At 49.7% G+C, this 69,953-nt stretch overlaps 2 protein-coding genes across 4 annotated transcripts; one reads left to right on the forward strand and one right to left on the reverse strand.

Annotated features, from left to right (window-relative positions):
* Positions 1 to 447: 447 nt before the first annotated feature.
* PRODH (proline dehydrogenase 1) lies at positions 448 to 37,656 on the forward strand. Of its 2 annotated transcripts, none has more exons than XM_023559316.2 (14): positions 448 to 720; positions 5,443 to 5,651; positions 11,976 to 12,010; positions 12,531 to 12,680; positions 13,850 to 13,914; positions 14,115 to 14,231; positions 14,715 to 14,794; positions 15,716 to 15,797; positions 17,882 to 17,974; positions 18,149 to 18,295; positions 18,715 to 18,890; positions 20,456 to 20,554; positions 37,156 to 37,244; positions 37,341 to 37,656. In XM_023559316.2, exons 1-14 carry the CDS (start codon positions 448 to 450, stop codon positions 37,526 to 37,528), a joined length of 1,803 nt encoding a protein of 600 aa, XP_023415084.2. In that variant the 3' UTR covers positions 37,529 to 37,656. The 2 variants fall into 2 exon arrangements, with proteins under 2 accessions (XP_023415084.2, XP_023415083.1); XM_023559315.2 differs by lacking the exon at positions 448 to 720 and adding an exon at positions 730 to 4,961.
* Positions 37,657 to 38,821: 1,165 nt separating this feature from the next.
* Positions 38,822 to 45,503, reverse strand: LOC100673812 (DiGeorge syndrome critical region gene 6 like). 2 transcript variants are annotated; one of them, XM_003419183.4, is made up of 5 exons: positions 45,346 to 45,503; positions 45,098 to 45,258; positions 40,822 to 40,922; positions 39,770 to 39,910; positions 38,822 to 39,333 (listed from the first exon to the last, which is right to left on the reverse strand). In XM_003419183.4, exons 1-5 carry the CDS (start codon positions 45,453 to 45,455, stop codon positions 39,250 to 39,252), a joined length of 597 nt encoding a protein of 198 aa, XP_003419231.1. In that variant the 5' UTR covers positions 45,456 to 45,503; the 3' UTR covers positions 38,822 to 39,249. The 2 variants fall into 2 exon arrangements, with proteins under 2 accessions (XP_003419231.1, XP_023415085.1); XM_023559317.1 differs by having other exon boundaries at positions 38,822 to 39,354.
* Between the last annotated feature and the right edge of the window lie 24,450 nt (positions 45,504 to 69,953).

Raw genomic sequence — 69,953 nt, forward strand, 5'->3', positions numbered from 1 at the left:
CCAGGGGTGGATTTCGGGGCTGGCATCAGCTGTGAGCCCAGGCAGTTCAACGATGAGGGACGGACCCAGATGTTCGGTGGCACTGACGGGCGAGCTCTGAGCTCACCTGGCCAGCTTGGGGAGCCTAGAAAACCCAGAAGAAACTGCGTACCTGGCCGCAGGCCCCATCCCCGAGAGGCAGGGTCTCCTGCGGGGAAGGCGGGGCTCAGGGTGGGCAGCCAGGAGGACTAGGTCTCTAGAGGGGGGTGACCTTGCGCAGAGAAGCGGGATGCTTGCCACTCGGGGGCCTCCTGAAGGGAAGGGGCGGGTCCGAGGCTAGAGGCAGGCTTCCCGAGAAGGCGGGGCTCTGAGCAGGCTGGGGCGGGGCGTGGGCGTGGGCGTGGGCGCGGGCGGGGCAGGGGCTCGGCGCCTACTTAAGTGGCCCGGGCGTGCGCGGCCGCCCCCGCCATGGCTCTGAGGCGCGTCTTGTCGGCGGTTCGTGCCGGTGTCCCCCGCCACGCCCCGCTGTCCACTGTACCGGCGGCCCGCGAGCAGCCGACTGCGGGCCCGCGGGCCGTGCCAGAGCGCGGAGCGGCCGAGGCCTCGCGGCCGCCGGTGCCCGCAGTGGACTTCGGCAACGCGCAGGAGGCGTACCGCAGCCGGCGCAACTGGGAGCTGGTGCGCAACCTGCTGGTGCTGCGCCTGTGCGCCTCGCCCGCGCTGCTGGCGCGCCACGAGCAGGTACGGAGGCAGGCGGGCGCGGGGACCCGCGGCGGGCGGCGCGGGGTCCTCGGCCTTCTCCGGGCGCTTCGGAGTGTAAAGCGAGGGCCGCTTGGGCAGTGCCTGCAGAGAAGGAAGTCGGGGAGGCTGGTGTTGCCTCACTGCCTGGCAGACCTTGTGGAGTTTCTTACATATGGATTATGACCCTGGTGGCGCAGCGGTTAAGCGCTCGGCTGCCAACAGAAAGGGGGCAGTTGGAACTCGGCGCAGAGAGCTCTGCTGGAGAAAAGACCTGGCGATCTGTTCCCGTAAAGATTACAGCCTAGAAAACCCCACGAAGCAGCTCTGCTCTGTCGTGTAGGGTTGCTGAGTTGAAAATCGACTTGATGGCACCACCACTACCAACAAAAAGGAAAGAACAGTTTGCTTTTTAAGATAGTGTTGTTGTTGTTGTTAGGGGCCATGGAGTGCTCTGACTCACAGCGACCCTATGAATAACAGAACAAAACACTGCCCAGTCCTGCACCATGCTCACAAGCCTTGGTATGCTTGGGCCCATTGTTGCAGCCACTGTGTCTGTTTATCTTGTTGAGGATCTTCCTCTTTTTTGATAGTCCTTTACCAAGCATGATGTCCTTCTCAAGGGATTACCCCTTCCTGATAACATATCCAAAGTACGTGATGTGAAGTCTCCCCGTCCTCACTTCTGAGGAGCATTCTGGCTGTACTTCTTCCAAGATAAATTTGTTTGTTCTTATGGCAGTCCATGGTAAGGCATCAAGGCTTCTTTGGTCGTCCTTATTCGTTGTCCAGCTTTTGCATGCATATGAGGCAATTGAAAACACCATGGCTTGGGTCAGGACTAGGTACTTTAGTCCTCAAAGTGACATCTTTGCTTTTCAGTTCTTTAAAGAGGTCTTTTGGAACAAACTTGCCCAATGCAATACGTCATTTGATTTCTTGACTGCTGCTTCCATGGGCGTTGATTGAGGATCCAAGTAAAATCAAATCCTTGACAACTTAAGTATTTTCTCCATTTATCATGATGTTGCTTGTTGGCCCAGTTGTGAGGATGTCTGTTTTCTTTATGTTGAGGTGCAATCTATACTGAAGGCTGTAGTCGTTGATCTTCATCAGCAAGTGCTTCAAGTCCTTTTTGCTTTCAGCAAGCAAAGTTGTGTCATCTGCATATTGCAGGTTGTTAATGAGTCTGTCTCCAATCCTGGTGCTGAGTTCTTCTTCACATAGACCAGCTCCTCGGATTATTTGCTCGGCACACAGATTGAATAAGTACAACCCTGACACATACCTTTTCTGATTTTAAACCATGCAGTATCCCTTTGTTCTGTTCAAATGATTGCCTGTTGGTCTATGTACAGGTTCAGCATGAGCACAATTAAGAGTACTGGAATTAAGTGTTAAGTAAATTAAGTGTTCTTAAGACAAATATCACTTACCACATACAAAGTTACCACTTGGTATATAAAATGTTGCCTCAAGGGGAGTCTAGCAGTATTGAAGGGCCTGGCGCTCCTGAGTCCCCAGAGCTGTGACCCAGTGCTTCCCCAAATAGGGGTCACTTGGGACAGATGATCATGGTGAAAAATAGAAAGCCTGTCACACACCCAACTTTAAAAACTTTAAAGTTAGGTAACTTGGGAAAGTGATGGCTTAGAGGAAGTAAAAAGCAGAACAACCGTCTCAGCCACCTGCATTCCGGGCATACGGTTGTTGTTGTTAGGTGCTGTCGAGTTGGTTCTGACTCATAGCAACCGTGTGCACAACAGAACGAAACACTGCCTGGTCCTGCACCATCCTCACAGTCACTGTTATGCTTGAGCCCATTGTTGGCAGCCACTGTGTCAATCCGCCTCTTCAGCGCTTGCTTCTTTTTCACCGACTCACTACTTTCCCAAGCATGATGTCCTTCTCCAGGTGACAGTTATTTTAAGGTGATCTTGGAAACAGTTTGCAAGGGTCTAATTGTTGATGCCGAGGGGTTAGAAGGCTTTTTGCACAGGTGGTGTTGATTTCTGAGGTGAGACTGTGCTAAGGGCACTGTGTCTGCCCCCCAGAAGGGAGGTGAGGCCACACACAGGGCAGAGAAGGGTGGGCCCTGCAAGGAGCCCCAGCCACACCTCGGGCTTAGGTGAAGTTGTGGCCACGGGATGGGAGATGAGGGCAGAGAAGCCTCCGAGAAGTGGGAGGTGGCAGAAGTGTTTGGCCAACTCGATACACTGCCTCCCCTGGCACAACACACAGGTCGGCACAGTGCAGAGCTGGGTGTCCAGGCCATGTGTTCCGAATGGCACTGGTGGAGAATCTGGTTCCTGCAGTGCTTGTTGGCCCTCAGAGGAGTCCAGTTTAGCCAGTTATATGGTCATCATTGAGAGGAAGAGAAACCAGCCTGGCCCAATGGAACCTGGAGAGGCCCTTCACACCTGTCCTCCATTAAAACAAGGTTAAGCCGGAAACAATTGCCCTGAGATTATCTTTGAACTTTGAACCAAGGACTCCCGGAGTCTTCTTAAAACCAAGCAGTGGTTTAGCTTGACTCGTAAGGAATGTCTGCCTTGAGCATTGTGCTCTTTTAAGATCTGTCTGTATGGGATCAGGTTGATAACAGCAACTTGAGGGATTGGATGGGAAACTTGGGGCAGTGAGTTTATGTTGATGGGGGAGGAGCAGCTCAGAGAGGGAAGGTGAGAATGGGTGCACAGATAGGAGAACTGTGATCAGTGTCATTGAATCTCACAGGTAGGAATTGTTGGATTGGTGTGTGTTCTACTATGTATATTCTCAATAACAACAACAAATTAAAAAAAAAAGTGCTATGGGGGTGGTTTCAGGGTGAAGGTATTTGACTCACTAATGCTTTTCCTTGGAGCTCTGGTGGCATAGTAATTAAGAGCTCAGGCTGCTAACCAAAAGGTCAGCAGTTCGAATCTACCAGCTTCTCCTTGGAAACCCTATAGGGCAGTTTTCCTCTCTCTTATAGGGTCACTGTGAGTCGGAGTCAACTCAATGGCAATGGGTTGGGGTTTTAATGCTTTTCCTTAGAGTGGAGTTTCTCAGAGATTACTCCTCAAAACAACGGTCCCAAGAGATATTCCCCATAAAGAAAGGGTTCTGTTAATCCTGTCTCGGAGCTAAGTCAAGGGGAGGGAGCTGTGGACACCCCAGGGGTTCCCTGGCAGGGTGGTGGGTGAGGGCCTAGGCACCTTGGCCTCCCTGTGGTCATTCCTCCCAGCCCCAAGAGCCTCCATTTGTCCCAGAACGTGTCCCTCATTCCTCTTCTGCCCTGGCTGTCCACGCCGCGGAGAGCCTTCCACCGCTTCCATGTCATCCCCCTTCCTCATCTAAGTCAGCAAACACCACACATGCCTCCTCACCACAGGCCACTCCATTCTGTCACTCTGTGGCTTGACTTTGCTCCTTCCTTCTTTGAGGTTTCCCCACTAGGATGCAAGTTCTTTGTCTGTGGTTCAGATATTTCCTGTCCCGGGAATTTCACTCAGCATGTAGCAGCCACCTAGGAAGTTTGAAGGAATGCTTTTAGGAATTTGGAAGCTGGTGGAATTCTACTTGAAAATAGATAGCTGTTTTCCTCCAGGGCGGCTCCCTCAGAGCTGGCTCCAGCCCCTGGCTCCAGGCGGCTGCTTGCTCACCCAATGTAGCCGACCTCTTTCAAGTCCCCACTTGTCGAGGATGGGACTTCCTTCCCAAGACCTGTATAGGTGAGTTGCCAGCTTATTGTTGGGCTGCACTTCACTCCAGCCACTGCAGTTTGTCTGAGCTCATGGAGGTGTCGTTTTACATGTGTTTACTCTCCAGCGGGAATAAGCAGTAAGTAAAACACTGAAGAATCTGAGTGCTTGTATCCTAGAAAGTCACATCAAGCCCTCCCCTCCCCAGTGGAACCAGCTGAAGTGTGGATATAGAAACCAGTTGCCGTAGAGTTAGTCTGACTCGCCGCGGCCCCACTTGTGTCTGTCAAACTGTGCTCCATGGAGTTTTCAATGGCTGATTTTTTGGAAGTGGATCGCCAGGCCTTTTTTCTGAAGCCCTGCTGGGTGGACTCATCACACCAACATTTCAGTTAGCAGCCAAGGGCATTAACCATTCGCACTACCCAGGGACTCCTTGGATACAGAAGGTGTTTCAAAAATGCCGACTGCTTGTCCCTGAGAGAGACCAGATGAGCCATTCTCTCCTGTACTAGCAAGTGGTGATGCGGCACCCACTGCGTACCGGTGGTTCCTGTGAGTATGCCTCCTCCTGGGCAGCTCCTGGGTACAGGGAAAGTCAGAGCAGCCCAGGAGGTGGTGTTTCAGGCCTGCTCACTTGCTCGGAGTACACGGGGCAGGGGGCGGGGGGTGGGGTGATTTCCAGTTGTTCTGAGCAGAGAAGCAAGCTGGTCCTTCTTCACAAGAAGCTGAAGGCCATGAGCCAAGTATCGGTGCATGCTCTGGGGACCAGACCAGACCAGACCCACTGCCATCGAGTCAATTCCGACTCATAGCGACCCTATAGGACAGATTAGAACTGCCCCGTAGGGTTTCCAAGGAGCAGCTGGTGGAATCGAACTGCCAGCCCTTTGGTTAGTAGTTGTAGCATGCTGTAGCTCTTAACCACTGTGCCAACAGGGCTCTGTGCTCAGGAGAGACCGTGCCAAGGCTCTGTGGTGGGCATGAGGGTGGATGAAGGGGTGGCCCAGGACAGCCGGTGACTTCTGCCTTTCAGCTGCTTTGTGTGGCCAGGAGACTTCTGGGGCAAAGGCTGTTCGACAAGCTAATGAAGATGACTTTCTACGGGCAGTTTGTGGCCGGTGAGGACCAGCAGTCCATCCGGCCCCTGATCCAACACAACAGGGCCTTCGGGGTTGGCTCCATCCTGGACTACGGAGTGGAGGAGGACCTCAGCCCTGAGGAGGCGGAGCAGAAGGAGATGGAGTAAGGCCCCCCACCCGCCGACGTCTGTCCTCGGCCCTCCCTGTGCAGAAGCTGCACAGGCCATTCTCACAGTAACCCCGAAGCACTCATACTCCAGGACAGCCAGACTGGGGCCCTCAGGGATCAGGTGGGGCTACAGCCAGCTGCTGGGCCTTGGCCTGGCAAGGCCAAGGCCAAGGCCAGGAGAGCTTGGTGAGCCCCATTCTCAAAGAGCCTCCTGGGTATCTGCCTGACCTTGTATTTACTCACCGAGAGGGGATGCAAGCTCTGGTTTTTTCCTGGAAAGCCTGGTGCACACATGGCGGGAGGAGTAGCTAGAACAGGGTCGGCAAACTGCGGCTGTGGCCAGATCCAGCCCCCACCTGGGTTTGCAAACTCGGAATGGCTTTTGCATTTTTAAATGGTTGAAAAAAATGAAAACAAGAATAACATTTTGTGACACGTGAAAATGATATGAAATTCAGAGTGTTCATAAGTAAAGCTTTCTGGGCACACAGCCACGCCCATTCATCCCAGTGCTGGTGGCTGCTATGGCCCAACCCAGGCAGTCAGGGGGCTATGGCATAGACCTTATGGCCTGTGAAGCTGAAAATATCTGGCCATTTACAGAAAGTCTTTGCTGACCCTGGATTAGGAGGTGGCTCTGGCTCCCAGCTCAGCCGAAGCGCCTCCCTGGCTGCAGGGGTTCCTGACCATCCAGCATCTTTTGCCCACCTCGCCAGCCCACCTTTATTGGGAACTACAGTAGAGAGTGGTTTGGTGCCTGGAGTCTGCTCCCAACTTGCCCAAGTCCCATTCTCTGGGTGGTGAGTGTAGGGGATGGATGGGCTGCTCCTTGCCCCATTCTTGGGTGATGTTGTTGTTAGGTGCCATTAACTTGGACTCATAGCGACCCTCTAGGACAGAGTAGAACTGCCCCATAGGGTTTCCAAGGAATGGCTGGTGGACTTGAACTGCCGACCTTTTTGGTTAGCAGCCAAGCTCTTAACCACTGTCACCATAAAAAAACAAAAACAAAAACCATACCAAACCGCTTGCTGTCGAGTCAATTACAACTCATAGTGACCCCATAGGACAGAGTAGAACTGCCCCATAGAGTTTCCAAGGAGCACCTGGTGGATTCAAACTGCTGACCTTTTGGTTAGCAGCTGTAGCTCTTAACTGCTGTGCCACCAGAGTTTCCTGTGTCACCACAGGCCAGAACTATAGCTGTCTTGGCAGGACCAACCCTTCCTTTGCAAAATGAAAATAAACAGAACTTAGAAAAATGCCTGGAGCCCTGAGGGCCAAGCTTCTTCTCTAGCCCCTTCCAGAACTGTGTGGGAAGTGGGTATGTGTGTCTCTCTTCTCTGCCACTGCAGCCCTCTTAGCCAGGATATACACGGTTCGTCGGCAGGTGGGAACACAGGCCCCTTCCTGGCACTGTGGGGTCATTGTCCGTCTGTCCCTTCCTCCTGGAGTGGGGACTGTCTTCTTACCTGCAGAGCCTGAGCATGGAGGCTGGCTCAGAGGAGCCGGTCTCGAAGGGGTACCAGAGGCATTGACCTGTGGTAACCAAGGACAGGTGACCCTGGAAGAGGCTAGGATGTGCCCCTGCCTCTGGGAGCTGGCTGAGCCCTTGCTTTGATTCGGGAGCTGGCTGAGCCCTTGCTTTGATTCAGGGCTGCTGAGCTATGACAGCAGTGGGCCTGACTGATGCACATGAGGCTTTGGACAGGCCCATTGTGTAACCTGGCCCTTGGTTTGGTGGGGTGTGGTGTTTGCCTAGCCCGTCCCCAGGTGGCTGGTCCATAAGGGGAGGGAGAGGCAGTCACATGAGGCCTCCCTCCCTGGGAATGGGAACGGAATGTCCACACCTCAGCCTCAGGCTGGCTGCTGCCTAGGGATTGGCTTGAGGAGGCCAGACTTGTGATTGGCTGTTATGAAGGCGGGGTTCTTGTGCTCCAGCACCCCCTTTGTTCCTGACCTCCCCCCACTCCCCCCCGACCATGAGGCTCCCGCCAGCCTGGGGCCTTGGCTACAGCCTTTGCTGAGACTGCCTATTGAATAAATAACTAATGGGTTTTGGATCCCGGCCCAGTCGCATCATGCCGCCCCCACACACTGGGCCCCACGCTGTCTCCCGGCAGGCTTCAGCCACACCTGGCTTGGGCTGAGAGGGTAATGGGACCCTGCAGAAGTGCCCCCCCCGCCCCCGCCACCAGCCCCGTTCTGGGATGTGAGCCTCGGCTCCTCCCCATTCTGATGGGGTGATGCTGTCTGATGCCAGCAGCAGGGAGGGAGGGGTCTCTCCCTTGAGGGGTTTGGGCCACAGGGGCAGGGCTGGGCTTGCAGACTGGGTCCAACACCCACACTGTCAAGTGGCCTCCCTGGCTGGCCAGGTGTGACACTAACCACTCAGACCTTGTGTAAGGGACTGCTTCAGTGTCCCTGGTGGATGACCAGGGATCTTTCTTCCTAGTCAGTTCTTCCTATAACAGGGCCTGTAGATCCCACCCTGGGGAATGGTGAAGAGTCCATCACCCCAGGTGGGTGGCGGCAGGCTTGGCCCTGGTATAACCGTAAGAGGCACAGAAGAAGGCTAAGCAGAACTGCGCAGGTAGGACTGTGGACTCTGGAACCCAACAACCAGGGCTCGAATCCTGGCTCTGCCACTTGCCAGCTGTGTGAGTTTGGGCAAATGACTTAGCCTCTCTGAGCATCAGTTTTCTTCATCTATTAAACAAAAAAGCCTGGAAAAATAACTGCACCTATACCAGAAAGGGGTGGAGGCACCCAAATGTGTGGTGACTCAGCAGTCCTCCCAGGGAATGAGGGAGAGGCCGGCAGGCCTCGGGGAGGAGTGACCCAGGAGGGCTTCCAGGAACTGGGATGGAGGGGGCAGGAGGTCTGGAGGCACAGGAGGGACAGAGTGGCCACTAGGATGTTCTTGTTAAAACATCAGCATAGAGGCCAGGGTCTGGCCCCAGTGCAGGAGAGGCACTGAAGGCCAGGCTCCCCATGGGGTCACGAGGCTGACCCTAGGCTAGGGCAGCTCCCCCAGCACTGGTTTTGAGCACAGTGCTGCCTAGAGCAAGGGAGCCCAGGGAGGGGTGTGCAGGTAGCAGGGATGCACAGTGTTAGGGCAGTATCCACTCAACTGTCCTGTCCTTCCCTCCCTCCTCTCACTGCCTTTGGTCACCAGAGGAGAGTAGGAAAGGGTGGCCTGCGTAAGCTCTCCTTGCTTTCTGCCTTACCCAGACACTGAGCCAGCAACCATTCAATGGAATTCTGAGAGCTCTGGCTTGGTTGAGGCCAAGGGGGTGGCCAAGTCTCATGCCGCCTCTTCAGAGCCCCTGGGACTTGTGTGACCTTCCTGTGCCCCTGGCCCCTCGCGCTACTTGCTCTGGGCACTCCTTGCAGTCCCATCAGGCCAGCCCACCTACGTGTTCCTCTCTTCCACAGAGGGATGGATGGAAGCCAGGAAGGGTACAGTGCTGTCGCCTGAGGAGGCAGAACACAGAACAGGTCGATTTGTCGTCCAGTCAGAGGGGTGGGGGGTGGGGAGGAGGAGTACACAAGGGATCCAGGCCTTTCCGACTAACCAGGGCACAGTCCTAGACCTGGTCAGGCTGCTGGCCTCACCGATTCACATTCCAGCTGTAAAGTTGACGGCTGCAGGAGCACGCTCTGGGCTGCACCTCCGTGTTGGTGCCTGACGTGGACACTCCACGGTAGAAAGTGGATTCCTTGGATGGCGGGGGTGGCGCTGCCTCACTTCTGGAGCCTCAGTTTCCTCATCTGTCTCTTTCCCCCACGTTGTGACATGGCCTCAGTCACACCAGGGGGCTGCTGTCCTCAGCCAGACCCTACCCTCCCCAGTGTTGGCGGGCTTCCCTGGCACTCTCAGAAAAGACTTTGCTGGCTGGGACCCAGCAGCGGGGTCTGGCTGTAAGTGTCCCTCGAAGCCCCTAGCTGCATTCTCTGACCCATGTGCTCGGGTGGCCGGAGCAGCTGCTTTTCTCAGCTCATCTCTAAAGTGCTTCCTTCCTGGGCGCCCCAGGAGGTCACAGATGGAGACTGCACACATGACGGAGACCCCAGGGGTCACAGTGCCTCTGCCCCACCGGCTGCTCTTACTTTGCCCACGTGGGTTTCCTGCCTGGGCCACGTCTGGCCACTGGCTCCCCTGCCTTGGTGTGGCCAGTGGCGACTGTGTTGGAACTCTCCCTCATTAGATGGCTTTTGCCTGGTTGTCCCTGGTCACAGCTTGAAGGGATGGGGCCTGCCTCGTGGCTGGATAGAGGCGGGTGAGCTCCCGTCCATCAGGGTGTGTGGGATACGGCAGATTAACCAGTAAGCACAGTACACACCGTACCGGTTTACTTGTGCTTACTTACTAATCTGTAGTGTACAATTTTACATGGGTTTTACCACATCAAGTGAAATTGCACACTACGGCTTAGTAAGTAAACACAAGTAAACCCGAGCATACCTTACTTATTGGCTAATCTGTCCCTGGGGGTAATCCCACACTGGGGGGCCTGCGTGCTCCCTCACGGGTTCCTCTAGAAGCTGTGCCCTTACAGAGTCAGAACCATGTCACACAGTGACCCTCCACCGTCTTGTGTCACATCAAGCACTCAGCCTCCTTGTACCAAGCCTGACTGGGTACTAAGCCTCCAGGTGGCTGGAGGATTGGAGCAGCTGGGCAGTCATTGCTGTGGGGCACATAGGAGCCTCGTGAGGAGCAGCCTCTCACAGGAGGTCCTGGCCATGTGAGGCTCAGAGTCCCCAGTTGTGCCCCCTGGGTGGGTTGGGGGTTACTGGCAGGTGCACAGTGAGGTCAGACTCACTCCTAGGCTGCTTGACACATGGGGCAGTCAAGGGCCTTAAATATAAATGTGAGATGAGAGACAAAACTGCTGAGCACTGTCCTCGCAGTTGATGCCTAGGGAGACAGGCGTATAGGGAGAAGGGGGCGACTGTGCCAAGGAGCCGCATGTCACTGTTCCAAAAGGTATAGCCTCACAACTGAGCAAAAGGGAGCCTCCTGGCTGCTGTGAGGAGGGGGACACCAGGAGCCCTCCGCTTAACCAGGGAGGACACCGTGAGCAGGGACAGGGTAGCAGAGTGGGTGGGTGCCGGACTGAGCCCCTGAGAGCATGGGGAGAAGGAAGCGGCTGGTGGACATGGGGCTTGTGCTGGGCCGTGGAAGTAGCTGCAGGGAGGCTGGTGGGCCAGGGTTGAGCTGTGGGGTGGGATGTGATGGGTGAACCTCACTGTCCTAATGAATACTTGGGGTGTTTTTTGAACATCATGGGAAGCCAGGGGAAGGTTTTTAAACCAGGGAGTGATGAGATCAGATTTGCATTTTAAAAGAAAAATTCTGGTTGCATTTTAAAGGAAAAATAATCCTTGGGGGCAAGATTGCATGCCTGAGGTGGCACTGGCAGTGTGCAGGGGCAGAAGCCAGGAGATTGGCTTCGAGCTGGCAGGTAGAAGTGCCCGGAGACCCTGGATGTGACATGGGGGCCTCAGGCTGGCAGGTAGAGGTGCCCAGAGTCCCTGGATGTGATGTGGGGGCCTCGGGCTGCCAGGCACAGGTGCCCAGAGCCTCTGGATGTGACGTGGGGGCCTCAGGCTGCCAGGCACAGGTACCGGGAGACCTGGATGAGGGGCAGATCAGAGCTGGAGGATTAGTGTGTAGTCATGGTTAAAAGCCATGGGCTTAGACCAGCTTCCCTGCTCTGGGGTCATCAGCGTATGTGATTTAATGGTCCTTCCTTTGGTGGGGCGTTCTAGAGGCAAGGGGCCCTTGCTTACCTGGTTTCTGGAATTCTGTACACTGGGTGGCTTCCTGGTCTCCATTCCTCGCCCTGGGTGGCTCTGCACTCTCACTCTCTGGGGAGGACCGCCCTCGTCGATAACTTTCCCAAGAACTTGCTCCTTGTAGGTGCTGCTCTGAACTTCTGTTTTACCCACTCTTCACTCATTCATAGGGAGACATCCTTAGTGCCCCACTTCACCCATGTGGGGCCTGAGGCCAGGAGAGGGCCAGTAGCTTGTCTGAGGACACGTGGCTTGTCAGCTGGACAGCATCTGTCCCTGAGCAAGCTCCTCATGCTCAGAGGTGGCTATGCCCCAAGGGCTGGTGTGGATAAGCTGGGTGCACCCTGGTTACTTCCAGCAGGGCTGCATCTTGGAGCCAGCTTTCCTCTACCAGGTGGTTGACACTCAACCTCCAACTTCTTCTCGTCACTTCTGCCCTGTAAGTAGGAATGTGCTTGTCACCTGCTGTGGAGGTGGTATGGCCCGACCCTTCTGCCCTCCTTCTTCCTGCAGGTCCTGCACCTCGGCTGCGGAAAGAGATGGCAGTGGTGAGTAAGGGGCGGGCCAGCTCATGAACCCACGCTTCCCTGCAACCCATGTACGTGCTGGGGGATCAGGAGCCCCTGAGTTTAGGGGCAGCCCCGTCAGAGGTACAAGCAAACCTTGGGGCACTGGTGTGGTGCCTGCAGCCATTGCATCCATAGGCCATCCCAGGTCCTCTGTGTTCTGTGGTTAAGAACAGACCTCTTGGTCCCCTGGTGGAGGCTGGCCTGGGCTCCTTTGAGACACAAGCTCTGTCTTCCTGTCCCAGGCATGACGCATGCTGGGGTGGACAGAACAGCAAGGGCAGGTCATAGAGCTGAACGAGCAGGATGGGTCTAGGGTTATGGGAACCTCGGGGTGGTGTGAGGGGGAGCATAGCAGGACAGTGCAGCAGGGCCAGAGGCTGCCCAAGGCCACCATGCTGAGGGCAGTGGCCAGGGTTCAGCCTGCTGGACTTGTGCTGGGGGGTGGATGGGAATGGGGGAGAGGGTTGCATCAGAAGCACATGTGTGATTGTCTTTGTAGGTACAAGTAAGAGGGAGAAGCAATACCAGGCCCACCGGGCCTTCGGGGACCGCAGGGATGGCGTCATCAGTGCCCGCACCTACTTCTATGCCAATGAAGCCAAGTGTGATGGCCACATGGAGACGTTCCTGCGCTGCATTGAGGCTTCAGGTGGGGTCACCATTCTTTGCTGGTTGTGCCCAGCCTGGGCCAACCTGTGGGTACACGATGAGTTCGGGGCTGGGGCCAGAGGAGCTGGCTCAGAAAATGGCTGAGCGCTCGGGGCTTCTGTTCTGACTGCTGTAACTTGAGGAGAAGAACCCCTGCCCGACGGTTGTGGAGGTGACCTGAGGTGACACAGGGGCGGGGGAGGGGAGGACTTGGGCGGCTTGGTGCAGCTGCAGCTTACACTTTGGCCTTGCCAACATCCAGCCCCTTTGTGAGGAGCCCGGGCTGCTTCCAGGCAGGCGCCGTCTGTCCCTGGCCCCTGCTGCGGCCCGTTTCCTGGTCACCAGGAGTGCAGCACGGCTGCCAGTGGGCCGAGTGCCCCTGTTGCCAGGAGCGTGGTTCTAGCCAGATGCACTCTTGGTTTCCCGAGGAGTGGACGGTTCAGCAAGCTGGAGCACAGGTCAGAGAGACTCCTCTGGCAGCATCTGGTGGGGAAGCAGCTGCTGCAGGAGGTTGCTAGGGTCTCAGCACTGCTTTAGTCTCCAGAAACAAGCCACTTTCATGGGAACTGGGTCCTTCATTTCCTGAGCATTGAAAGAATGGTGGGAGCAGTGGCTCCTGAGAGAGGCGCTGGGGGAAGTCCTGAGCACTCGGGCAGGTGCTCAGCCCAGGCCCTTCAGCAGCGGGTACTCCTGGCCATGCCAGGTGTCTTCTGCCTTCCTGCCCCACTCTGCTTGGGGTGATGAAGAGGAGGGCCACACAGAAGCAAAATGCTGAGGAGAATCCTGGGGTAGGGGGTGTTATCTAGCACACCTCCATACTCCAGCCAGTGCTCAGCATTCCACAACCATGGGCAGCCAGTGGTGCTGGTGGTGTAGCAGGGGAAACTGAGGCATAGGCAGGTCTCTCTGGCCCTTTGCCCACTGCCTAACCATCTCCTGAATGTGGGGGACAAACAGACTCTGCTGTTCCCATCTCAGCAAGGGGTATCCCGAGCAGCCAGCCATGTGTGAGGGCATTTCTGGGGCTAGGTGAAATCTCAGTAGGAGACCAACCAGTAGGGCCAGCAGCCTCCACCTGTGCAGGCTTCTGCTCCCCTCGCCTACCCTGGTGTCCTTGTCCCTGCCCATCTCCTCAGGGGGCCTCAGGGCTTTCTCTCCGGCTTCTGACAGGTGGAGTCAGCGACGATGGCTTCTCGGCCATCAAACTCACTGCACTGGGGAGACCTCAGTTTCTGGTAAGTGCTGGAACCTTCCACCTGCAAAAACTTGCAGCTGTATTAGCATTAAATGAAAGCATGTGTTCCAGTACCTTGGAAACCACGAGCCCTGTCATCGGCTGAAACCGTGAGCCTTGGGGGCTCAGGGGCTGGCTGGGGGTCCTGGGGCAAGGAGCTGGGCACGGGCCTAAGAGGGGGCCTTAGGCCTGCATTTGCAGCTGCAGTTCTCAGACGTGCTGACCAAGTGGAGACGGTTCTTTCACCAAATGGCTGCAGAGCAAGGCAAGGCTGAGCTCACTGCCATGGACATGAAGCTGGAGGTGGCAGCACTGCAGGTGGGTGTGGAGCAGAGCCCTTTCCAGGCTCACCATGGGGGCTCAGGGAAGAGCCTCTGCTCAGGGGACACTGGCTGGCCAATTGGGTTCAGGATAGTGCTCAAGAACCTGAAGTGTGCCTGTTTGCCCACGTCTGCTGGGGTCAGCCATCAGGAGGAGAAGGGGCCCCATCTGCACTGAACTGAGACAGGGGAGATGGTGGGAGGGGGGCTGAAGGGAGGTGGCCCTGAAGGAGCAAAGTATGATGGGAGTTACAGTGATGGGAATGGGCACCCCTAGATGGACCAGAACTGGTCCGTCTGTGGGACAGAAACATAAGCCAGAGGTAAGCCCTGTTTTCTCTAACGATGTTACATGAAGTCAAAACTGGCATCACAAGCCAGTGGGAGGAGGGTGCTTGAAATGTTAGTCAGTAGGGCTGAGTACCATGGGTGGGCCCTGAGAAGAGACCCTGGTGTGTCTGATGCCTTCTCCTTTCTCAAGGAAAGTGTGGCAAAGATGGGCATCGCCAGCAGAGCTGAGATCGAGGACTGGTTCACAACTGAGACCCTGGGGGTGTCTGGGTAAGAGCAGACCACGGCTGAGAAGAGGGAGCCTGCAACCCGGCTGCCGGCTGGACAGAGGCCCTTCTGGCAGGTTCTGAGGTGCTCCTGGGCAGGGTCAGCCATGACTCCGTGTGAGCCCCAGGGCGCCTCCCAATTCTGGTCTTCCTCTTGAGAGCGTGGGCCTGGAGGGGGAGAGGGGGTGTGACAGTACAGAGGAACTGCTTCCCTGAGACTCACAGAGCAGCAGTTGAGGGAGCCTGGGTTGAGGAGGAGCAGCCGGCCTGCTCGTGCATGGGATAGCCCAGGCTCTGCAGTAGGCTCCAGTGTCCCTAAACCAGGCAGGGTTCCTTACAGAATTATTCCGGCCCCAGCAAAGGGTGAGAGGTAAAGGAGGCCAGGGAGGCTGAGATGCCAGGCTAAGGCTGGGGCAGAGGTGGCCCAGGCCTGACCCCTTCACTGGGGGCCCCCAGTTGGATCAGGAAGGTGGGCTCAGGGCAATGCATTGGGGCAGCTGGGGTGCCGGAGCTGGCAGTGAGGCAGCAGCCTTGGCATGCAGTTCCCTTGCCCGCGGCCCTCAGCTGGCCACTGTCATCTCCCTAGCCCCATCTGCAGTGGTGAATTTGGCTTGCTGTGTCCCCTACCTTATCTCCCACCCTGCACAAGGGGTGTTCCCAGTTATGTGCAGCTTGCATGTGTTTGTCACCACCGTCCTGGTACAGGAGTGATTTTTGTTTTAGTTTTCATTTTCAAACAGACTGCCATGTTTATTTTTCTTTTAAAACTGAATACAGAAGTGGGTTTTGTTGTGGTTGGAGTTGAGCATGCTCTTTTAGGGAACGAGGCTGGTTTGGGGGCCTAGATAAAGCTGGGGGTCAGACCTAGACACCCTCCCCATGCCGCCATGCCTGCCTCACAGTTGATGGTGTCTTCTCGCCTCAGCACCGTGGACCTGCTGGACTGGAGCAGCCTCATCGATGGCAAGACCAAGCTCTCCAAGCACCTGGTGGTCCCGAACCCAGAGGTAATGCTTCCCCGTCCTCTCCACCAAGTGGCACCTCAGCAGGCACTGTTGTGACTGAGGCTTAGAAATTTAGGTCACCACGAGTGTTCTGCTGCCAGTCCTGGGCCCAAGACCACTGGTGCTTGAGTGTTTGGTGGGACCAAGACCACACAGAGCTGGAGTGCCACAAGGGGCAGCCACCAGGTTGAGCTGGGGGTCTTGGAGGCCCTTCCTAGGATGGTGTCTGGTGATGGATCATGTACCAGGTCACTCCAAATCTCAATGCCCTGAAACCACAGCCATCCTTTTTTTTATCACCCTTTGTGGTGCTGGGTTGATGGGGCTCAGCTGGGCAGTTCTCGAGCAGGGCCTCACAGATGCTTGCACTCAGATGGTGGGGAGGCTAGGGTCATCTCAGAGGCTCCCTCACTCACACACCTGGTGGTTGATGCTGGCTGTCAGCTGGGACCTTGGTGGCTGGGTTCCCAGGGCAAGTGTCCCCAGAGAAAGCCAGGCAGAAGCTGTGTCACCTTTTTTAACCTAGTCTCAGGAGTCACACAGTCTCAATTCTGCCAAATCCCATTGATTAAAAGCGAGTTGCTAAGGCCACCCTGTACACAGGGGGAGAGGCATGAGACTCCACCTGTTGTTGGGAGGAGGACCAAGTCACAATGGTGACACCTAAGCTGGGACTTAAAGAATGGATAGAAGTGCCTTGGAAAACTATTGTCCTTCAAACGCTGCCTTCCACGATATTTCCAGCTTGACAGACTGAGGGCCTTGCCTCCAAGCTTTGAGCCACTGACCTGAGGTCCTGGCCTGTAGCATGTACAGCCCCTGCTTGAGGAGGTGACCATCCTTTGGAGACTTAAGCACATGCACAGCTAGGGATAAACCTGTGTGGCTTGGGTCAAGGCCGTGGAGGGCTGCAGGGGGTCCATGGAGGGCACGCTGGGAGTACCCTGGGCAGTGTTAGTGGGATGTGGAGGGCAGGGTGGTGCCTGCCACCTCTGAGCGTAGGCTCACTTCTGACCACTCAGCTCCTTGAAGGCCCTCCAGCTCTGGGTAGTGCTGGTCCCCTGCTACTTGTCAGGCTTGCTGCAGGGCCCCCTTGTGTCCACAGCTGCCAAGTTCTTCCAAGCCCTCCCTGCTCCAGCCTGAGCCCTCTGGCTGACTGGGTGGGTGGAGGTTCACTCCTTAGAATTGACTGGGAGCCCCTCCTACAGCCCCGTTGTCAGGGGTAGCTGGGCATCCTGAGCCTGGGTACTGTCTCAGCAGGGGCGAGCACGTGGCCTTTACACACTGCTGTGACGATGCTAGGAGTCATCGGGAGGGCACTTATGTGGCAGGGACACTGCATAAAGGACGGTGTTAGGAAGAGGGTGCTGGGAGGGCTTGCTGGCAGCAGAACAAGAGCCAGGTGGATGGGAAGGATGAGGGCACTGAAGCAGAGGCCCTGGCGGGAGGTGCCGCCAGCCATGCAGGTGGGGGCTCAGCCCCCTGTAGTGAGGGCTGATGATGCCCAGTGGGTGCTGAGTAGACCTGGGTGTGCAGTCTGGAGACAGTGCTGCTGTTATGGGTGTGTGGGGCGGGACACCCAGGGGCAGGTACCCTTGAGGAGGCTGCTGATCCAGGCCTGGGGCCTGAGAGGAGGGCAGCAAACTGTGACTTGGGAGCCATGGGGGCAGAAGGGCCCTCCTACCACTGAGAGGCCCTCTGTGGGCCCTGCGCGGCTGAGGGGTAAATTTCTTGGCATGCAGGCCTGGTCAGGGCTCCGGGCCGGCTGGCACAGGCACCCCTGTTGCACAGGCACTCCTTCCCGGTCCCGCAGGACCCTGCGTGTGGGACAGTTTGCAGGCTGGCTGCGAGGGCTCGGGCTTCAGCTGCCTGTACCTGTGCTCCTGTGGCTAGCCTGATCTTCACGTCCAGTGTGACGGGAGAGCAGGGGTGAGAGGCATCGCTGGGCCTGGGGGCCGCGGACCGGGCCATCAGCCGGCTGAGCCCTCCTGCCCATCCACATGGAATGAGGGTGCCCGCAGGTGGGAGGAGCAGCTGGCCGAGCTGCGGGTGGCTCAGCTGTTGCCTGGCTGCATGCTGCCCCACAGACAGGACAGCTGGAGCCTCTGCTGTCGCGGTTCACGGAGGAGGAAGAGCTGCAGATGACGAGAATGCTGCAGAGGATGGACATCTTGGCCAAGGTCATCCTCCGGGCCACGACAGGCTGGGAAGTGGTTGTCCCTGCTCAGGGTGGAGGGCTGGGGTGTCATGGACCCTGGAATTCAATGCAGAGGGTTAGGGCAGCCAGGGAGTGGGGGAACCTACCTCACTTGAGCTACTAACACACTCTCTTGCCCACCTCCTGCACCTCTCAGAAAGCCACAGAGGTGGGCGTGCGGCTGATGGTGGATGCTGAGCAGACCTACTTCCAGCCAGCCATTAGCCGCCTGACGCTGGAAATGCAACGCAAGTTCAATGTGGAGAAGCCGCTCATTTTCAACACGTACCAGTGTTACCTCCAGGTGCGGCCCAGCCCTGCGCCCTGCCTGCCAGCCTTGGCCCCAGCCCCCCACGTGTAGTGCAACTGGCGGGACAGCTCACCAGGAGGGATGCCCCTTAACCCCTGGGGGGTGGCCCCCCTCTGGGCATAGGCTTGGGGGATTGTGGGATGGACAGAACAGAGGGCAAGCTGCACCTCTGAGGGTCTTCAGCAGCAGCAGAGCCCACCCTGGGCTGGGCCCTGTGTCCCAGAAAGGCCCCTGCTCAGGCAGCTGTTGCCCTCCCCACACCGCCAGGGACTCCACCAGGGAGCACGTGGGCACAGGCCCCTGCAGCCCAGGGAGGCCCTGGAAGGAGCAGGCTCAAGGGTGGGGTCCTGTCCTGATTGTCCTGGGGCTCGACCCAGTCTGGCTCCCTGTGACTTTTGGCCTGGCCCCAGCAGGACGCTTATGACAATGTGACTCTGGATGTGGAGCTGGCTCGCCGTGAGGGCTGGTGTTTTGGGGCCAAGCTGGTACGGGGTGCCTACATGGCCCAGGAACGCACCCGTGCCGCGGAGATTGGCTACAAGGACCCCATCAACCCCACGTACGAGGACACCAATGCCATGTACCACAGGTACACAGCCCCTGCTCTGCCTCTTGAGCTTTGGCATTTCATCTGCCAAAAAGAGATGGGGATTTCTAGGGTGGGGAGTGAGAAAACGGGGCCTGGGAGGATTTAAGAGAAACTTCATGCATGGTGATGGTCCTGACAGGACAGGCTCTGAAGCGCCCACCCAGGGGTACTGGGAGAGCAGCCTCTGCTGGCGCTGTCCTGAAGCCAGAGCTGCTGCTTCCTCTGCTTTTGTTTCTTTTGTTCTACTCTTCCAACGACATCAATAGATTTTCGTATAGAAGAGCCTACTGAACAAAACAGAAGCAGCCCACAGCCCCCTCCCCTAACCTGGCCCTGCTGACTGGCTCTCAGTGCTGGGCCATGCCAGGCCTGGGGGTCCCCGAGGCTCTGCACCACGGTCCTTTACACTCCAGGGCGCATCACCTGCTCTGCACTTGGCTTTTATTGCTCTCACGTGAAAACCACAAACAGTATGTCTGGCTTTCTTCCCAGCAGTGTCCAGGTTCTGGAGACATTCTCTGCACATACAACCCTATCGTTTTTACATCGTACACCCACTTCTTTGCCCTTGTTTTTTTTCTTTAATGCTCTCTCTAGATCCTTCAGTGTCAGAGCATACAGAGCGGCCTGGTCCTTTTTTAGCAGCCAGCATTTTTATGGCGCTGTCGTGATTGGTTGCCCGGTTGCTGTGATTTTTTCTATGGTTTTCAGTCGGCTTGTTATAATGGCAGCTCACTGAATATGCTGCCCCATCACAGCTGTGATGGGGACACAGCTGTTACCCATCCCTGAAAATGGAATTGTTGGCTCAAAGAGGACATGCAGTTTACCAAGACTGCCAAACTGTCCTCCCTTCAGGACAGCTGTGCCAGCTCACAAACCCACTTTATGGTGGAGACAGCTATCCCCTTACTCAAGACCTCCAGGGACCTGGTTCTGTGTATTTCCCCCTTTGCCCACACAGAGGCGCACTGCCCACTTGGTTTGTGCTCCTTGGTGCAATCCCACAGCTGCTTCTCCCTGGGTGTGTGAGGCCCCACTGGGAGCTGTGCTGAACTTGACCTGCCCCATGCTGGACTGAGGTTGCCTCCAATGTTGGTATTACCAACTGTGCTCTGCTCAGCCAGCAAGTGTGCATGCCTGCATTATGTGTGAGCACCCTCACTGTGGGATACTACACTGTAGGGCGCATTCCTCAGAAGCTGCATCTGCCACCTGTCCCCACCCACGCCCTTGTGGAGCCATTGCGTGTCCGAGGCAGGAACCCACCATCTCAGCTGGTTCGAGTGTTTCCTTTTACTTGAACACAAGTGCCTCTTTCTGTGTTCAGGGTCTTCTCATTCTTTCTTGGTGAATGTTCAGATCCCAGCTGTTGCTCATTTTCTCCTGGTTATTGCTCTGTCTTATTCACCAGTCTTGCTGACCTCCATCGTTGAGTGACAGATGGCTCTGCCCTTTTGTCCTGATGCCATGGGCCCTGCGGGCCTGCCTGAGACCTCTCCCTGAGTGAGGCAGCAGTGCAGGGCTGACTGGGGCTAGCTAGGCTCACTCAGGTGTCTCCCCAGGTGCCTCAACTATGTTCTGGAGGAGCTGAAGCACAACGCCAAGGCCAAGGTGATGGTGGCTTCCCACAATGAGGATACAGTTCGCTTCACACTGGGCAGGTAGGCGCGTCCCTCCGACAGCCCCGGCTGCAGTGGTTTCCCTGTTTATGGAGTCGGTGGTGGCCCAGGTGCACCCTGGAAGTTGTGTGTGGAACACCTTCAGGAAGAAGGTCCTGACGTCTAACTGTAGGACCAAAGAGGCTGCCTGGCCGATACTTGGTTTTTAATATTAATATCTGACTTACTAAAGTTTCAAATTAAAAAAATAAATTTCATTAGGTACTTTAAATAGCTTATCACAACATGCAAATATGGTATTAAATCTGAGTCACTCAGGGGGCCTCCAATGCATTGCATCACTTGAAATTTTCCTTAACATTTTAAACTGTGTTTGAGATTTAATATATTCCATTTTCTCTGTCCTGTGAAACAAAACTTTGGTAGAATTCTGACATGTCAAATAGAAATAGGTAAAGTAATTCCTAAATATTCCAATATTATTACCATGTCTTTACCCAAGTGCACTAGCACCAGTCTCCACCCTCATGGGGCTTAAACCCCACTAGAAGCCCTGCAGGCCCTGGGCAATGGCCTTTGTGGCCCTCGCCTTGCACAGGCCCATAGCATTGAGTGGGCCTTCCCAAAGGAGTGATGAAGGCCTGGGGCTGGGCACTGGAGGCAAGGGGTGCAAGCCTTCTGGGCCCTTCTGGAGAGCTCACACAGAGATTACCATTGTCGCTCTAAGACCATTCAGGAACACTGCTGCTTATCCTTCTCGAAACGGTGCTGCTTTTCACAATTGGAGAATCTGAAATCACAACTGAAACACCCAATTTATTTTTGGTGAAAATATACATAACAAAACATACACCACTTCAACAATTTCTGCACGTACAATTCAGTGACATGGGTTATATTGTTCAATTAGAAGACCTTTCTCGACAACCTTTTCCGAACTGTTTCACCATCATTAACACAAACTCACTGCTCCCTAAGCTTCTCATCTGCCCTTTCAAACTGTTATCAGTTTGATCACATACATGTAATTCTTTAAAATAGTATAATGCTTAATGTAGACGTTTTTTAAATTGTGCTTTAAGTGAAAATTTACAAATCAAGTCAGTCTCTCATACAAAAATTTATATATACCTTGCTATGTACTCCCTGTTGCTCTCCCCGTGAGACAGCACACTCCTTCTCTCTACCCTGTATTCCCTGTGTCCATTCAGCCAGCTTCTGTCCCCCTCTGCCTTCTCACCTCCTCTCCAGACAGGAGCTGCCCACATGTGTCCACTGGAGCCAAGAAGCTCACTCCTCACCAGTATCATTTTCTATCCCATAGTCCAGTCCAATCCCTGTCTGAAGAGTTGGCTTTGGGAATGGTTCCAGTCTTGGACCAATAGAAGGTCTGGGGACTATGATCTTTGGGGTCCTCCAGTCTCAGACTGTTAAGTCTGGCCTTTTTACGAGAATTTGGAGTCTGCGTCCCCCTACTCTCCTGCTCTATCAGGAGTTCTCTGTTGTGTTCCCTGTCAGGGCAGTCATCGGTTGTAGCTGGACACCATCTAGTTCTTCTGGTCTCAGGCTGATGTAGTCTCTGATTCATGTGGCCCTTTCTGTCTCCTGGGCTCATAATTACCCCGTGTCTTTGGTGTTCTTCAGTCTTCTTAACGCAGACATTCTTGAAAATCCCGATTTCTAACATGCCGTAGCCACGGCCTTGCCACCATGATTGGGAGTGCAAGCAGCCAAGGTCAAGAGCAGACTGCTGCACTGGCTATCTCAGGGGCTTTCCATGTTGACTGTGCTGGCAGTGGCTCCAGCTGCTAGAGGCACAGAGGAGTCTTAATTTCTTTCAGCCATCTTTTACAGTTTCCATTCTATAGGTCTTTCACATCCTTGGTTAAATTTATTCCTAGGTACTTTATTCTTTTAGATGCTATTATAAATAGAATCGTTTCCTTAATATCCTTTTTAGATTGCTTATTGCTGATGTAGAGAAATCCAACTGATTTTTGTGTGTTGACTTTGTACCCTTTTGCTGAATTTTTCTATTAGTTCTAAAAGCTTTCTTGTGGATTCTTTGGAATTTTCTCTATATAGGATCATGTCATTTGCAAATAGGGATAGTTTCACATTTGGATACCTTTTATTTCTTTTTTCTTGCCTTATTGCTCTGGCTAAGACTTCCAGTATAATATTTAATAGCAGTGGTGAGAGCAGACATCCTTGTCTTGTTCCCAGTCTTAATAGGAAAGCTCTCAATATTTCTCCATTCAGTATGATATTATTAGCTGTGGAGTTTTCATAAATGCCCTTAATCAGACTGAGGAATTTCCCTTCTATACCTAGCTTGTTGAGTGATTTTATCATCAAAAAGTGTTGGGTTTTATCAAACATCTTTTCTGCATCAATTGAGATGATCATGTGGCTCTTTTCCCTTGTTTTCTTAATGTGGTGTATTACATTGATTTTCTAATCTTGTGACATTGCATTCCTGGAATACCATTCGGTCATGGTGTATTTTGTTGAGGGGTTTTGCCTCTGTACTCATAAGGGACATTGGTCTGTAGCTTTCTTTTCTTGTGATACTTTGGCTTTAGCATCACGGTAATGCTTGCCTCATAGAATGAGTTAGGAAGTGTTCCCTCCTTTTCTGTTTTTTGGAAGAGTGTGCGCAGGATTGGTGTCAATTCTTCTTTAAATTTTCGGTAGAACACCCTAGTAACGCTGTCTGATCCAGGACATTTTTGTTGTTGTTGGGAGGTTTTTGATTACTGATTTCCATCTCTTCACTTACTTTGGGTCTGTTGAGATTATCTATTTCTTCTTGAGTCAATATAGGTAGATCTATGTGTTCCTAGGAATTTTCTCATTTCATCTAAGTTTTCTAGTTTGTTGGCATACAGTCGTTCATAGTAGTCTCTTATCATCCTTTTTATTTCTATTGGATCTGTTGTAATTTTCTTTCATTTAATTATTTGTATCCTCTCTTTGTTGATTTTATTGAACTTTTTAGAGAACTTCTGGTTTCATTGATTCTATTGTTTTTCTATTCTGTTATCAGTTTGATCACTTGTAGATATTTCTTTTAAATAGTATAATGCTTAATGCAGACATTCTTGAAAACCCTGATTTCTAACATGCTGTAGATGCAGCCTGACCATCATGATTAATTCCATCAATTTCTGCTCTGATCTTTGTTTTTTCCTTCTTTCTGGAGGCTTCAGGCTTAGTTTGTACTTTTTTCTAGTTACTCATGTTGTAGAGTTATTCATTTGAGATCTTCTTTTTTAATGTAGGCCTTTATTATAAATTTCCCTCAGCACTGCCTTTGCTGTATCGCATAGATTTTGGTATGCTATGCTTTCATTTTCATTAGATTCTTAAGTATTTTCTGATTTCTGTCTCGATTTCTTCCTTGACCCATTGAGTATGTAATACCATGTTAATTTCCATGTATTTGTGTATTTTCTAGTTTTTCTTCTGTTATTAATTTCTAGTTTCATTTCCTTGTGGTTGGGAGATACTTTGTATGATTTGTCTTTTTAAATTTATCGAAATTTGTTTTGTGACCTAGCATATGTTCTATCCTGGAGAATGATCCACGTGCAATGTAGAATAATGTATATTGTTCTGTGGTTGAGTGTTCTATGTATGTCTGTTAGGTCTGGTTCGTTTACTTTATTGTGCAAATCCTCAATTTCCGTACTAATCTTCTTTCTAGATGTTCTGTTCATTATCGAAAATGGTGTATTGAAGTCTCCAGCTATTATTATAAAATTGTCTGTTACTCCCTTCAATTCTGTCACTATTTGCTTCATATATTTTGGGGCTCGAATGGTAAGTGCATATATATTTATAATTTATCTTCTTAATGGATCAACCATTTTATTATTAACAATGTCACTTTATCTCTTATAACAGATTTTAACTTGAAATCTATTTTGTCCGATATTGATATAGACACCCCAGCTCTCTTTTGGTTACTGTTTGCGTGGATTATTATTTTCTATCCTTTCACTTTCAGTCTGTGTCTTTGGGCCTAAGATGTGTATCTTGTAGATAGCATATAGATGGGCCATGTACTTTTTCTTAAATCTATTTTACCACTCTCTGCCTTTTGATTGGATCATTTAATCCATTTACCTTTAAGGTAATTACCAAGAAAAAAGGACTTCTGTCATTTTTCTAATTTTGTGTGTGTGTGTGTGTGTCTTAACCTTTGTTCTTCTTTTTCTCCAGTATTGCATCATTTGTGTTTAGCTGATTTCTTATGTTGAACCCTTTTGATTTCCTTCTCTTTTCCTCTGTGTATGTTTTTAGATATTTTCTCTGTAGTTACAATGAAGATTACATTTAACATTTCAAATTGATAAGAATCTAGTTTAACCTGATACCAACTTAACTTCTGTAACATACGAAACCTCCGTACCCATACAATTAATCCCCACCACCTGTTTATGTTATTATGCTGTGCCCTATAATATAAATTTATACTTATTTTTTATGTATTTGTCATTATAAAGCATGAAGGATATAACAATTAGAATTATTAAGAATACCTTAAACTTTGCCCTTATACTTTCCCATGCAATCACCTTTAATGAAGATCTTTCTTTCTGTGTATGACTTTGAGTTACTTTCTGGTGCCTTTTCTTTTCCATCTGAAGAGCTCCCTTTAGCATTTCTTGCAGGGCAGGTCTTGTTGTAATGAACTCCCTCAACCTTTGTTCTTCTGGGAATGTCTTAATTTTACCTGCATTTTTGAAGGACAGTTTTACTGGATAAAGAATTCTTGGTTGACAGTTCTTTTCTTTCAAACTTTAAATATGTTATTCCATTGCCTCCCAGCTTCCAAAGTTTCTGAGGAGAATTCAGCACTCTTATGTGACAGTTTGCTGCTCTCTTGCTGTTTTCAGGATGCTCTATCTTTGAATTTCAAGAGTTTAATTATAATGTGTCTTGGTTGGGATCTCTTTGGGTTTATTCTACGTGAAGTTCATAGAGCTCCTTGGATTTGTAGATTCATGTTCTTCGTCACATCTGGGAAATTTGCTACAATTATTTCTTCAAATATTTGTTCTGCCTCTTTCTCCTATAGGATTCCCATGGTGAATACATTGGTTTGCTTGATGATGTTCCACAATTCCATTTGGCTTTGCTTATTTTTCCTTTTTCTCTTGTTGCTCTTGAGACAGTAATTTAGATTGCCTTGTCCTCTAGTTCACTGATTCTTTCTTCTGCCAACTCAAATCTGTTAAGACCCTCTAATGTATTTTTTATTTTAATTATTGTATTTTTCAGCTCTGATATCTGGTTAGTTTTTATAGTTTCTATTTCTTTATTGAAATTCTTATTTTGTATTCTGATTTCTTTCAGTTCACTGCCTGAGTTTTTTTTAATTCTTTGAGCATATTTAATATTGTTGCTTTAAAGCTCTCTATTCTGCCAATTATCCAGGCTTCAATAGAGCTGATTTCTGTCTCTTTGTATTGCTTTTTTGATTGGGCCATCTGTTCCTGTTTTCCTTTTTTGTATTCCTTATTATTTTTTATTTTTATTTTTTTAAATTAATTTTTATTAAGCTTCAGGTGAACATTTACCATTCCAATCAGTCTGTCACATGTAGGTTTACATACATCTTACTCCCTTCTCCCACTTGCTCTCCCCCTATTGAGTCAGCCCTTTCAGTCTCTCGTTTCGTGCCAATTTTGCCATCTTCCCTCTCTCTCTATCTTCCCATCCCCCCCCAGTCAAGAGTTGTCAACGCACTCTCCAGTGTCCACCTGATTTAATTAGCTCACTCTTCATCAGCATCTCTCTCCCCTCCACTGACCATTCCTTTTCATGCCTGATGAGTTGTCTTCGGGGATGGTTCCTGTCCTGTGGCATCAGAAGTTCTGGGGAGCATTGTCTCTGGGATTCCTCTAGTCGCAGTCATACCATTAGGTATGGTCTTTTTATGAGAATTTGGGGTCTGTATCCCATTGGTCTCCTGCTCCCTCAGGAGTTGTCTGTTGTGCTCCCTGACAGGGCAGACATCAATTGTGCCCGGGCACCAACTAGTTCTTCTGGTCTCAGGATAATGTAGGTCTCTGGTTCATGTGGCCCTTTCTGTCTCTTGGGTTCTTAGTTGTCGTGTGACCTTGGTGTTCTTCCTTTGCCTTTGCTCCAGGTGGGTTGGGACCAATTGATGTATCTTAGATGGCCGCTTGTTGGCATTTAGGACCCCAGGCGCCACAATTCAAAGTGGGATGCAGAATGTTTTCATAATAGAATTATTTTGCCCATTGACTTAGAAGTCTCCTCAAACCAAGTTCCCCCGACCCTAGCCCCTGCTCCGCTGACCTTTGAAGCTTTCATTTTATCCCGGAAACCTCTTTGCTTTTAGCCCAGTCCAATTAGGCTGACCTTCCTTGTATTGAGTGTTGTCTTTCCCTTCACCCAAAGCAGTTCTTATCTACTGATTGATCAATAAAAAGCCCTCTCCCTCCCTCCCTCCCTACCCCCTTTGTAACCACAAAAGTATGTGTTCTTCTCCGTTTTTTCTATTTCTCAAGATCTTATAATAGTGGTCTTATATAATATTTGTCCTTTTGCAACTGACTCATTTCGCTCAGCATAATGCCTTCCAGATTCCTCCATGTTATGAAATGTTTCAGAGATTCGTCACTGTTCTTCATCAATGCGTAGTATTCCATTGTGTGAATATACCACAATTTATTTACCCATTCATCCGTTGATGGACACCTTGGTTGCTTCCAGCTTTTTGCTACTGTAAACAGAGCTGCAATAAACATGGGTGTGCATATATCTGTTTGTGTGAAGGCTCTTGTATCTCTAGGGTATATTCCGAGGAGTGGGATTTCTGGGTTGTATGGTAGTTCTATTTCTAACTGTTTTAAGATAACGCCAGATGGATTTCCAAAGTGGTTGTACCATTTTACAATCCCACCAGCAGTGTATGAGAGTTCCAATCTCTCTGCAGCCTCTCCAACATTTATTATTTTGTGTTTTTTGGATTAATGCCAGTCTAGTTGGTATGAGATGGAATCTCATCGTAGTTTTAATTTGCATTTCTCTAATAGCTAATGATCGGGAGCATTTTCTCATGTATCTGTTGGCTGCCTGAATATCTTCTTTAGTGAAATGTGTGTTCATATCCTTTGCCCACTTCTTGATTGGGTTGTTTGTCTTTTTGTGGTTGAGTTTTGACAGAATCATGTAGATTTTAGAGATCAGGCACTGGTCTGAGATGTCATAGCTGAATATTCTTTCCCAGTCTGTAGGTGGTCTTTTTACTCTTTTGGTGAAGTCTTTAGATGAGCATAGGTGTTTGATTTTTAGGAGCTCCCAGTTATCGGGTTTCTCTTCATCATTTTTGGTAATGTTTTGTATTCTGTTTATGCCCTGTATTAGGGCTCCTAGGGTTGTCCCAATTTTTTCTTCCATGATCTTTATCGTTTTAGTCTTTATGTTTAGGTCTTTGATCCACTTGGAGTTAGTTTTTGTGCATGGTGTGAGGTATGGGTCCTGTTTCATTTTTTTGCAAATGGATATCCAGTTATGCCAGCACCATTTGTTAAAAAGGCTATCTTTTCCCTAATTAATTGACACTGGTCCTTTGTCAAATATCAGCTGCTCATATGTGGATGGATCTATGTCTGGGTTCTCAATTCTGTTCCATTGGTCTATGTGCCTGTTGTTGTACCAGTACCAGGCTGTTTTGACTACTGTGGCTGTATAATAGGTTCTGAAGTCAGGTAAAGTGAGGCCTCCCACTTTCTTCTTCTTTTTCAGTAATGCTTTGCTTATCCGGGGCTTCTTTCCCTTCCATATGAAATTAGTGATTTGTTTCTCTATCCCCTTAAAATATGACATTGGTATTTGGATTGGAAGTGCGTTATATGTATAGATGGCTTTTGGTAGAATAGACATTTTTACTATGTTAAGTCTTCCTATCCATGAGCAGGGTATGTTTTTCCACTTAAGTATGTCCTTTTGAATTTCTTGTAGCAGAGTTTTATAGTTTTCTTTGTATAGGTCTTTTACATCCTTGGTAAGATTTACTCGTAAGTATTTTATCTTCTTGGGGGCTACTGTGAATGGTATTGATTTGGTTATTTCCTCTTCGGTGTTCTTTTTGTTGATGTAGAGAAATCCAAGTGATTTTTGTATGTTTATTTTATAACCTGAGACTCTTCCAAACTCTTCTATTAGTTTCAGTAGTTTTCTGGAGGATTCCTTAGGGTTTTCCATGTATACGACCATGTCATCTGCAAATAGTGATAGCTTTAGTTCCTCCTTGCCAATCCGGATACCCTTTATTTCTTTGTCTAGCCTAATTGCCCTGGCTAGGACTTCAAGTACGATGTTGAATAAGAGCGGTGATAAAGGGCATCCTTGTCTGGTTCCCGTTCTCAAGGGAAATGCTTTCAGGTTTTCTCCATTTAGAGTGATATTGGCTGTTGGCTTTGCATAGATGCCCTTTATTATGTTGAGGAATTTTCCTTCAATTCCTATTTTGGTAAGAGTTTTTATCATAAATGGGTGTTGGACTTTGTCAAATGCCTTTTCTGCATCTATTGATAAGATCATGTGGTTTTTATCTTTTGTTTTATTTATGTGATGGTTTAAATTAATGGTTTTTCTGATATTAAACCAGCCTTGCATACCTGGTATAAATCCCACTTGATCAGGGTGAATTATTTTTTTGATGTATTGTTGGATTCTATTGGCTAGAATTTTGTTGAGGATTTTTGCATCTATGTTCACGAGGGATATAGGTCTAAAATTTTCTTTTTTTGTAATGTCTTTACCTGGTTTTGGTATCAGGGAGATGGTAGCTTCATAGAATGAGTTGGGTAGTATTGCATCTTTTTCTATGCTTTGAAATACCTTCAGTAGTAATGGTGTTAAGTCTTCTCTGAAGGTTTGGTAGAACTCTGCAGTGAAGCCGTCTGGGCCAGGACTTTTTTTTGTTGGGAGTTTTTTGATTACCGTTTCAATCTCTTTTTTTGTTATGGGTCTATTTAGTTGATCTACTTCTGAATGTGTTAGTTTAGGTAGGTAGTATTTTTCCAAGAATTTATCCATTTCTTCTAGGTTTTCAAATTTGTTAGAGTACAATTTTACATAGTAATCTGAAACGATTCTTTTAATTTCATTTGGCTCTGTTGTGATGTGGTCCTTCTCGTTTCTTATTCGGGTTATTTGTTTCCTTTCCTGTTTTTCTTTAGTCAGTCTAGCCAATGGTTTATCAATTTTGTTAGTTTTTTCAAAGAACCAGCTTTTGGCTTTGTTAATTCTTTCAATTGTTTTTCTGTTCTCTAATTCATTTAGTTCAGCTCTAATTTTTATTATTTGTTTTCTTCTGGTGCCTGATGGGTTGTTTTGTTGCTCACTTTCTATTTGTTCAAGTTGTAGGGACAGTTCTCTGATTTTGGCTCTTTCTTCTTTTTGTATGTGTGCATTTATCGATATAAATTGGCCTCTGAGAACTGCTTTTGCTGTGTCCCAGAGGTTTTGATAGGAAGTATATTCATTCTCATTGCTTTCTAAGAATTTCCTTATTCCCTCCTTGATGTCTTCTATAACTCAGTCTTTTTTCAGGAGGGTATTGTTCATTTTCCAAGTATTTGATTTCTTTTCCCTAGTTTTTCTGATATTGATTTCTAGCTTCATTGCCTTGTGGTCTGAGAAGATGCTTTGTAATATTTCGATGTTTTGGATTCTGCAAAGATTTGTTTTATGACCTAATACGTGGTCTATTCTAGAGAATGTTCCATGTGCACTAGAAAAGAAAGTATATTTTGCAGCAGTTGGGTGGAGAGTTCTGTATAAGTTAATGAGGTCAAGTTGGTTGATTGTTGTAAGTAGGTCTTCCGTGTCTCTATTGAGCTTCTTACTGGATATCCTGTCCTTCTCCGAAAGTGGTGTGTTGAAGTCTCCTACTATAAATGTGGAGGTGTCTATCTTACTTTTCAATTCTGTTAAAATTTGATTTATGTATCTTGCAGCCCTGTCATTGGGTGCATAAATATTTAATATGGTTATGTCTTCCTGATCAATTGTCCCTTTTATCATTATATAGTGTCCTTCTTTATCCTTTGTGGCGGATTTAAGTCTAAAGTCTATTTTGTCAGAAATTAATATTGCTACTCCTCTTCTTTTTTGCATATTATTTGCTTCATATATTTTTTTACCATCCTTTGAGTTTTAGTTTGTTTGTGTCTCTAAGTCTAAGGTGTGTCTCTTGTAGGCAGCATATAGATGGCTCGTGTTTCTTTATCCAGTCCGTGACTCTCTGTCTCTTTATTGGTGCATTTAGTCCATTTACATTCAGCGTAATTATAGATAAATAAGTTTTTAGTGCTGTCATTTTGATGCCTTTTCATGTGTGTTGTTGGCCATTTCATTTTTCCACATGCTTTTTTGTGCTGAGACGTTTTTCTTAGTAGCTTGTGAGATCCTCATTTTCATAATGTTTAACTTTATGTTTGTTGAGTCGTTACGTTTTTCTTGGCTTTTTTCTTGAGTTATGGAATTGATATTCCTTTTTGTGGTTACCTTATTATTCACCCCTATTTTTCTAACCAAAAACCTACCTTGTATCGTTCTATATCGCCTTGTATCACTCTCCATCTGGCAGTTCAATGCCTCCTATATTTAGTCCTTCTTTTTGATTATTGTGATCGTTTATCTATTGATTTCCATGATTTCCTGTTATGTGTATTATTTTATTTATTTATTTTTTAGAATTAATCTTAATTTGTTTGTTTTTGTGCTTTCTGTATTTGAGTTGCGTTGGTATCAGGACATTCTGTTTTGTGACCTTGTATTGTGCTGGTACCTGATATTATTGGTCTTCAGGCCAAACAATCTCCTTTAGCATTTCTTGCAGTCTTGGTTTAGTTTTTGCAAATTCTCTAAACTTGTGTTTATCTGTAAATATCTTAATTTCGCCTTCGTATTTCAGAGAGAGTTTTGCTGGATATATGATCCTTGGTTGGCAGTTTTTCTCCTTCAGTGCTCTGTATATGTCGTCCCATTCCCTTCTTGCCTGCATGGTTTCTGCTGAGTAGTCTGAACTTATTCTTATTGATTCTCCCTTGAAGGAAACCTTTCTTTTCTCCCTGGCTGCTTTTAAAATTTTCTGTTTGTCTTTGGTTTTGGCAAGTTTGATGATAATATGTCTTGGTGTTTTTCTCTTTGGATCAATCTTAAATGGGGTTCGATGAGCATCTTGGATAGATATCCTTTCGTCTTTCATGATGTCAGGAAGTTTTGTGTCAGGAGTTCTTCAACTATTTTCTCTGTGTTTTCTGTCCTCCCTCCCTGTTCTGGGACTCCAATCACTCGCAAGTTATCCTTCTTGATAGAGTCCCACATGATTCTTAGGGTTTCTTCATTTTTTAAAATTCTTTTATCTGATTTTTTTTTCAGCTATGTTGGTGTTGATTCCCTGGTCCTCCAGAAGTCCCAGTCTACATTCTAATTGCTTGAGTCTGCTCCTCTGACTTTCTGTTGCGTTGTCTAATTCTGTAATTTTATTGTTAATCTTTTGGATTTCTACATGCTGTCTCTCTATGGATTCTTGCAACTTATTGATTTTTCCACTATGTTCTTGAATAATCTTTTTGAGTTCTTCAACAGTTTTATCCGTGTGTTCCTTGGCTTTTTCTGCAGTTATCCTAATTTCATTTGTGATATCTTTAAGCATTCTGTAAATTAGTTTTTTATATTCTGTATCTGATAATTCCAGGATTGTATCTTCATTTGGGAAAGATTTTGATTCTTTTGTTTGGGGGGCTGGAGAAGCTGTCATGGTCTGTTTCTTTATGTGGTTTGATATGGACTGCTGTCTCCGAGCCATCACTGGGAAACTAGATTTTCCAGGTAATCAGCTATAAAAAAATGCAGTCAGATCCCTATCTGAATTCTCTCTATGGCTCAGGGTATTCGGATGTTAATGGAGCCACCTGGGGAGGGTGGGGGAGGGATCAGAGAGCTAGGAGTGTAGCACCACAGAATATAGAGCTGATCCCCGCTTTCACGCTCCGCCCCCGTCTGCCAAAATCCCAGCGGGACGGCTCCCCGGGTGGGACGCTACTCTCCCCGCTCCGAGACCAGTCACTTCCTCCCGGGGACCTCTCCCTCCGGTGCGCCGCACCACTTGCGTGAACTGGGTGGGCGTCTTCCGCACGAATGGGTGGGCCCGCCCCCGGGGTCTATTCAGGGGAATATAATTGGACCCCGCGCTCACGCCCCGCCCACGCGTGCCCGAATCCCAGCGGGATGGCTCCCCGGCTGGGACGCTGCTCTCCCTGCTCCGAGGCCAGTCACTTCCTCCCGGGGACTTCTCCCTCTGGTGCGCTGCACCGCTAGCGTGAACTGGGTGGGCGTCACCCACACGACCAGGTGGGCCCGTCCCCGGGGTCTATTCAGAGGAATATAACTGGACCCCGCGTTCATGCCCCGCCCGCGTGCGCCAGAATCCCAGTGGGACGGCTCCCCGGCTGGGACGCTGCTTTCCCCGCTCTGAGACCTGTCACTTCCTCCCAGGGAGTTGTCCCTCCGGTGTGCCGCGCTGCACCGTGCACTGGGTGGGCGTCCCCTGCACGAACGTGTGGGCCCTGCCCTGGGGTCGCTTTAGGGAAATACAGTTGATCCCCCTGCTCGCGCCACGCCCGCTTCCCACCAAACTCCCAGCGGGACGGCTCCCCGGCTGGGACGCTGCTCTCCCTGCTCCAAGATCAGTCACTGCCTCCCAGGTGCTTCTCCCACCGGCTGCGCCTCTATGCCGCCCGCGCCAACCAGCTAGACTCCCTCCCGGGATGGGTTCGGGGGGGTAGGGCTGGGCCCCTTGTCTGTGCCGTCTGCCCCCCTGGGCTCTGCCCCAGATCGGGCTCCGAAGGTCACCTGCCTGGTACTCTGGCTCCTAGTTCTGAAAACGGTCGCTGTCTGCCCGTATTTGTTCGTTTTCTGTCTTTAAGTCTGTGTTTGTTGTTCAGAGTTCGTAGATTGTTATGTATGTGATCGATTCACTTGTTTTTCGGAGTCTTTGATGGAAGAGGGATCCGCGGTAGTGTCCACCTAGTCCGCCGTCTTGGCCCCGCCCCCTCATTATTTTTTGTTGAAACTGGGATATTTGACTGTTATAATGTAAGTTTGAAATTCACATTCTTCTTCTTCCATAGGAATTGCAATTTTTGTTTGTTTGTTTTCCCCCCAAATGTTGAAGACTGTAATAGTCCATGTGTTCAGCTGCCTCCTCTATTATCAAAGAGACTCCCCTCCTAGATGTGCATCGATAACAAGGACTCTGATGCAGAGCCTGTGTCATCCTAGTGTTTGGAAGATTTTCTTATACTCCAGGGAAAAAACAAACAGCAGAATACAAAAAATATCTGGTTCTCCCACAACTCAGTGTTTGTTATTACTTGATGTAGGCTGCAGTTGACTGTTTAGTGAACTTCCCAAGCTAATTTTTACAAAGTGCATGTTCCAATTCTGTTATCTGTTCAGTCAGTGGCCTTACTGATTCCACCAGTAGGCACACTGGCCCTTTGAGTATGCTGGGAGGGACAAGCTGCTGCTGCCAAAGGGCCAACCAAAATCTCCACAGTTATTTGAATCTGTCTTTCATGGCACCACCAGACCAGCCCTTCTGTGCAACCCCAAAATCTTGTGGGGCAAATCCCCCACTGCTCCCTCTAGCACCAGCCAGCCTCTCTTAGGAACACAGGCCACTATCCTCACCTACCTGGTGGGTGTGAGGAATGGGGGATGGTAGCCGATTGGCACATGTGGTTTACCTAGGAAAGATCAGCAGCTTATCCCCTCATTAAGTACTTCCCTGGTTGATTTAAGTGTCTGATCTATTTCCAGAGTCCCCAAATAGATCAAATTGCTCTTTCCTGGGCATTAGATAATTTGGTGGAGGGACAGACCTTTAGAACTTCTTAACGTGCCATTTTGCATAAATTCTTTGCTTTTAAAGTTCTAACTTTTGCAAGAAACTCTCACACCAGCCCTTCTCTTTTGGCTCTTAGAAGCTTGTTTCCTTCAATTATGCTAATTATTCCCTGGTGATTCAGGGCCAGTTACAGCCCATGGCATTGTCCCCCCCCCCTCCAATCCCTCCTGGCAGGCTGGCTATTTTGGGAGGATAATGCCGCCTCAGTCCTTCAGGCAGCCCTCAGGTAGTTATGAAGAATCATACACAATAGCATACCAGCAAAACCTGTCTACTCCCCATACTCCTGGGCCAATGGGAAACAGTTTTCAGTTCACAACCTGCTGCACTGGGTCTGTCATAGCCCCTACTGCCATGGAGGCAAGAAACGGCAAGATCATACACGATAGACTTTCCTACCATCGACTGTTTCCTTATTTCTCCTTCAGCATTTCCTGGGTGCTATTAACTGTTTACCTGTTTCTAAAATTCTGAGTATTGGTTCCACCACATTATTTTTTTATTTTTAATGAGGCAATGGCAACGTTCACCTGTCTATGCCGCCTCTTGCCTTTCACTCCAATCTAACGTTAAAAATAATCAAAACTCAAAAAAGTTAAAGCATAAGGTTTATTCTGAGCGGTTATTCTGTATGCATATAAGGAGACCATTCTGATTCCAGAAAAAAGCAAATGGCTTAAAGTCTGCAGTGAAGCTTATAATGAGGGGAGCGAAGAACAGAACATTAGCCGTTGGCTAATCTTAACATGACTGGTCGAATCCTGCCCTACCCCCTTTAGTGAGATCAGCTGATACTAGGTTACTTCTGGCCTCGCTGCCAATAATTTGGCCCTCTGTACACCTACAGAAACCCTTGTGGCATAGTGGTTAAGTGCTATGGCTGCTAACCAAAAGCTCGACAGTTTGAACCCACCATGCACTCCTTGGAAACTCTATGGGGCAGTTCTACTGTGTCTGTAGGGTTGCTGTGAGTTAGAATCAACTCTGCGGCAATGGGTTTGATACACTTAAAGCCATGAGACTTTTTGATATTTAAATTAAGACAGCCTAGAGTCTCTAGGGTTGCTATGGGTCAGAACTGACTCGATCTGCAGTCAGTTGGGATGTGTCACGGGGACTCTGGTTCATCCTAGATGGCTTTACTCATGGCTTGGGCAACAAAGGCAACTGCACCTTGTGCCCAGCCTCTAGCAGGTCAGCCTAGGCTTTATCACATGGTGGTCAAGGTTCCAGAAGCACTGGGAGAGGGCAAGCTTCTGCTTGCATCATGTTTGCTATTGTCCTCTTGGCCAAAGGAATTCACAAGGTCAAGCCCAGATACTTGTGAAGAAAGATTCACTCTGCAATTTGATGAGCCACAGTCATGTGGCAGAGGGGTATGGAAACTGGCAAGGGAGGGAATTAGCAGCCACACACAAACACCCCTGCCACTGTCTAAGACTCATTCAGCAAGATAGCAGCAGCTGTCATGGTGTTCACCAGGGCAGAGACTAGGGCCCCTTTAGCCTGACTGGCCCTGTTGTTGGAGCCTAGCCCTAAAGGAAGGAGGGAAAGGGCCTCATGGAGTACCCCTAATAGAGGCCCGGGGGAGACAATACTTAGTACTCTGAGTATGTTGGGGTGGGACTGGAGGGGCCCTGAAACAGGGATGAGGACTGGGAGGCGGGTGTCACGGGTGGGAGATAGTGAGGGAGTAGTCTGCGGGAGTGCGGGGGTGGTGAGGAGAGGAGGACCCAGGCTAAACATGCCCCTGGGTGGTGGGGTGGAAGGCTGTGCTCCAAAGTCCTGTACAGCTATGCTGAGTCTGGATACGTGGATTTAGGTCTAGAGATTAATATATGCGACTATCAATATATACGTATTTCACACCTGGGAATTTTCGTAAGATCCTACGAGGGGAGGTGTGAAGACAGAAGGGTGCCAGGCCGAGTTGGGGGTCCACACCCCCAAACAGGGGCAGCACTTTCCAGTAGAAATATAATGTGAGCCACATTTGTAAGTTTAAATGTCCTAGCAGCCATGTTAAAAAAGATGAAATTCCAATAATACATTTTATTTAATCCAATACCTTCAAAATATTACCATTTCAGCATGTATTCAGTATCTTAAAAAAGTAGTGAGCCGTGCTACCCTCCCTTTCATGCTGTGCCCTTGAACCTGGTATGTGCTGGTGCCTGCAACATCTCAGTTCAGAGCAGCTGTGGTGCTCAGCGGCCGCCATTGGCAATGCACAGCTCTGGAGGCTGGGTGGAGCAGGAACTAGCAAAGAGGAGGCCAAGGAGAACCCTAGGGGGGCTTGAGCAGGGGGAGCATGATGACAGGTTGAGTGGGCAGCCATTGGAGGCTGAGGAGACTTCCTGGCGAGGGGGTCAAGGACCCTGGGGCAGGTGGGGGACAGGCTGAGGGAGGAGGGAACCTTGCTGGCCATGGGTCATACCCCTCGGCAGTCCCATCCATCAGAATCCAGCTCTAGCTGACACAGGCCTCCCTTAGAGAAACTGCCTAGGAGAGAGGGGGTGTCCTGCCAAGAAGGGCAGAGCCTACATCCCTGGCCCACAACCTGCAGGGGAAGAAGGCTGGAGTGTGTAGATGGGGGTGTCTATGGGGTGGTGTCCTGGGGCTGCCCCTGGTCCCCTCCTTACCTACTAGCCTCTAAGCACCTGGCCTTACCTGCACACAGGATGGAGGAGCTGGGCTTGCATCCTGCCGAACGCCAGGTGTACTTTGGACAGCTGCTGGGCATGTGTGACCAGATTAGCTTCCCGCTGGGTAAGCAAGGCCCTTCCTGGTGGTGGGGTGGCGGGACAGGGTGGCAGCATGCTCACAGGGACCTGGGCTCACCATTATCTACCTCTGCATGTGCAGGCCAGGCAGGCTTCCCCGTGTACAAGTACATGCCCTATGGCCCAGTGATGGAGGTGCTGCCCTACCTGTCCCGCCGTGCCCTGGAGAACAGTGGCATCATGAAGGGTGCCCAGCGGGAGCGGCAGCTGCTGTGGCAGGAGCTCACACGAAGACTCCGCATGGGCAACTTCTTCTATCGCCCAGCCTAGAGCCCCACGGTGGACCCCACCTGCCACCAAGACTGTCAGACTCAACTTCTAGACTCTTCCCTACTACCTGTGTCCCAGGCAGTGTGGGCCAACACCAGGCACTGCCTCCACTCTCTGGAACTGTGGGATCCTAGGGCCCTCAGGCCAGGGCAGTAGTTTGGGGGTAGGGTCTGAGCTACAGCTTTCCTTTCAGCTCTCCCATCACACCCATGTGCCCCAGCTCCAACAGGAAGTAAAGTGTGTATACCCAAGACTGCAAGACCCGTTGGAGGTGGGGCCTGTGGTCAGAGCTGCCCTCAGGGCCCCACTCCCTGCCCAGGGGTGTGGGCACTCAGATGTGGGCAAGAGTGTACCTGACAAGAGCCATCGTGTCCCCCAAATCCTCTGTCAGGGTGTGACCCCCACACGCTGAGCCTCATGGGCTGGGCAGTGGCCAGGACTAAGGAAGCCATTCTGGTCAATAAACCACTATTTCTACAGCTGTGACCCACGACTCTCTGTCCGTGGCCTGCTCTCCTGTGGTGTCTGTCCTCACATGGGTCAGCTCGGGGAAGCAGAGAGAGGCTCAGCGGGGCCCCAAAAAGTTCCACCTTCAGGCCCCGGCCTCCTGGCAACATCTGCTCTGGAGGTCAGGCCTATGGTAGGCGGGTGGGTGGGGCAGGGCCTGCCAGCACCTCCCTCAGTCTGCAGTGCAGACCCAGCCTCCTCCTGCCCCCTCCATAACCCAGCACGCTCCCCTCCCCTGGTCAGGGTGAGAGCAGAGGCTTTATGCTTCCAGGACAGGCCCTGGAGCTTCCCCCACCCTGGGCCACTTTCTCTCCCTGAGACCCTTCCTGCTGCTCAGTGCCTTACACCCCAGCAGCCCCACTGACCCACACTGGGCAACTGCTGCCCCAGCAGGCCACCAAATAGGTCTAGCGTTGCCACCAGCTCCCTGCCCATGCCACCTGGCCTCTTCCTGCCCTCTCCACCAGCCTCACACAGAACAGGTTAGATGTGGACCTTGTGCCCTGGGGCTCAGACAGGAGGACCTGCATGGTCACTGGCAGTGACAGTGCTGTGGGACCAGGGCTGGGGCAGGGAAGTCCAGGAGGCTGGGGCCGGATCAGGCACACAGGTGTAGGAGGAGGGGAGTCCCAGGCAGCAGCCTCTGCAGCAACTTAGCTGCACTGAGTGGGGGCTGTGCCCAGCACCATTCTCAGCTGGCTCCTCCGTGGACCACTGAGCCACCAGGTGAGGGCTCTACTTGGCCCCAGTCATGGCAGGCACCACAGAGCTGTCACACAAACCAAGTGCAGGTCACACTGAGGAGTCTTTATTTCTCTGGGACACACAGGGCTGGGGCCTTACAACCTCTTGCACACAGGGCTACAGATGCCAATGGAGGGGCCGAGGCCAGAACAAGAACAAAGCCTGGTGCTCGGGCAAGGTCGGGAAAATGCCCAGTGGAGTGAGAAGGTGCTAGGGCCTCCAGCCTCCACTCAGCCCTGGGGCAGACAGCAAACAGGCTGTGCTCACTCTCCCTTGTACTCAGCATCCTAGCATTTGGATAGGAACACCCGGGCAAAGGTGAGTGGCAGGCACAGGCAAGTTGGGAAGAAGGTGGCCAGATGTCAGGAAAATGAGCTCCATGCAGCTCAATGCTACCTGTGGCAACAGCAAGACAGGGCTGCCCTCCCAGCCAGGTTGGGCAGTGGTTGACTGGTGGGGACCCCACCTGGTCACAGGGTTGCCTTCCCCATCTGGCATCCCCTCTGCTGCAGCTTCCGGATTAGTTCCAGCAGGTTCATCTGCAACGTCAGCTCCTGAGGTACAGAGGGGTTCCCCTGTGAGGGCTGGAATAATACTGTGCTCCTGTGGTCCCAGCAAAGGCCTCAGAGGCTGCCTTTTCCCAAGGACTCAGAAAGAGGGACTAGGGCCTAGAGGGTGCCAGGAAGTGAGATGACTGGGCTGACTTCTGGGTGAAGGGGCAGAACCTAGGCTACGTACACCCCATGGTAGGGCCTTCAGTTGCCCTGGCTCAGTGCGTACGGGGCCCGGGCTAGGTGGGAACACTCCTGTGGCCAGCAGGCTCACCCTCCTGTGCTCAAAGGCTGGGGCACAGCCCCATCCTGGAGTCTCACTTCAATGCCCCTATCCCCCAGGAAACCCTGGGCCTGTACCCTTAGTGACCAGCAGTAAAGCCTCAGATGGAATTGAGCCTTTGGTACCAGCATCACCTGGTCAGGCCAGGGCACTGACCTGTGGGTTCATGGTGACGTAGAAGCCGGTGACACCCGCCTTCTCCAGTGTGCTCTGCTGGTCCGCCACCTTCCGGTCCAGCTCCAGGACGATCTTCTCGTCCATAGTTCGCTGCTCCTCACGGATCCGATGCTCCACCGCCTGTCACAGCGAGGGTACCCGAGGGCGGCTCGGGAGTACTCAGCCCTCTACCCACCAACACTCACTGCTGGCCTGCTACCTTCTTCCCCAGCCCTCTGGCCTCACTGGTACCAGCCTTGAGACTACCAATGGTGGCCTTAACCATGCCTAGGCCTCTTCTTCTCTCCTCAGCCATACAAAACCTTGCAGAAGGGCTGGGCAGTAGCCTGCCCTCCTCACACTGTCCTTTGCCCTCTAGGAGACTCCTGCCAGGTGTGCTTCTGGTGCTGATCCATGGCTTGGGCCACCTCCTCTGGGCTTCCCTGCACTCCCTGGCTGCCTCACACACATTTCTGTGGGCCACCTGCTCTCTTCCATGTCAGTTATACACCAGTCCCTGGGTTGACCTCGAGCTCCTTAGGTGCAGGGATCTGTATGACCTAAGGGCCTGGCACTGGTCAGATGGAAACAGAACTGGGAGTCGGCAGGCAGGGGTGGATGGGCCTCTGCCTGACTGGCCCTGTCACCACCCCACTCTTGCCCTTGCACCCTCAAGGCCACTGGGGAGGTGGGTGTGGAGGAGGCCTGGGCCTGCCACATCATCCCCTCACCTTAATACCTGCTCTGCCATGTGCTCTGTGCAAGGCCCCAATCGAACAGGAGCCACTCTCTGGAGGAGCAGAGAAATCACAGACAGGTACTCTATTCCACCCTGTCCCATGCCCCCACCCGACATGGGATCTTGAATGCTATACCCGACAGTAAAGAGCCATGGACTCACCAGCCTCCAGCTGCCTGCCCCAGGATACACCCAGTGCAGCCACCCAGGTCTGAAGCCACCCTTAGTCCCTCCACCATGGTGCAGTCAGCTGAGCCCATGTGGTGCCTGTGAGAAGGCGCCAGGCCCTGGCCACTCCGCCTGCACCCCTTACCTCCAGCTCACGCTGCTGTGCTGCCTGGAGCAAGGGCAGGTTGTGGGGCTGGCAGGCCTGCTGGGCCTCCTCGTGCTTCTGCCGCAGCACCTGTCTGAGCACTGGGGAGGGATGGGAGGGCCCCTGAACAGGTGGTGGTGGGGGCAGGCCCAGGGCACACCTCATTCCTTGGTGCCCACCCACGCTGTCCAGGCCCCAGCATCACGCCACAGAGCAGCCAGGCCAGAGGGGAAGATGGGAAGCCTAGTGGGAAGTAGGCAGGCACTCCCTGCATCAGAAAGCTGGCCAAAACTCTGGTTCGCACCGGCCCCCGATGCTGCCCTCACCTAGGGCAGGGTCCTTCCCCAGAGGGACAGAGGTTACCGGGGGAGGGAGGAAGGGCCAGCAGTTGTAGCCCAGGCACAGAAGACCGAGGGGGTGGGAGGAGGCACACTGGGAGAGAGGCTGCAGTCTGGAGGCTTCTGGGCTCAGATGGCCATAGGCCAACCGTCCCATCATTCACAGGTACCCACAGAGATGCCCAGAAACCACCACCCCAGGCAAAAACCTGGAAAAGGAGAAGGAAAGAGGGGTCACTGTTCAGGGTGGAGAGTAGCTGCCGCCCACTAAGGGGTGTAGTTGTTTTGCCCTTCAGGAGGGACAGAGGCAGCCACGCCCCCATGCAGAGCTCCCAGGCCCCTCAAGGCAGCCAGAGCGGAAGGATGGGCAAGGACCTTGGGTGGCCCAAGGATGGGTGTGGGAGAACCCACCACCTCACACTGTGTGCATGCCAGGCCTGCCGGAATCCTGACTGCACACCTGGGCAGTGAGACCCAACAAGAGAGAGACACTCTGCAGTGACAGGAAAAGCAAACCTCTGATAAAGTCATCACTCAAATGAAGATGATGCAGCCTTGATAAACGAGATGGTGATGCCACCCCAGATGACAAGGGGATTCATCAAAATAAAAATGATGGCAAGAAAACCCCAAGGCAAGAGCAGATGGAAGTCTGGTGTCCTATGAGCCGAGACAGGCTCAGTGCTCGGGAATCTGTGCTGCTCAGAGAGGGATTTACCAGGCAACGCTCCGATGGTCCCCGCTAAACTGTGTCAGATACAGACCTGGGCAGAATTGTCCTGTCTGACAGGAACAGACAGAAGAGAAAGGTTTCATGGGATGAAGAGAAACCACCAAGAAAAGAAAATATGGAAGATCATGCGCCAGAGCCCCAGACCCGTAAGTGCCAAATGGCTAAATCTCTGTGGTACAGAGGGGTCCTCAGCTGTTAGAAAACACAAAACCCAACACTCTGGTCCTGGCAAGAGACCTCAACTTACAGCTGTTCTTGGGAGGGTCTGTGGGGTCTCACTGCCAGCAGCCTGGCACTGACCGTGCCCACAGCCTCCACTTCCTTTTTCTTGGCATTCTGTGCACACCTCAACTACATTTATCACATTAAATGTGTTTTAATCCAAGAGCCACCCTCAAGACATCTCCATACCCAGGGATGAGAAAGAGACTCCTGGTTAATACTTTAGCTGCTAATCAGAAGATCAGCAGTTTGTGTTCACCCAGAGATGCCTTGGAAGAAAGGCCTGCTGATTAATTTATGTACTTCCAAAAATCAACCACTTAAGACCCTATGGAACACAGCTCTTCTCTGATACACCTGGGGTTGCTATGAGTTGAAACAGACCTAACAGCAACTGGTACCGGTATAGTCGCCGGTTACAATGTGTACAATATAAAGGCAAAATGAAAGGAAACAGACAAATGCAGGGACCTTTCGGCTGCTTTGCTCCATTTATCAAATGTTGCCACAAAGCCCAGGTCAATTCCCAGCTTCCACTGGCTAAGCAACCAAAAGGTAAGAAGGGTGCTGCACCTGCTTCTGGGGTAGAAGGGACTTAGTAATGACCAAGGAAAACAAAGAGAGCCATTCACCACCAGCTAAATCAGCTAGGAGGAAAAGGCGCTTGCCCATTGCAAAACCAAAACCAAACCCATTGCCGTCAATTCTGACTCATAGCAACCCTATAAGATGGAGTAGAACTGCCCCATAGGGTTTCCAAGGAGCACCTGGTGGATTCGAACTGCCAACCTTTTGGTTAGCAGCTGAACACTTAACCACCGCTCCACCAGGGTTTCCTGCCTATGGCTGCGGCACCAAGAACAGGCCCGATCCTTCTGAAGGACAAAGAGCAAGGTGTACAGAGTTTTCAAAAACACCCCACTAAGAGGGACCAGGGCTCCATGGAGAAATGGCAATTCCAAGGACAAGAAAAGGTGTGCCTGAATCAACACCTTCCCATACCAGAAAGTAAGAAAGTGCTCAAAGAACGATGGGGACGCGTCCAAAGGACAGGCAGCTGCCTGATGTTCTCTCCTGGTCACACATGGTACAACTTGAGCATTAAAAAGGATAATCAGACATGTTCTTCAGATTTCTGAAGTGTATGCATCTTACACCTCGAAAAAAAAAGATTTAAAAAGACAATCACCCAAACATTTAAGGAAGAAACGATACCAATTGTACACTAATTCTTCCAGAAAACTGAAAAGAGACTTCCCAACCCATTCTGAGGCCAGCATTACCCTAATACCCAAATCAGACGAAGAAAGAACACGAAAACAAAACGCAAATCAATACCCCTCATAAACACAGAGGCGAATATTCTTAAGATTTTAGCGAATTGAATCTAACGTGTATAAAAAGGATAACATATCATGACCAGGTAGGATTTACCTCAGAATGCAGTTTATCCCACAAATTAAAAAATCAATCAATGCAATTCACCATATTAACAGAAAAACCACATGATCACCTCAATAGATGCAGAAAAAGGATTTGACAAAAATCAACATCCAGTCCTGATAAAAACACACTAATCCTAGGGCCAACCAATATTGTCTGCCCCCACGGGGGCGGTGGCGGGGGGGGGGGCGGCCCAGTATCACTAGGAGAAATTTTTGCCACAAACATTTAACCTGGATCTAATCAGGCCTCTGATCTGCCTCCCAATTTACAGAAAATGCAGAGGATGAAGGAACAAGTTAAATGACACATTAGAAGCCATCTGACAGATCCAGAAGGGGGGCCTTCTCCAGGAAAAATGCCAAAATAATGTTGGAAGACTGTTCAACAAGAGAAACCAAAGTAACCAATTGCAATGTGTGAATCCTGACTGGATCCTACTGTTAATGTGACAACTTGAAACAAGTTAGGAAATGAGACCGTGGACTCAACAGTCAGAACACACGCTAGACGAGCAAATTTCACAGGAGTCTATCTGAGCGCTGTAGTTGCATAGAAGAGTGTTCTTGTTCTAGAGCCATGGTTCTCAACTGTACCCTCCCAGTGTTGTCTGGGGACATTCTTGGTTGTCATGACTGGGGGAGGGAGCGCCACCGTCACCTAGTAGACAGCCCAGGGATGCTGGTAAACATCCTACAATGCACAGGCTAGCTCCACCACAAAGACTTCTCCAACCACAAGAACTCTGGTCTAGAGGAATGCTGAAGATTCAGAGATTAATGGTCAAGCGTTATGATATTCTTATATGTTTACAGACGTAAAGAAATATGACAACCTATTCATATCGAATCCAGGTAGAAAGCATATGGGTATCCATCGTATTATTCTTTCAACCTTTCTAAATGCTTGAACTTTTTTTTTTATATTAATAAGTTGAGAGAAAATAAGAAAGGTGGGAAACCTGACGGAGCTAGGTGACCTGCCTTACATCCCTTGCAGGGAGGGTCCCACGGTCCCCAGTATTCCTGGGTAGGGACGCCTGGGAGGGGCCAAGGCTCAAGAAGCACTGGCTGAACTTGTGGCTCAGATGGGGAAACGTCTCAGGTGTCACACAGAATTCGTGGGAATTCTAAGCGCAGCCTGAGAGGGATGTCGCCTCAAAGGACGCGCACAGTCCTAGACTGACGTTCATCCACTGTGGGGCAGTCAACGGCCACGCGGGCGGTAGTCCCCCAGGTCTGTCCCGTGGGGTGTCCGAACACCAAGGACTTGGGCCATCCTGTGTGGCAGGCGGTGGGGAGCACAGAGGAGTCCGAACAGGGCGTTTCTGGACGTTATCCTAAGACAGCAACTAACAAAACTGATGAGACTCATCTGTCACCAAAAAAGCGTTATCAAAGACTCCGCGCCAGAAATTGGGTCAATTTAATGGACCTCTTCCGAGCGACGCCCAGGGAAAGGCTGCCCGCCAGGCTGGCTCATCCCGAGAGTCCTCTTTCCCGGGGAACCCCTTGCGTGGCCCGCCGCCCCGCCCGCGCACCTCGGTGGTCGTTCTGCAGACGCAGGCGCTGGTTGTACAGGCTCTTCTCGGTGAGGTGCTGGATCTCCAACAGCCCCTGCACGATCTCGAACACGGTGCCGTCGAGGAGCGCCAGGGCCAAGTCGCTGAGCGTGGTGTAGGACAGGCGCTGCTGGCAGGAGCTACGAACAGAGGGCGCCTGAGCGCGGAGGGGCCGCGGGCGGGTCGCCTAGGCCCGGCCGCCGCCCACCTCGCCCCGGGTCGTGCACCTGGGAAGCTCCTTGACCAGGCTTTGCAGCGCCGACAGCAGCTGGTAATGTCGCTCCTGCTGCCGGGCTCCCTCAGCCGCCTCCTCGAAGGCGCCGGAGTAGCGCTCCATTTCTCCGGCACCCAGCCCGCCGCCGGCCACAGCGACGCGTCGCGTCTCTTTTACGTCACTAGAGAGCGCATTACGTTCCGCGGCCCGCCAGGCCGAAACTCGCCCCGCCCCTGCGCCGTCCGGAACAAACTCGCCCCGCCCCCGGCCCACCCGCCTCGAGGACCGCCCTCCGCATCTCCCAGACCGTGGCTCGCCCCGCCCCCAGCCCGCCCGAAGGCTGGCCGCGCCTCTCCGCTGAGGTGTCCAGGGGATCCCGCATCGTTCTCTGCCCTTACCCTGCTAACCCCCTCCGCGCCCTCGGAGTTTGGATTCATCGACTCGGAATCCCGACTTGTCATGGAAGGCCCCCTCGCAGCAGGTGGGCGCGCCCATGTCTTCGCAACGTGTCAGTCCCCGCGTTCCTGCGCGGGGCGGGGTCGTGCTGTGCATGCGCTTCCCACCGACCTGGGGCCGCTGCGGCTTCTGCCTGGCAGTTCCACAAAGCGCGCTTGGATCACCGAGCCTATGGAGTCCCAGCTTCGCCAGTTACAAATGACCTTGAGCCATTCACGTCACTTCTTGGGGCTCAGCCTGTTTTACAGGGAATAATAAAGTACCCATTCACTGCACGCTTGTGAGGATTAAGTGCCATAGAGTCTACAGCTTACCTTCACCATTGCCACCTCCAGGTATGCCGCGGGGCTGGGCTGAGCCCCAGGGACACGGTGGAAGGGCTGGGATAGGCCATCCCTAGGTCAGGGCGACCACCTGGGTACCGGGCCAGTGAGTCTAGGAGCACTAGCAGAGGCAGTGCTGGGAGTGCCTGTGCCCGGGAGGGCCTATAGGGTTCCCAGGCTCCAGGAAGGGAGGGAGCCCCAGGCGCTGCAATTCCCTGGCCATGCCTTTCAATTGCCTCCTCTAACTGGACATCAGAATAGAGAAAAATACCTCATCCAGCCTTCAGAATAAATTCCCTGGCATCTACGATTACACTTTCTATAAACTACAAAAAACTACTGAATAGCCTGTGGGCTCATGGGGTCGGGGAGAGAGAAGATTCCCACCATAGAGAAGTAGCATCATGCCAATAATGTCTCAGTGGGAGGAGGTCCAGTTCTGGCCAGAATGAGGAAGGGGCTGCCATACAGCAAAATGTAAAAGCAGGTAGAACTACAGACAAAACAGAAAGAAGACTTGTGTGACAAACCTGAGAGAATGGATCCAACTGGCCAAGGGATGGTACAGCAGATCCCTTGGAGCAGAGCTACATACTGACTTGCTTGGGGGCTCTCTAGGGTCAGATTCAAGAAGTGGAGCAAGCCTGATTTAGGGCCACCCCCAGGGTGGTCCCTGTACACAGTAGCTCTGTAAGGGGGAGAGGGAGAGCTTGCACTCGAGAAGAGGAAGAGACAAGGGGTGGTGACATTCCTCAATAAGATGGTCCCTACGTAGTTAAACTTTAAGCCAAGGAAATGGTCCCTATAGAGGTCCCTAACTTGATAAGGTCCCTAACTTGGTAATTAAACCTTAAGGCAAGGAAATAGTCTCTATAGGGGTCCCTGTCTTGGCTGTTAAACACTAACAGGGAGAGATAAGAGACAAGAAGGGTATAAGACCCTAAGAAAACGACTGTTGGGGCTTTCAGACTCTCCCTCTGGCCAGCCCGCTCTTTTCGCTCTCTGGTCAAGTGTACTTTCGTACTGGGTTTAACTAATAAAACCCCTTGCTTGGTTGACACTCTTTGTCTTAGTGTTTGAATTCTTTCCTACACTGAAGACAAGAACCGAGGCTATTCTCTCCAGTAACAGCTCAGCCCCAGGAGGGCAGTGACGAGGTCAGGATGCAGGACAGAAGGAAGAGAGGTGGCCCAGCAGGGAGCCATCAAGACACACCTGGACGTGTGGTGGAGGTCGGTGGGTCTGCATGTGTCAATCCCCAAGAGCCTTAGCAGATAGAAGTAGTCATCACCTCTGTACCTTGGGTCCCTGTCCACCACTGGTCCCAGTCTAAGGCTAGGCAGTGGGTGGCACTAGGTCTGTCTGGCCCTCCTCACCAGGACTGTGGCTGTGACAAAAGACCACACTGGAGCTGTCTGGCTGGGATAGTTGGAGACTGAGTCTCCATCTGTGGCTGTTGTGATCACCTAGCCCTGTCCAACCCCCAGCCTGAGTCTGGACTTCATGTCCCCAGATTACCTGTTCCTGAGGCTCACTGGCTGGAGGCTTGTGCCAGCTTCTGTGCCGGGCACTGAGGTTCCCAAGTAACATGACACAGGCCCCACCCTCAAAGGGCTTCTAGCCCTCAGTTTCCCCATTCAGGAAGGGTGCCGCGTGAAGCCTGAAGTCTGCACAAAAGCTGCCCTGTGCAGTTGGATGAAGACAGGGCTCTTCAGCTCATGCCCACTTGGGGGGCCTGGGACTCTGAGTGTTAAGCATGCCCTAAGCCCTTCCAAAAAAAAAAAAAAAATTTGTTTTTTTTTTAAGCCCTTCCCAGTCTTACTGGCTGCTCATGCAAGGAGGCCCCTCTGCCACCCTTTGTCTGACCTGAACCAGATCCCCCACCTCAGCAGCACCCCTCTCCTAAGTGGATATGGGCAGTAAGTCATGCAGGCATGGGTATCTCTGGGTCACCACGGAGGGCCTGGTCTGGAAGGAGGTGTACTGATCTGCCAGAGCCCTGGGGGTTGAGTGTGCAGGACTGGGGGCTGGCATGTCGACGTGCAGTGTGCACATACACACACATACCCGTGCACACGGTCCCTTGTGTGTGTGGACACAGTGAGGCCTCATGGCACATACATGGTGGGCAGTGTCCACTGTGGGTCTTCACTCTGCAGTTGCTGTCCCTTGGCTGCGCTTGACCTCCCAAGCCCTCCAAACTGGCTGCTTGATTGTCCTTCTTAGCAGGCAGTGGACATAAGACAGGGAGCAAAGGTCCTGAGATCGGAGGGTGCCTGTTTGAGGAATAGGAAAGAGACTGGTGTGGTTAGAGGAGAAGCAAGTAAAAGAGAAATAGACTATACTATCAGGGAGGTAATAGGGGGTTGAGCGTGGAACCTAGAGACTTAGTAAGACAGGGAACAGAAGGGCCCCCAAATCTGCAAACAAAGTAACAAGAAATGGGCCAGGGCACAGAGACAAAGCCATTCCCCAGAACAATGGGGCAGGGTATTTAAAAATAGCCTGCAAGCTTCTTTAAAGTTGCCATTCAGAAGCAGCTGGAGAAAACCAGCCCCAGGGACATGCGCAGAACTTCCACCTGTGACCCCTGTGTGACCTTCCATCAGTGGTAGTGAGGGGCTTCACCCCCGCCGGGGAATCAAACCCAGGAGCGAGAGACTGCACAGGTATGACACCCCGTAATAAGTCCTGCTACGAATCCCAGAGGCCTCCAGGACAGGAGCCATCTTGGAAAGCTGCTGCACTCGCACCTTAGTTAACATATCCCTGCCAGTGTCTATGAATAAATGTGAATCTTTTCCCACCCAAGAACTTTTAAAAATCCAGGCCTGTCTTTTGTTCTGTGAGACTGGGATATGCGTTGCTGTAGGCCCTCCTCATCTCTGCTTGCAAGCCCCTTCAATAAAGCTTTGCTTGTGTGGAAAACTCTACGTGCCTTACCTGCTCATCCTTGACCAGTGAGAGGCAAGAATCTTATCCTGGTAACAGACATAGCAGTGGCACCTCAGTGACTGAAGTGTACTGATGGGTGGTGTCTCTGAGTCTCTGGATGTCAGACTGGTTCAGAGTGACTGTGGCATGTGTTGGTGAAGGCTTCCAGCCCGTGAGGATCCTCTGTCTCACTGTGTATCTAGTTTGGACCCCCATCTCTGCCTGTGTGGTTGGCAGCGTGACTGGGTATGTTTGGGCAGGTGCTCTAGAACCTGTGATGTGAAGGGGTGGGTGACTCCGAGTATGAGTGCGTATGTGTCTGTGCGAATGTCATGGATTGAATTATGTCCCCGCCAAAATGTGTATCAATTTGGCTGGACCAGGATTTGCAGTATCCTGTGGTTGTCCTCCATTTTGTGATTGTAATTTTATGTTAAAGAGGATTAGGGTGGGATTGTAACACCCTTACCCAGGTCACATTCCTGATTCAATGTAAAGGGAGTTTCCCTGGGGTGTGGCCTGCACCACCTTTTCTCTCTCAAGAGATAAAAAGGAAAGGGAAGCAAGCAGAGAGCTGGGGAGCAGCACTGGGAGCAGAGCCTGTCCTTTTGGACCTGGGGTCCCTGCACCTGAGCAGCTCCTTAACCAGGGGAAGACTGATGACAAGGAATCTTCCTCCAGAGCTGAGAGAGAGAGAAAGCCATCCCCTGGAGCTGACACCCTCAATTTGGACTTGTAACCTACTAGACTGTGAGAGTATAAATTTTTCTGTTAAGGCCATCCATTTGTGTTATTTCTATTACAGCAGCACTAGATAACCAAGGCAGAAGGGGTGTGTGACTCTGTGTGTGTACATGTGTATGTGGTTGAGGGCTTCAGTGTGTGTTTCTCGTATGGTTCTTTGTTGTGTGTGCCTCTCTTTGTCCATTTTTTATACATCTTGTTGTGTGTCTTGTGTGTGTAGGAAAAGTCTGCTGTGGTGCCCTGTATGTATTCACAGAAGCCACACAGACCAAGGCTTGAAGTGCAGCTGATTTGAGCCTTGGCAGAATGTCCAGGGGGTGGAAGGTCTGTGAGGAGCTGCTTCGAAGCCATCTCTCACTGGACCCGCCATCTCCACTGGACACTGTCACAAGACAGTTCCTCATTGCCTCTCTGGTTCTGATGACAGGTGAGGCTTGCTGCCCCAAAGCCTGAAGTCAGAGCTGCAGATGATAAAGCCACTTTGTGACGATCTAGAACGGGGATTTGTGCTGTGGTCAGTTGGGTGAAGACAAGGCCTTTCAGCTCATGCCTACTTGAGGGGTATGGACTCTTTGAGTGTTCAGCATCCCCTAGCCCGCAGCTTGTGCCATGGTCATCCTTTTTGGAGTATGGGACTAGGACATGGGGACAAGGACCTTGGGCTTCTCTTCCTTTTGCTACATAAGTCATACTCTCTCTGAATCTCAAAGTTGCTTGTTGTATCTTTACAGTCAGGCCTTGGCCTTGGCCTGTCTTGTGTATGCTTGACCAACGGGGTGCCCAGTATGGAGCCAGTAGAGTTCCTGTGTCTTTTAGAAGGCAAAGGGCTCAATGGGCCAGGTCAGGAGATAAGACAGACCCTTCCCCGTACCCAGATCTGGTAGTGCAGCTCTGGCCTGAGTGGTGAGTGGGCAAGAGGAGGAATCAGGGTCCTCCCGCTGTCCAACCAGTCAGAGACTGCATAGGGTACGCTACCTGTTGATAATCAAGACCTCACCAATTGCCTGTTTTTAACAAAAAGCAGATCGTTACAGAAGTTGTTTAAACCCAAGCCAAACAATCCTCGCCTCCAATTCAAGTAGCTAAAGTTCCTGACATGTTTGTTACTATAAATCCTGACCCTTTTCTTTGTTCCCCAGAAGCTCCAGTCTGATTTTTTGGCTGATGCTTCCCAATTTGCAAATCTATAAACAAAGCTTTTGAGTTATTTCTGCAAATCAACTTCGTGAAAGATTTTAACATTGCTAGTTGTTGTGGCCAAGTGCCCAGTGCCCACGTAATACCAACTTGCCTGGTGCAAGTTGCTCCCTCTGGGGAACCCCTGCCCTACTCCCTCCGATTCCTGGATCTTCCAGCCAGGAAATGATGGTCTCTGGCACTCTTTGTCTATGTTGCTGTTAAAAAAGAGCCTAATAGAGTTCGGGCAAAAAACGCTGTGAAGACAGAAAAAAGTGAGTAACTTGTGAGTAGTGCGCCGGCTGATTCAGTGTATGCATTGTTATAAAAATGTGTCATCTGTAAATTTTCACAGAGTTAGAAAAAGTCCTCTGAGGTCCAAAGTGTTCATTGTATAAATGAGGCCTTTTTTTTTTTTTTTTGATTGATTGGCTCAGTGACTTTGGCTAGACTGATTAACCCCAACAAAACTCAGGGCCTGCTGGCTGAGTGAAGTATCTTGAAACAAAGTAGTTAAGGTTCCCAACACTAAACCATCTGACAAAGAACAACTGCTGTCTTTTACAAAGTAAAGAACTTTATGTTCCCGGATACAAACACTGTAACTCCTGCAAAAGTTGACCACACTCTACCGGGCTTTGCCTGATCTGCTCCAGCCAGATGGGCTCCATGGGATTATTAACCTCCTCCTTCTGGAGACCCAATAAGGTCCCAATGCCTTTTGGAAAACAAACAGGTGAGACACCACAGGCCAGCTGGCAAGGTGTGGAACAGAACGCAGGCAGGGGACTTGACTGCTGAAGTGTTTGGTGACAAAGGGATTGGTCCTTGACTGTTGTCCCAGCATCCGCCTATGAGTTGCACTGGTGGTTAGAGATAATGAGGGCAGATCTCGTAAAACTAAGGAAAGCATTCTGTGTTTGTTGCTCACCCTTCTATACCACGAAAAAAAAAAACCAAACCCACTGCCGTTGAGTGGATTCCGACTCATAGCGACTCAATAGGACAGAGTAGAACTGCCCCATAGAGTTTCCGAGGAGTGCCTGGCGAATTTGAACTGCCGACCTCTTGGTTAGCAGCACGAGCACTTAACCACTACACAACCAGGGTTTCCTCTGTACCACTAGGAAAGTAAAATTGCTTCTTCTGACCAGTGGCCATGAATACAGGTAAAATATTCCCTGGAGATCAAAGGCGGACAGTAACACAGAAATGTTCCAAGGTCTGCTCTTACAAGGAGTGGCAAGAGACCGTTAGAGATTTGTTTGGACAAAAGCCCAATGAGACTATGGGACTTGGCTCGTCTGGCTAGCAATGAGGGAGCCCTGCAAGTCTACTGAATGAGAAAGAGTGGAAATCACTCACTTGCCTAGCAAGTGACCCCATGTTCCCAATCACCCTGGCCATGACCACCTTGCTGATGTCATGAGCATGGAGAAACACCATGCAGAGAATGATCCAGGCTTGCTTATTACAGCAAGTCTTAACATCCACAATGAAACAGTGTCCCACCCAAGATAAGTTTCTGTCATCTGATAAGCACACATGGACTACAGCAGAAGAAGCTACAACTTCCCAGGGCCACAGTAACCCTAAAAATCGTTGCCGTCGAGTTGATTCCAACTCATAGTGACCCTACAGAACACAGTAGAACTGCCCCATAGAGTTTCCAAGGAGCACCTGGTGGATTCGAACTGACAACGTTTTGGTTAGCAGCCATAACACTTAACCACTACACCACCAGGGTTTCCACTGTAACCCTAGCTTAGGTTTATAATGGAAAATGTGAGTGCCTAGATAAATGAGATAGTTCTCTAGAACCAGACTAACTGGTTTGTTCAATTGGTTCCACCAAGCAGCCAGAGACAAATCTTCTCTTATACTTAAGAGACAGCCTTTAGAAAACTGTCCAGCTACCGTACAACAAACTCCCCAGAATGGTAGCCTGTCCACAAACCCCCTTGCTGAGGTCTATGCTGACCTGACTAGTATTGATTCAACACCTTTGACACCACCTGTCTACCCAAACCTACCCCCTTCAAGAACGAACTGGACTAGGGCAGAGGCCAATGTCCCTCTGTCCCTAAGGGAGACTGGAGGCTTAATGCATTGGTCAAGGTGTGTTGAGGACTTGATGGCAACCAAGGTTTCCAAATCTTTTCAGCCCGTTTGGACACTGGGGCTCAAGTCACTGTGGTACCAGGAGGCACTCATGGCATGGCTGGAAAATTACTTCAACTGGACTCGGAAATGACTCTGAGATTCTGCAACAGACTGATTAACTTTGTTGGTGGGACTTCTTGGACCAAGATACACTCAAATGGTTGTGACTGATATAGCTGAATGTTTTGTGGGAACTGTGTGTTAAGAATATATAACAGCTGTCTCATTAGGGGGAGAGCAATTAGGAGTATATAGCGAGGTGTTCATAAATTTTTGTATGAGAGTCCAACTTGATTTGTAAACTTTACTTACGCACAATAAAAATTAAAAAAAAAAAGAACATGTAACACTCTCTTACCTGTAAAGGATGTTCCCAATGGTGAAATGCTACTGTTAGAGTAGTGAGGATGGGCTGGGTGCACAGCCCAGGGTGACGAGGCTTCTGCAGCCCAGTATGTAGTCAGTGCGGCATTAGAGATGGGGGGGGGGGGGGGCGGGGCGGGCAGGGGAGTGGGTGAAGGGAAGAGAAAATTCAATTGATCAAGGAACTAAGGGAGGCAGAGATACTTAAAGAAATCCTATTACCTAATAATAGCCCTGTGTGTCCTGCGAAATGAGCCAGTGGCACTTGATGTCTCCCTGTGGACTACTGTAAGCTCGATGTGGCAGTAGTTCCCCTCACACCTGTAGTCCCAGATATAATAAAAATCAAGAACAAAGGCACCTGGTATGCAGTAGTGGACATGTTAATGCCTTCTTTAGCATCCCATCACATTCAAGATGGTCAGAGCCAATTTGCCTTCAAGTGTCTTGGATTACTATATATATACACATATATTTTAATCACACTACCACAAAGCTTAAATTCTCCCATGAGCTGTCACCAATGGACAGGCCAAGACCTAGAAAAGGTTCAAATCCCACCTGATATGTCCAGGTACCATTACATGACTGACAATAGTCTGATTATAAGGGCGAAAGGCAGCATACAGACTACCTTAGATAAGATGGCCCAATACCTGAGCAACAAGAGTTGGAAGATTATTAACCTTACGACATGCAGCAGCCAAGTCAAGTTCCTCGAATACATGTGGGCTGATGCTCACGGAACAATCCCCGTGCCTGTCAAAGAAAACCTGTTGGCCTAAAAACCTCAAGCAACCCAAAAGGAGGCACCGTTTCTGACAGACCTGCTCAGATATTGGAGGTAGCTCACACCTCACATATGGACCCTCCTCAGCCCATTACAGAGAATCTCTAGAAAGGCAGCTCTCTTTGAGTGACAACAAGCCCTAGAAACCATCCAACAAATTGTACGGATGGACCTTCTACAGGTCAGTCAGCCCTGACAAATCTTTTGAGCTACAAGTGTCAGAGGCTAACAACTGGGCAGACTAGAGCCTATGGCAAAAAGATGTGACCACTAGCCAAAGTGTTCTCTGGGTTTTGGATGTGACACTTGCCTGACACCACCACCTCGTATACCCCATTTGAGGGATAATTACTGGCCTGTTAGTGGACACTGGTGGATACTAAGAAACCGGCAAAGAAAGAACATGGGTTGTTTCCCCCTGGCATCCCTATTCTGGGATGAATCAGAAATGAGGACACCAAGTAGAACACAAAGTGGGCATTGCCTGACCAGCATATATTGCTAAGTACAAGTGGTGTATCTAGGGAAGAAGTAAACTGGTCAGTAATTAAGCCTCAGATCTACGTGAATAATTGGCTAGCCACCCTCTGAATGTCGCTGCCTCGGATTTAGGGACTGTACTAGAAACTCTGGCTTCTTGGAGTCTTCAGTACCTTGAGGTTCTTGAGGCTGCCTGGGCCTCATTCATGGACAGATGAGCTGAAAGGCTGATGGGGTTTACTGGGATCATACTGCCATGCAGTCCTAAAGAGAACTGTTTAATGACATGTGTGGAAGATAACTCTGCTCAAGTGTTGGGCTGTGGTGCTTGCCTTAGAAACAACCCCCCAAATGCAACCAGTGGGGCTCAAGCTGTGTGTAGCTCAAGCTGGTCCTGAAGCTGGAAGAGGAGAATATTTCACCAACTTAGCTGGTTTTCCATATGCTTTTCCAAGTGCAGAAACAATCCCACTGCATTTGAGAGCAGCCTCAGCTCAAGAATCCCTCTTGACTTCCTTAACTGCTGTTCATGAGTGGTCTCAAGCTAGTCTTTGTTCCTGGCCCAACTGCAACCTCTAGAGGTTCTTCCCTGTGTACCTCCACATCTGTTCACATGCATCACCCTCATTCCCAGTCGCCCTCTGGATCTATCTGCCTCAATGGGCTCTGGGTGCTCCATCTGGGCAAGAAGGCAGGCATGGTGCTCCAGGTCTGAGCCAAGCATGCTGAGTTGCATATAATCCACCAGCAGCTTAAGGCAGGGAAAATCTGGGAGCTGGCAGAAATTCCCCAGGTATTCATACATCCAGATGTCCAGGAAAGGTGAGATGGCACTGGGGGCAGGTGGGTGAGCAGCAGAGTCAGAGGCCTGGCTTTTCCTTCCACGCGTCCTCTGATGGGATCTCTTTGGGGAGCTGACCTACTTGCTAGGGCCTGCCTTCTAGAGGCCAGCCCCATCGAAGCACTCACCCACCCCCACTCTGGCTGTGCTGGCAGTGGCAGCTTGGTCCCCAAGCAGAGGGCTGGAAAACAGCCTGCATCATAGGGAGCTTGGGATCGCTGGTCTGACCAACTCTCCCCTTCTACAGGAAGCCTGCCGCATGTCTCCCCTGGGCCCTTCTTCCTGGATGGTAAACTCCAGAAGGGCAGGGGTTTGGGTGTTCTACTCAGTGCTCTGTGCTGACACACAGTAGGTGCTCCAAAAATGTCTGATGGATGTGTGAACAACAGAGTTTGTCCTCCTGCCCCCATCCTCCTGGGACCCTTGTGGCAGCTCCACCGCTAGTTTGCACACCTACATGCTGCCTTATTCCATGTGTGGTCCCATACCATGTGTGGTCCCATCTCCCACTGACACTGTTCCCAAAGGGCAGGGTTGCAGCCTGCCCCAGCCCCAGGTGCCACTGCCACACAGCCCTGAGGTCTGAGCCAGGTTGGGGAGCAGATTGGACACTACACCTGTTCTGGGCCCCAGGGTGGTGGTGTGATGGGGGCAACCTGAGCTGAGATGGGGCTGGGGTAGGGACAGACCTTAGCCCTCATGTGGGAATCATAAGATGTGTGGGACTCAGGGTTCTACCAGCCTTTCCCCGGCCACAACTCTCCCCACCGGCCTGTGGAGACAGGAGCCCCTCCTCACCTTTTTAGTTGGTCCTGGGGTCCGCCACTCCCAGGGATGTATCTGTACCTAGAGGAGGCCATGAGTGTGTCACAATAATGTTCTGTGTACATACCCACTGGTGAAATCTACTGCTTCTGTCTGATACATGGCTAGAGTAGAAGCTGAGGAGGGCAGGGGTTTGTCTGCTTTGTTCAAGGAATGATGCTAAGTGCCTAGAGAAGTGCCTGCACATCAAATCCACTAACGTTGAATCGATTCTGACTCACAGTGACCCTATAGGACAGAGTAGAACTGCCCCATAGGGTTTCCAAGGCTGTAAATCTTCATGGAAACAGACTGCCACATCTTTCTTCTATAGAGCGGCTGGTGAGTTTGAGGTGCTGACATTTTTTGGTGAGCAGCAGAGTGCTTTAACCACTGTGGTACCAGGGCTCCTTTGCCTGCACATAAGATATGCATTGGAAGAATGAATGATCCCCAGTTAGTACCTTCCCAGATATCTGAGTGGGCCAGCAGGCCCCTCTGCTGCCCTGAGGGATCTCTGCTCTGGTGACAGAGACCTCAAGATGAAATGTGAAACCTCTTGCACAAATGAGGAAACAGCTTCTGCATGAACAGCCGCATCCCCTCCAGCAGCCCTTTCTACAGAGCCAGGCACTGAGCAAGCACTTCCCATGGCCTGATCCAGTTTTTCCTTACAATTACCCCATGATCTAGGTCCTCTCACCTCCTACTCTTAAGAGGAGCAAATGAAAACTCAGAGTGGTGAAGTGACATTCCGAAGACATACAGCTAGTAGGTGGTAGAGTCACCACAGTGCTGTAGAAGAGGCAGGCCCTTTTTTTTTTTTTTTTTTTTTACCAGTAGGTCGAAGACCTGTTAGTGGTGCCGATAGAAGACACAGATGTAGGAGGTGTCACTCTTCTGGAAGGCAGGCACCAGGGGCTGTCTCCATCATGATTTCCTTGAAGGTCCATGCCAAAAGCTTCTTAGGCAGGCTCTGCGTTGACTCATTTTCATCCTGGAGATGGGACAGAGGAGGGACATAGATTCAGTCACAGCACCATGGACCAGGAAGGTCAAAGTTGTAGCACACACATGAAAGGATGCTCAAAGTCATTAGCCATTAACCCAGTGCTGTCGAGTTAGGGAGATGCAAATCAAAACCACAATGAGATACCACCTCTCCCCCATCAGAATGGCAACGATCCAAAAAACGGAAAACAATGAGTGTAAATGAGGTTATGGAGAAACTGGAACCCTCATCCATTGCTGGAGGGAAAGTAAAATGGTGCAGCCGTTATGGAAAAGAGTTTGGTGGTTACTCAAAAAGTTGAACATAGAATTACATGACCCAGCAATCCCAATCCTAGGTATATACCCAATAGAAGTGAAGGTAGGAAGGCAAACAGAAATCTGCACACCAATATTCATTGCAGAATTTTCCACAATAGCCAAAAGGTAGAAACAATAGAAATGTCCATCAATGAATGAATGGATAAACAAAATGTGGTCTATACACATGATGGAATGCTATGTAGCCGTAAAGAGAAATGAAGTTCTGATGTATGCCGCAACTGGATGAACCTTGAAAACATTATGCTGAGTGAAATAAGTCAGTCACAAAAGGTCAAACACTGTATAATCCCACTTAAATGAAATAAGCAAATATATAGAAACCTAAAATTATTAATGGCTACCGGGGATTAGAGGGAAAAGGACAGGGGGAATTTTTGTTTGTGTAGCATTAAGTTTATGTTAATGGTGGTAGAATATTTTGGACGAGGATAGTAAAAATGGTGGCACAACGTGAAAAATATAATCAATGTCCTGGAGTTGTAAATGTGGTAGTTGTCATGTTAGTGGATGTTTTGGTGTGTATGTTTTCACTACAATTGAAAAACAGGGAGAAAAAAACATGGACTGGTGTCATGCATAGCTAATACATAGACCTAAAGATGGAAAACATACAAGAAGTGGTGGGAAGCAGGATGGAGTATAACTCAAACAGGCTGGGTTCTGGTGATGTGATATTGGGAAAGCTACTTCTGCTCCTTGTCCTCATTTCCCCTTCAGCACCATGAGGGGGATGAACTTAAATACAAATGAGATACCATCACCCTCTCGCATGAAATTCTCCATTATGTTTAGAATCAGATCCAAGTGCCTCATCTCAGACTGCACACTGGCTCCCAATGATCCGGCCTCCTGCACACACATGCCTGTATATTGCCCACTTCTTAAGTGTGGAGTAGGCTCAATGCCTGACTTTTAAAGAATAGAACAGGGCAAAATATATGGGATTTTCGCCTTGTACTCTCTTTCTCTTGTTCTCGCTCTGTCTCTCCCGTTACTGTGGGAAAGTATGAGCTGCCCTGTGAAGGAGCCCTGGTGCTGTAGTGGTTAAAGAGCTTGGCTGGTAACCAACAGACTGGCAGTTTGAACCCACCAGCTACTCCACAGGAGAAAGATGTAGCAGTCTGCTTCCATAAGGATTTACAGCCTTGGAAACCCTATGGGGCAGTTCTATTCTGTCACATAGAGTCGCTAGGAGTCAGAATTGACTTGATGGCAGTGGGTGGGTTTTTGGGCCCTGTGGAGAAGTCCATGTAGCAAAGAACCAAGGGAGAGCCCTGGCCAACAGTCAGAGAGGAATTGAGGCCCGTAATCCAACAGTTCACAAAAAACCAAATCCTGCCAAAAGCATGTGAGGGAGCTTAGAAGTGGATCCATCCCCAGTCAACGTTCATTTGAGACCACAGCCCTAGCCTCCTGAGAGAACTTGAGGCAGAGGCACCAGCTTGGCCGTACCAAAATTCCTGATCAACAGAAACCGTGAGCTATTTTGTTTGTTGCTTTCAGCCACTAAGTTTTGGTGTAACACTGTCACAGACTAATAGATAATACAGGCTACGAGGCCACATGATCTGTCCCTTCCCTCCTCCAGCCCCACCCTCCTCCCAAGCTCACTCTGGCTACACTGGCCACCTTTTGCCCTTCTTCACTGGACAAACTCACATGTGCCTCTAAGCCTGTGATTGAGCTGTGCCTTTTCTCTGGCACTCTGTTCTCAGCTCTGTGCAGGGCTGGTACACTCTTGCTATTCTGGTCGCTGCATAAATGTCACCTCAGTGAGCCCTTTCAGACCTTCCCACCTAGTAGCCCCCAGGCCTCTCTCAGCAGCCTGCTGTATTCTTGCCATCGCACTTGCTCTTTACTTTCACATGTGTTCACATGCTTTGTTCATCTCCCCCTCCTGCCTGTGATCTCCTGTGAGGCTGGGACCATGTCAGTCATGTTCAGCACCACACCCAGTGCCTAACACTGGTGAGTATTGGAAGCCTAATTGAGGAATGAATAAATGAGGTGATCTCTGACCAGCTCAGACTACGGAGGTGGATCATAATAAAGGAGGTGCAAGCTAGGTCTGAGTCAGGGGGATTGCAAAATGACCTCTGGATGACTTTTCCCTGCTTCAGTTGCTCCAGCAAAGCACATGATAACCTCTGGGAGAAGGGCATACCGTCCCCTGGTGGCCAGTGATAGCACTGCAGCCCCTGGCCGAGAAACTACAAAACGCACACCTTGCTCAGGTGTCATCAGGGTGGCTTCTCTCCATGGCCTTAGGGGGGGGCAAATGAATGAGACTTGTAGACTCCACAGTGTTGGTGAGAAACCTTGAGACTTCCCTTTCCCACCTTTTTGCCATTGGTGGCCCTTTGTGTCCATTCACTTAGCATGTATTCTCATCACAGGGCAATGACCCTAGCCCTACTTCCAAAGGAGTTCCAACAAGAACTGGTCTTGAGCTTGGAACCTTGACTCATGGTACAGTGCTCTGTCATGCTCTGCCTTACCCCAAGTCCTCGGTCCCCCAAACCCTAAGCCTCTCTCTGCTCAGAATGACCTCCAGAGACAAGATGGAAGTTTCCAAGGCCCACAGAGCGAAGTGGGTCATCAATGGAGAACCAAGACCAGAAGACACTTCTCTAAGCCTGTGTAACCCTAGGAATCGTGCACTCTAAGCACCTGAGTTTATAGAGGAGGAAACAGGTGTTAAAAACAGTAAGACTGTGACAATTAAAGAGATCAGCTACTTACTTTGAAAGAGAAAGTGAGAGAAAAAGAGATGTTTGCAAACAGGCAGTCAATTCTAGAGAAACTGCTGTGACTATCACAAAGCAGTTTCTTGCTTATACGTCATTTATAATCTCGTGATACAAGAAAGAATGTATAGCTGGTTTTTTGAAGGTTATACAGTAGGGCAGAAGAACAAGTCACATGAAATACTCAAAATTTTAGAGATACAGGTCTTGGGAAAAAGAAACTTTAAGGCTGAACATATACCATCTGTTACTTTAAAGCGAGTAAGGTCCTTGGGAAACAAGAAGGGGCATTTTTGAGGGGTTAATGAGGTTGGTTTGCAGGGGTCTATTTAATGACAAACACCAAAATCAAACCAAACCAATAGAAGACACCCAGAAATCTTGGAGCGTTGTCCATCTTCTGGGGAGTTGTTTAATTTGAACACAGGCCTTCTATCCTGTAGCGCCATGCAGCCAGGGGTTGGGGGTGGGGGGAGAGGGATTACCTGTTTCTAAGTGCCAAGAGCACTGGATGGCGGGACCCCAGGCCCATTTCTCTTGAGGCTTCTCTGGGGATGCCCCTACCCAGGCAGACTCCTGGGAACCTTGAGGATCCCCTGCCCATAAGCCTGGCCTCTCCCCACCCCCCATGCTATGGTCCTGTGGGCCTGTTGCTAGGAGGCTGCCTGCCACTGCCCTAGGTAACAGCTGCCTCCAACCTCTTTCTTCCTTCCCGCTTGTCGCCTCCTCAGTGACAAATGGTAAGATCATAAGTTTCTGGGGTTCTAAGTGCACATGCCTTTTTAAGGTCACCTGGCAGGTAAATCTGGGGACAGTTGATGGGTGAGCACAGCTGGAGCCAGAGAGTAGGTGGAGCTAATCCTGAGGCACTGATCACCTGCCAGGTGCAGCTCAAGGTTGGCCTCAGGCCAGGATGGAGGTGACACCAGAACAGGCTGGGCTAGCAGGGCTGAAATTGGGGTGGGCATGAGATCCCTGACACCTGCCCTGCTGCCTCTGCACTGCATCTTGCGGGGATCCAGGGCTGGTCCTACCCCCCCCCGCCGCCCCCCACCTCTTGGGTAACTGCTGTGGGGCATGGGGCGGTGTGCTGGGAAAGGCCAGAAGCTGAGTTAAGCCCTTATGGTCTTCCTGTTGGAATCGGGCCTTGAGATTGGCAATCAGATGTGGTGGGGCTGGGGAAAGGGACTCAAGGTCAGCCTAATTCCTGAGGAGGTCAGGTGTGCTGTGGGAGCAGTGTCAGGAAGGCCAGGGAGGAGATGGAGTGAGTGTATCAGGTAGGGCTGGAGCAACTCAAGTGCATGTGTAGGGGTTGGAGGCTGGGGGGTGGTTCCACAGGACCTCTGTTCTCCTCAGTGTGCTATGGGGGATGCCTAGGAGGTGAGAAGAACCCAGGACTCACCTGGCTCCCACACGCAAATGAGAGTAACCTGGAGTGTCTCGCGAGTATGTGGAGGAAAAGAATCATAATTAACCATTTTCTAAAATTTTGGGAAATGTTACCAAGCCCCCTGTGTTTTATTACAGAACACTTCTCTGCCAGCATAGGGACAATTTAATTGGTGTGACAGGAAAATGTGTAATTAGTAACCTGCTGCATTATCTGAAGTAAAACAGTTACCAAGCTACTTCACAGAGATGTCAATATAACCTTGTTCTTTGAGGGCCTCTCCCCTTCACAGTCTTCGCCTTCAGCACAGAAATGATCGACAGCCTGACCAAGATTTGTGCCTGAGGCAGAGGACGTGGTCAGACCACCTCCCAACCGGTAGCATCTGCAGCTGTTGCAAGGAGTGTGGTAAGTTCCTGTTACCCAATAAGAAGAGACATGTGCCTGAGTGAAAGGGTGTAGAATTGGTTGTTGAGCCAGAATAGTTCAGGTCACAGAGCCTCTCAGGTTGAGAGAGAACTATCCAAATATTAAGAAGAAAAGCCATATTCTACAGGTTCCACATGGGTTTGCTTACACATCTGCAAACAGGCTTATTCTCCACCCAGATAGGATGGAAAGGCTTCTAAATTTCTTGGCTTCTGCCAATGACTCCTCTTTGGGAGTGTCTTCAAAACAGGCAATTCACTTAAGTACTTGCCCAGCCTGAGATATAGTATTTATTCAATCTTGATTACATGTGCTATTTCTGCTATCTGTATACATTTCTGTCTTCTCTTATCCCGTCTCCACTTTGCATTCATGCAGCAGAACCCGCAGCCCTGCTGTCAGATCTCACCTTGACCTCCTGTGGGACTCCAGCTGCCTGGCAGTCACAGGACACTATCCAGGTCCCTCCACTCTCTGCTCTCCTCAGTGATTGCTTCTCTCTTTCTCCTCCATCTTAGTTATCAGCTGGTGACTTTACCTCCTATGTCACTGAGACAATTACAACATCGGTTAAGACATCAAGGGCTTCCCCACCACATCTCCTCACCCATGAGCATCTGAACCTGTGTTCTCAGCACCTCACATGGGACTGTAGGTACTAGCTATGCTCCTACCTAAAGCAAACATCTCCACTTACATCCTAGGGCCCATAACCAATTTTCTACCCAAAGGTATCTCTCCGGCAATCCTTCTCCTCTGTCTCCTACATCAGCAGGTTTTTGTTCTCTTAGATCATTCTCATCTGCTTACAACAGACTGAGTTTATTCCCAATCAACAAGAAATCTTCCCTGGATCCCCTTTCCCTCAGTCACTGCCCTTTGGTTTGTTTCCTATTGGAGAAGTCTTGTCTGTACTCTAGGCTCTTTTCGCTCCGATCGGGCTTGTTCCCTCACCCCTACCCCTCCACTAGAAATTCTGTGGATGGGCTTCCTGATACCCTGTACCTGCAAATCCAAAGTCTGTTCTTGGTCCTCCTCTTACTTGGCCTCCCAAGCCCATTGCCATCGACTCAATTCTGACTGACAGCAACCCTATAGGACAGAGTAGAACTGCCCCATAGAGTTTCCAGGGAGCACCCGGTGGATTCGAACTGCCGACCTTTTGGTTAGCAGCTGTAGCTCTTAACCTATACTATCAGGGTTTTCTTACTTGGACTATTATCTGTATTTGACACAGTTCAGCCCTCTTTTTTCCTTGATGAACTTCCTTTGCTTGACTTTCAGATCATTGCACACCCTTGGATTCCTTCCTATTTTCCTTCTCACGCCCCTTTATGGGTACTGTTGCTGCCTTCTTGTTATGGCCAGGACCTAGTCCTTGGACTTCTTCTCTTTCCTACATAGACTCAGGTGCCCACGTTTATATCTCCAGTCAGACCCCTCTCCTGCACTACCCACTGTCTCCACAGATGTGCACAGGCACCACACACTGGGGTTTGCCCTCTCAAACGTGCCACACCCACCTGAAGGCAGTTCCATTCTTCCAGTTGCTTTGGTGTCCTGCTAGACTCCTCTTTGTCTCACACCCTTCACTTCACCTACCAGGAAATACTGTTGTCTCAGATTTCAAAAAAATACCTAGTATTTCATTTTTCTCATTATCTCTGTTGCTACCTCCTGGTCCAAACCACCAGGATCCCTTGCTGGACACTGCAGTGCCCTCCTAACTAGTGTTGCTTTTTCCCTCAGTCTGTTCTCAACATGGCAACCAGATAAATCCGCCATTTGACTCTTCTGCCTAACACCCCACTAAACTGTTGCTGTGAAGTCAATTCTGACTCATAGTGACCTTATAGGACAGAGTATAACTGCCCCATAGAATTTCTAAGACTGTAATCTTCATGGAAGCAGACTGACACATCTCTCTCACGCAAAGCGGCTGGTGGGTTTGAACACGGACCTTTCCATTAAGCAGCGAGCATTTAACCACTGCGTCACCCAGGCTCCTTTATGAGATGAACACCCTACTAAAGCTCCCTATTTCCTCAGTGTCATGGATTGAATTATGTCCCCCGAAAAATGTGTATATCAGTTTGGCTGGGCCATGATTCCCAGTATTGTGTGGCTGTCCTCCATTTTGTGATTGTAGTTTTATGTTAAAGAGGATTAGACTGGGATTACAACATCTTTACTAAGGTCACATCCCTGATCCAAGGTAAAGGGGGTTTCCCTGGGGTGTGGTCTGCACCACCTTTTCTCTCTCAAGAGGTGAAAGGGAAGCAAGCAGAGAGTGGGGGACCTCATACCACCAAGAAAGAAGCACTGGGAGCAGAGAGTGTCCTTTGGACCTGGGGTTCCTGTGCAGAGAAGCTCCTAGTCCAACAGAAGACTAAAGAGAAGGACCTTCCTCCAGAGCCCACACAAAGAGAAATCCGTCCCTGGAGCTGACGCTCTGAATTTGGACTTCTTTGTTAAAGCCATCCACTTGTATTTCTGTTACAGCAGCGCTAGATGACTAAGACACTCAGAGTAAAAGGCAAATTCCCTAAAACTGGCCTCCCTCCCATTACCTATACGACTGCAGGTCCTGCTCCTGCCTCTTTCACTCAGTCTGCTTCTGTCACACTGGCCTGCTCCTCCAGCCTTGCACATTCCTACCTTAGAGCATTTGCTTGTCATACCTGGTTAACTTGATCACCTCCTTTAAGACTCTGCTTCAGTGTCAGCTTCTCACTGAGAACCTTGCTGCCCCCCCCATTTAGTGTAACCTGTACCTTTCACATCACTCCCTATCCAAACTTTGTTCTACTTTTTTTCATTCTTTCCCTCACAATTATCACCCAAAATATTATACAAATTTATTATTTTCATTTATTTTCTTTTAACTGGAATGAGAACTTTTCAAGGAAGGGCCTTTGTTTTATGCCCTGTGGCACCGGGTTTTTTTTTTTTTTTTTTTTTTGTAGTGCCTCGCACATAACAAAAAAAACAAACCAAACCCATTGCCGTCAAGTCGATTCCGACTCATAGTGACCCTAAAAGACAGAGTAGAACTGCCCCATGGAGTTTCCAAGGAACACCCGGTGGATTCAAACCACCTTCCTTTTGGTTAGCAGCTGTATTGCTTAACCACTACGCCACCAGGGTTTCTGCCTGGCACATAAAAAAAAAATAGCAGGCATAAAATCATTTTTGAACGATGAATGAACATACAGATACTACTCATTATTCCTATCTCCTAAAATATGCAGAACCAGCAGCCTGGTCAATTCCAGGCTAGATTCTGGCCACCCCAAGGGGAAGGCCAACTAGTTGTTCCTGGGTAACCTAGAGGAGCAGAAGGTGCATCTCAGTCTCCAGGTGAAAGGAAGGAGAAGGGCCTGGTGGGTGGCGGGGTGTTTCATGCGTGAAGGCCTACCACAGCAGTAAGAAAGTCTGCTCAGGTAGCCTCAGTATCCCCATGAGGTTGGAAGGTTGGAGAGAGTACAGCTTGTAGATGTCTCCTTCCCTGCAGTGAGTTATCTGGCTGTCAGTGTGTTACTCAGTGTCTACTTTAGGCTTCTGGAAAAGAAACATAGATCCTCATTCGGTAGTGGATTTGATGTAATTGCATTTCAGATTTAGACAGCACATCTGTGTACTGCTACTCTCATTTAACTTGGGGTTCTAGGAACATTATGTAGTTGAGTTCTTAAACCATTGAACTGGAAAGCTGAGGAGCCCCTTACATATCTTGATGTTTGCCTACATGGCATCATCCTTCCAGGTGACAGGTTGTCCTCCTTATACAGGTGAGCACAGAGGCTCAGATGATGTCATTTGCCAAGGATTCACTTAATGCAATTAAACCCCAGATTGGATTTACCACCTTGACTCAGAGCAAAATAAATCCTGGTGGGTTAAAGTTTTAAACATTTAAAAAAAAAGAAAAAAAGAATATGTAGGTAAGTATTTTTTTATTGCAAGTGAACACAAAACCAGAATCTACAAAATGAAGAATTAGAAGTCTAATGACATAAAATCTAAGCACCTTTTTTTTTTTTTAATCATCTGTATCACATCTCTGGTGTTGTGGTTAAATATTATATGCAAAGCACATGGCACATAGCAAGTGATAAGAAATGATGTCTGCTGTCTTCCTTAATTGAAATTTTAATATGAATTTCATTGCTGGATGTGTCAGGAAACTAGTTTGAAATTTAGTTTGATAAAATAGTTTAAAAATTTTACGTGCAAAATGCAGTTAAATACCTCTTCTATATTATGAACTCAGACTTTAAAACTTTATAATATCATCATAAACTACAAATAACAGCTCTCAGAGGTACCATTCTGAGGAAAGCCATTTTCATACCCCAGAGCATGGACAGTCTTGGCCACTCAGGGAACAGTGTCTACATATCGTATCTAAACGCTCCTTCACAAAGTACTGCCTCTCACTCAAAGATTGCTTTGTGCTGTCACTCAAATGTTGACTCTGTAGAACATTTACATTTATATGCATCTTAGAATGTAATGGTGTGAAATCCTTTTCCATTTGCTGTTAATAAAAAAGAGATGAGTCTTCTAGAATCAAAAGTCAGTTCTCATGGTTTGTCTGGGTGGTGCAAGCTGTTTGTGCTCCACTACGAACCTAAAGGTTTGTGGTTCAAACCCACCTAGTGACATGTCAGAAGAGAGGCCTGGCAATGTGCTTCCATAAAGATTAGAGCCAAGAAAGCCCCATGGAACAGTTCTACTCTGTAACACACGGGGTCGCCAAGAGTCGGAATTGACTCCAGGATAACAGGTTTTTTTTTTTTTTTTTGGTCCATTCATGCATTCCAACAGAATGCAGAAATCACTGAGCAATATCACTAGTATCACACACAAGTAGAATTTTGCTGAAGATAATTCAAAAATGGTTGCAGTAATATATCAACAGGGAGCTGCCAGAAATTCAGGCCAGATTGAGAAGATGATGTGGAATGAGGGATATCATTGCTGATGTCAGATGGATCTTGGCTGAAAGCAGAGAGAACCAGAAAGATGTTTACTTGTGTTTATTGTCTATGCAAAGACATTCGACTGTGTGGACCAGCACAAATTATGGATAACATGGTGAAGAACAGGAATTCTAGAACCTTTAACTGTGCTCATGTGGAGCCTGTACATAGACCAAGAGGCAATTATTCAAACAGAACAAGAGATACTGCATGTTTTAAAATCAGAAAAGGTGTGCGTCAGGGTTGTATCTTTCACTAAAGTTATTCAACCTGTTTGCTGAGCAAATAATCTGAGAAGCTGGACTATATGAAGAAGAACGTGGTATCAGGGTTGGAGAAAGACTCATTAACAACCTGCGTTGCTTGCTGAAAGTGAAGAGGACTTGAAGCAGGTACAGATGGAGATAAAAGACTACAGCCTTCAGTATGGATTATACCTCAACAAAAAGAAAACAAAAAGCCACACAAAATAGACAATAGATAAGTGGTAACCTCGAAGGGTAAGACAGTACACAATACTGGGAAAGTCAGGACAACTTTCCAAGGCAAGGTCATGGAAGCTTCATAGATACAACCAAGCTTCCCAAGGGACTGAATTACTGGGCTGAGGGCTGGGGACCACAGTGTCGGGGACATCTAGCTCAATTGGAATAACATAGTTTATAAAGAAAATCTCTACATCTTACTTTGGTGAGTAGCGTCTGGGGTCTTAAAAGCTTGTGAGCAGCCATCTAAGATAATCCACTGGTCTCACCCCGTCTGGAGCTAAGGGAGAATGAAGAAAACCAAAGACACAAGGGAAATATTAGTCCAAAGGACTAATAGACCACAGCTGCCACAGCCTCCACCAGACTGAGTCCAACACAACTAGATGGTGCCTGGCTAGGGCCACTGACTGCTCTGACAGGGATCACAATAGACAGACCCGGAGAGAGCTAGAGAAAAGTGTGGAACAAAATTCTAACTCACAAAAAAAGGCCAGACTTACCGGCCTGACAGAGACTGGAGAAATCCTGAGAGTATGGCCCCCAGACATCCTTTTAACTCAGTAATGAAGTCACTCCTGAGGTTCACGCTTCATCCAAATAATCTGATCGACAGGCCCATAAAGCAAAACAAGACTAAATGGGCACACCAGCAAGGACGAGAATGCAGGAGGGGACAGGAAAGCTGGTAATGGGGAACCCAAGGTTGAGAAGGGGAGAGTGTTGATATGTCACGGGTTTGGCGACCAATGTCACAAAAACAATATGTGTATTAATTGCTTAATGAGAAACTAATTTTCTCTGTAAACCTTCATCTAAAGCACAATTAAAAAACAAAGAAGAAAACAAAAATCCTCACAACTGGATCAATAAGCAACACCATGATAAATGGTGAAAATATTGAATTTGTCAAGGATTTCATTTTACTTGGATCCATGATCAATGCCCACAGAAGCAGCAGTCAAGAAATCAGACGACGTATTACACTGGGCAAATCTGCTGCAAAAGACCTTAAAGTGTTAAAAAGCAAAGATGTCACTCTGAGGACTAAGGTGCGCCTGACCCAGGCCATGGTATTTTCAATCTCCTCATATGCATGTGAAAGCTGGGCAATGAATAAGGAAGACCAAAGAATTGATGCCTTTGAGTTATGGCACTGAGAAGAATATTGAATATACCACTGACTGCTAAAGAATGAGCAGATCTGTCTTGGAAGAAGTACAGCCAGAATGGTCCTTGAAACGAGGATGGTGAGACTTTGTCTCACCTGCTTTGGACATGTTCTCAGGAGGGACCAGTTCCTGGAGAAGGACATCACACTTGGTAAAGTAGAAAACCGATTGCTGTTGAGTCTATTCCGACTCAAAGCTACTCGATACAACAGAGCAGAACTGCCCCGTAGGGTTTCCGAGGAGCAGCTGATGGATTCGAACTGCCACTTGTTTGGTTAGCAGCTGAACTCTTAACCACTGTGCCACCAGGGGTCCGGCAAAGTAGAGGGTCAGCAAAAAAGAGGAAGACCCTCAATGAGATGGATGGACACAGTGGCTGCAATAGTGGGCTTAAGCATAACAAAGATTGTGAGGATGGTGCAGGACCGGGCAGTAATTTGTTCTGTTCTACATAGTGTCGCTATGAGTTGGAACGGACTTCAGGGCACCCAAAACATGCAGCATTTCCTGATTTCCACTAGGTGACACTGCAGTGCCATGTGATAGGGTTATAAGATACAGAGACAGAACAAGATTTCTGCTTCGAAGAATCTTTTTCTGTGCACAAATACCTGATAAAACACGACAGATACTATAGCAGGGGAGAACGAGGTGCTAAGGGAACCGCTGATGTGGCCCAGGGCCTCTCTGGGAAAAGCTTTTGGGTAATATTCCCCTTTCTGGCCACCCGTACCTGAAATAATGTTTGCATCCTTTGGCAGTATATTTTCTATCTCAGTGTTCCCTGTTTTATTTAATAGCTTGGACTACTGTTGTTACTTTCCATTTACATTTCCTTTTTTACTGTGCAAATTCATGGCTTTTATATTTGTTCATATGTAGGAAAACTTCAGTTCTCAGCTGGACTGCAGGCCGTATCCCTGGGAAAGAAGGGCTTCAGGGGAGCTTTTCAAGATCTCGTGGGGGATATTAGGCAAGACTTGGAACATGTGAGGGAGTCGAAA

This window comes from Loxodonta africana, chromosome 19, assembly GCF_030014295.1.
Source record: "Loxodonta africana isolate mLoxAfr1 chromosome 19, mLoxAfr1.hap2, whole genome shotgun sequence".
In the NCBI taxonomy this organism is placed as follows: Eukaryota; Metazoa; Chordata; class Mammalia; order Proboscidea; family Elephantidae; genus Loxodonta; species Loxodonta africana.

Excerpts from the sequence above, each read along its gene's own strand:
- LOC100673812 (XM_023559317.1), bottom strand. The coding sequence starts at position 45,455 with ATGGAGCGCTACTCCGGCGCCTTCGAGGAGGCGGCTGAGGGAGCCCGG. Across the intron at positions 39,911-40,821 it reads CACAGCAGCGTGAGCTGGAG|GCGGTGGAGCATCGGATCCG; the intron begins GTAAGGGGTGCA and ends TCGCTGTGACAG. Across the intron at positions 39,355-39,769 it reads ACGTCACCATGAACCCACAG|GGGAACCCCTCTGTACCTCA; the intron begins GTCAGTGCCCTG and ends CAGCCCTCACAG.
- PRODH (XM_023559316.2), top strand. The coding sequence starts at position 448 with ATGGCTCTGAGGCGCGTCTTGTCGGCGGTTCGTGCCGGTGTCCCCCGC. Across the intron at positions 12,011-12,530 it reads TGCGGAAAGAGATGGCAGTG|GTACAAGTAAGAGGGAGAAG; the intron begins GTGAGTAAGGGG and ends TTGTCTTTGTAG. Across the intron at positions 37,245-37,340 it reads CCAGATTAGCTTCCCGCTGG|GCCAGGCAGGCTTCCCCGTG; the intron begins GTAAGCAAGGCC and ends CTGCATGTGCAG.